This window comes from Mustela erminea, chromosome 2, assembly GCF_009829155.1.
Source record: "Mustela erminea isolate mMusErm1 chromosome 2, mMusErm1.Pri, whole genome shotgun sequence".
NCBI lineage: Eukaryota > Metazoa > Chordata > Mammalia > Carnivora > Mustelidae > Mustela > Mustela erminea.
In genome coordinates this window covers 153,664,849-153,736,937 of record NC_045615.1, presented here as the reverse complement: position 1 = coordinate 153,736,937, position 72,089 = coordinate 153,664,849, and the positions used below count along the sequence as shown (strand labels likewise).

Sequence of the window (72,089 nt, the reverse complement as noted above, 5' to 3'; positions counted from 1 at the left end):
TGGTAACTTAATTGACATTATAGGTTGGTCTACCTATCCAACTACATTATCCTTAATTTGCTTCTTTCACTCTGCAAACATATTTTTAATTTTAAATATTTCTGGCAATATTAAATAACCCCACTCAGGTGTAAGATGGGTTCCCAAAGATGGTTCAAAAAATATTACCTTCTCAAAAACCAGAGTCACTTACAAAAATAGCGAACAAAACTTTTGTTTTGTTCGCTATTTTTGTAAGTGACTCTGGTTTTTGAGAAGGTAACAAAAAAATAAAAAATAACAAAATAACAAAAAAATAAAATAAAAAATAAAAAAAAACACCAAAAACCAAAAACCAAAAAACCCAAAAAACCAAAAAAACCCCCCAAAAAACAAAAAAACAAAACAAAAACAAAAACCCAACAGTCTACATGTTCCAGGCAGGCAGAAAGCCAAGCACAATTATGAAAATGAGACAAGCAAGAAGGCCATTGCTATCTCTGGGAGAGAAAAATTCAATTAACAATGGGCTTTGAATTTGGAAAGGAAAGGTCAATTTGACATTTTTTTTTATAATCTCTACTGAGCACTACAAACAGAGATTAGGAAGAATTGATTCTAAGAGAAATAAGAGGCAGAGAAAGACAAATGCCATATGATTTTACTCACATGTGGAATTTAAGAAACAAAACAGATGAACATAGGAGAAGGGGGACAAAGAGAGGGAGGCAAACCATAAAGAACTCTTACCTGTAGAGAACAAACTGAGGGTTGATGGAGGGGAGGTAGGCAGGGGGATTGGCTAAATGGGTGATGGGTAATAAGGAGGGCACTTGTTACAATGAGCACTGGGTGTTATATATAAGTAATGAATCACTAAATTCTACTCCTCTGAAACCAATATTGTACTATATGTTAACTATTTATTTAAATAAAAACGTGAAACCAAAACCAACCAACCAACCAACCAACCAACCAAATAAATAAATAAATAATAAATTACATGGATTGCAATATTAATATTAACTTATTTTATGACATGCTGACTTTTGAGTAAGATTATTATACTACTGCCAAGTAGAAGATATTGGAATTTAGGGTATTTAATAGTATTGCATAAAAATACCATATATGTAATTCATTATGATAAATTATGCACATTTCCCCTTTGTCTTTCTTATTTTTGTATTCAATGTATTGTCATAGAAATTTGGAATCCATTTTTAATAAATTTATATGCAAATATAAAACAAAGAAAAGGAAGAACTCATTCTAGTAAGAATATTTATCTTTTGCCAAATGCAGAAGAATGAAAATGGACCATTTCCTTATACCATACATAAAAAAGAGACTCAAAATGGGTGAAAGACCTAAATGTGAGACAGGAATCCAACAAAATCCTTGAAGAGAACACAGTCAGCAACCTCTTTGACCTTGGCTGCAGCAACTTCTTGCTAGACATGTCTCCAAGGACAAGGGAAACAAAGGCAGAAATGAACATTTGGGACTTCATCAAGTTAAAAAGCTTTTGCATAGCAAAAGAAACAGTCAACAAAACCAAAAGACAACCAAGAGATATATGCAAATGTCTTATTAGATAAAGGGCTAGTATCCAGAATCTATAAAGAACTTATCGAACTCAACACCAAAAGAACAAATAAACCAGTTAAGAAATGGGCAGGAGACATGAACAGAAATTTTTCCAAAGAAGACATCCAAATGGCCAACAAACATATGAAAAAATGCTCAACATCACTTGGCATTAGGGAAATACAGATCAAAACCACAATGAGATACCACCTCATACCAATTAGAATGGTTAAAATTAACAGGTCAGGAAATGGATGTTGACAAGAATGTGGAAAAAGGAGAACCCTTTTACACTTGGTGGGAATGCAAGCTGGTGCAGTCACTCTGGAAAACAGTATGGAGATTCCTCAAAAAGTTGAAAACAGAGCTACTCCACCATCCAACAGCTGCACTACTGGGTATTTACCCTGAACCAACAAATGTCGTGTTCTGAAGAGGTACCTGCAACTCAATGTTTATAGCAGTAATGCTCACAATAGCCAAACTGTGTAAAAAGCCAAGATATCTGTTGACAGATGAATGGATAAAGAATATGTGGTATGTATATGCAATAGAATATTATTCAGCCATTACAAAGGATGAATACTTACCACTTACGTCAACATGGATGGAACTAGAGGATATTATGCTAAGCAAAATAAGTCAATCAGAGAAAGACAATTATATGGTCTTACTCCTATGTGAAATTTAAGAAACAAAACAGAGGATCATAGGGGAAGGGAGGGAAGAATAATTTCTAAGATGAAGTTAGAGAGGGAGATAAACCATAAGAGACTCTTAATCATGGGAAATAAACTGAGAATTGCTGGAAGGCCAGGGGAATGGGGAATGGGGTAACTGGGTGATGGGCATTAAGGAGGGCACATGATGTAAAGACCACTGGGTATTTTAAAAGACTGATGAATCACTGAAGTCTACCTCTGAAACTAATAATACACTATATGTTAATTAGTTCATTTTATTTAAATTTTTAAAAATGAGGGGAGTCTGGGTGGCTCAGTGGGTTAAAGCCTCTGCCTTCAGCTCAGGTCATGATCCCAGAGTCCTGGGATCTAGCCCCGCAGTAGGCTCTCTGATCAGCCAGAAGCCTGCTTCCCCTTCTCTCTGCCTGCCTCTCTGCCTGCTTGTGTCCTCTAGCCATCAAATAAATAAATAAATAAATCTTAAAAAAAAAATTTAAAAATGAGAAAATAAAAGAATTTTTACCTTTTGCTGACTTCTACTTCAACCTGTGCCCACTAATTTTTGCAGATTTTGGCCTCCAAGATTCCTTTAGCAATAGCCTTTATTTATATAAATTAAGACAAACTAACATGTGCACCTTAACACACCTGCAGTAATCAAAACCTGTCACTGTGGACTGGACAAGAGAAGTCCCTATGCAGGCCACCAGCAATTCCCAATGTGGACTAAACCAGCAGACTCCATTCAGGGAGACTTTGGACAGGAAATGGGGAAGAGATTCCAACACGGAATTGTGGACTGAAACAAGGGCTAAGGAGGTACTCCATTAGAGCTTCTTGTGAGTCTAGACTGATTCGCTAACCCGGACTGAAAAGCCAATTAGATAAGTAGCTTGAATGCAACAGAGCTGAAACCAAAGGGACTTACCAATAACCTTCCAAAAGGGTAATAAAAACAATGGACTCAAGAGGGCTTGAGAGTGCCACACCCATGTTTCTTGTTGTCCCTGAATATCATTTACTTTGGATCTCAAATCTGCTAACAAAATTCAACTGAGCAAGTCTTAAGATCTAATTTATTAAATGATTCATAATTTGGGTAGCCTCCCATCTGGCAAGTAGAGAGGAGCTCCCTTCTGTTGTTACTGGTGAGTTTCTAAAGAGATTTACAGTTAAGGTAGGGCCTAGATAACATAGTAAGAAAAACATATTTGGGAGGAAAGAAATGACCTCGGATTTAAATGTTTTAAATTTGTGGAACAGTTGCGACACTCATGGAAATGTTCAGATATGTAAGTCTTTGTCAGGCTGGTGATATATATGTGTAGATCAGCATGTGGAGTGTGTTTACAGAGTAGATGAGAAGGCTGAAGCTACATTTGAGACCTATCACATTAAAGGTGTGGACACTCACTTATCTGTCCTTTCTGTGTGTATTCTAGTTATTATTCTTCTCTTACTACTTAACTCTTCATCCTTTATCACTTCACCATGTTCTATTTTTCTTCATTGTACTTATCCCCATATATTGTCTATTCCTCATTTATCTAACTGCACATGGACTGTAAGCTCCATAAAAGTAGATATTTCATCTGTAAATTTTCCTGTAGCTTCCACAGTATGTTGGATAATACAGTATGGACTGTATACTACAGTTAAAAAAAAAAAAAAAGGGAAAACACCAAAATACCAATGGCCTAACATCATGAAGAATTTATTTTCACTGTCGCAGTCTGAAGCAGGGTAGGAAGATCACCTCAGTCTTGAGTCTGGGCATCTGAACACAGAGACTAGAAGGGCTCTGTGACCACGGAAGAGAGGTCTGGAGGTCAAGGAAAGGATTTACATCACCCACAGCTCAGGGACCAGATCTTGGTCACATGCTCCCAATCCAGCTCTAAGGGAAACTGAAAAATATACTTTCTGTACTTAGAAAAAAAAAAAAAAGGTGCTGTAAATGCATGGCATTTCCTCTACTCCAGTCCTTGCCTGCAAACAGCATTTGGTACCTAGTACTTCCCAGCAAATATTATTAAAAAAAAAAAAATCAGAATTTGTTATTTAGGAATTGAGGGGAAGAAAAGGGAGATAATATCTAACCATGAGCTTTTAAAACTTTGTTTCTTTTATTTTTTATGCTTTCTTTTCACAGACAGATATCCATGAAAATTAGCAAGTATTAATAGGAAATATGGTAGTAGCAATACCGTTAAATCTTAACCCAATGCTGCCATAAATTTACTTTAGAGGTAGAGCAAACCCAAGAAACAACTTAATATTTATTACCTATTGTATTGGAACTCTATGGCATTTATAAATCCCAAGACTTTTGGTAAAAGCAAAATAGAAATATTTAAATATATGCTGCTCCCCAGTGATGCTCATGAACATCCAGAACTACAGTGTGTCACTACTCTTTCATATCAGGACAGAACTCTTGTTGGAGCTGTGCGTCACGGTGGGTCAGTGGACTTCGTTGTTTGGGTGGAGAATGCCTGAGACCCCAATATATTTCAGACACACTTAATTACACAGAAAAAGTCCTGAAGTCTCTAGTGTCTTACCACATAACTTGGCAAAGTATTTAGAAACTCCTCATCAGCGCTCTATGCTCATATGCCTTATTTCTCTCTCCCATTTTAGGGTCTATGCACGTGCTTTTTCCTGGCTGGAAAGTTTGCCTCCTCTCCAAATTAACACTTACTTATTTCCCAGGGGAAATATTTCTAAGCAGCTTGATTCTGTCAAGTTCCCTCTATTTATGGATATATTTCTGCTTCATAGACCTTATCACCAATGAAAATTTCAGTTTATTGGTATGATTGTTTGGTTGGTATCTCTCTTTCCTCTTTACTTCTAAGCACCATGAACATAGCCACAAGTTTTTATATTCATTAGATTCCCTCGTGAAAAGAGTCTGCCAGAAATTCAATAAATATTTTTGAATTAATAAATTAATTTTGCCTTCATGACATTATCTATTATGTTAGTATGTACAAGTGTATTGAAAAACAAAATAAAACAAGTAACAAAATCAATAGCAACAACACCTTGGTCTAGAAAACAAACAGAAACCTGCTAGCTAGCCAAGCAAGGACTTGTATATTTTGTCTTTTGTTCTATGATACACTTTTTTTTTTTTAAGATTTTATTTATTTATTTGACAGAGATCACGAGTAGGCAGAGAGGCAGGCAGAGAGAGAGAGAGAGAGCAGAGCACCCTGTGGGGGCTCGATCCCAGGACCCTGAGATCATAACCTGAGCCGAAGGCAGCTGGTTAACCAACTGAGCCACCCAGGCGCCCCAGTGGTACACTATGTTACACTTTGACATAATGGAGAACATAACTGGGATTATTCTGGGTAGTATGAACAATATTAATTTTTATATAACAATATTAATTTTTAACAATATTAATTTTTATATTAATTTTTAACAATATTAATTTTTATAATCTGTGAACATGAAAGATCTTTCCATTTATTTGTGCCTTCTTCAATTTATTTCATTAATGTCTTAGAGTTTTCAGTGTACAGTTCTTTCAGCTCTTTGGTTAAATTTATTCTGAGGTATTTTATTATTTTTGATGCATATGGATTTGTAAATGGATTGTCTTCTTTATTTTTCTGATAGTTTGTTAGCATATAGAAACACAAAAGATTTAGTATATTGATTTGGTATCCTGCAACTATTTTATAACCTTTTAAAATAAAAATTATTTGCATGGGGCAGGGTAGAGGTGGAGTTGGGAGGTCATGAAAAAAAAATGGTAAGAAATTGCGTATCTGAAAATGTTCAAGAGAAGTTCAGCAAGTGACACAGGACCTCATGAAACCTTATAAACTTGAGCTTGTTAGATAATCTCTGTTTTTCTAGAACTTCAGAGAAAGAAAAATAAACACTCCAGCTCCTGCAAAATTGGGAAAACAACAACATGTTTTGAAGTAGGACTTAGGATATCTAGCTCAAGTTCTTCTACATCTTACATATGATAGCAAAAGAGACATAAAAGGACCTTTATTAGAGTCATGCTCAGAATAGAAAATGACACGTCACTAATGTTAAAAAGTTCATCAGAGCAGTCTATCTCCGATGCTACACCTACCTCCAGTTTGTTTCTTTTACCCAGCCTTTTTGGGCATTTAGTTCCTCTTTCCCACCCTCCCTCTATCCATACTCTCCTTCTTGTGGACTGTTGCATATAATTTAGATGGAATAATTGACCAGTCCCACCTAGAAATTTAAAGGAAGGAAGTACTACGTTAGGCTACTCTTCAGTTTTCAGTTAAAAAGACCCGCTGCAGTTATAAGGCTTATTTAAATTTCCCTGCAATGAATGGGCAGTTCTGTGGTTCTTATACTCCCTTTACTCCAAAATCCAATACTTTTAGTATCTATCCCAGCACTCTGTGCCCGAAGCAATGTTGTGTACAATTCAAAATACCAGTGGAAGGTGTTGATATTTAACATATTAGCAGCATATAAAAAATAAGTCCTGCAAGACCTTATTAGTTTGTGTGTTCATTCTTTTCCCACTGATTCGTAATGTACAGGAAGGTGATCTAGTGCTGTTGGATCTATAGTAATCCAATACTAATTTATTTAATAAAATATCAATTTATTTTTATTTTTTAATATTTTATTTATTTACTCGAGAGAGAGAGAGAGAGAGAGAGAGAAAGAGGAGAGAGGGAACAGGAGCAGGGGTGAGGGGCAGAGGGAGAAGAAGAAGCAGGCAGTCTGCTGAGGAGGGAGCCTGACTTGGGGCTCAATCCCAGGATGCTGGGATCATGACCTGAGCTGTAGGCAGATGCTTAACCAACTAAGCCACCCAGGAGCCCCATTATTAATACTCTTAAAACAAAGACTCCTTAACATGCTTCCCTTTGTTTGAAATCTAGTTTCTGAAAAATGGACGAGAAGCTGGATATCTACAGGAGGGAGTTAGTGGATGTTCAGGGTGTCCCACTCTTCTGGAGCATTGCTGAGGAGTGGTCCCAGGTGGAGACCTTTGAGAGTCGACCAGATGACCTTCTGATCGCCACCTACCCTAAATCTGGTAAGATCTTTTAATGTATTTGCACGCATTAATTGCTTATAGATCCATGTGTACAAGCCCACTGATCTTCTGATCATTGGTCAAGGGTACGCAGTAGCAGTTGCTGGGACAGTTTTGTCGCAAATCAGATAAACTCACTTTCTCTTCTAAAACGCCTTCATTTGAATGGGAGCTAACCTGAGGGAAAATTAATGTTGTTGTCTTATTTTCCTTTGTAAATTCAAATAAAAATTATTAAAACTGCATATCTAAAATTATTTAGATTTTTTAGGATCTTTACATATCTATATTCCTTCTATGCATTTTAATGTTTACATATTTTGTTCATTGTATTTTAAATATACTGGGTAAATATTAATATTTTATTATTTTAAAGACTTTATAAATGCATTTAGAAATATTTTGTTATACTGTTAAACAGCTACTGACTTCGGTATGTGATCTCAGAAAGGAGAATTTAAGATGCCTCAGTAAGAATCAATTTTTATTTCTCCAGATCTTTTTATGACAGAGTCTTCCATTTACTTAGTGATAGATGTACAGAGATATATCAGAGAATGGGTTTTCTCCTGCCTTTTATCCACTTAATTAACTCAAGCCTGCAGCCAATCAACTGTTCCAGTTGTTAAATTCCCTAAAGTCAACTTTCTTTTATATTTCTGCTTCATTTCTTAAAGGACTTAAGGACAAGAAGTTTTTAATAAGTACATTGACTACTAATCTTTTCATATGATAAATATTATATTAAATATTAAAATTCCTTCATAGGGATATGTAACAAAGCCTGGGAGGAAACACCTGAAATTTTGGAGATTCTAATATCAGGATAACAACACTGTTATGAAAACAAAGAGATCCTCTCAGGAAAGAAACAAATGTACAATACAGACCTTTGAAGAAATAGAAAACAAGCTCTTTTTTTTTTTTTAAGATTTTATTTATTTATTTTTTAGAGAGAGTGAGAGAGAGTGAGCACAGGCACAGGCAGGCAGAGTGGCAGCAGAGGCAGAGGGAGAAGTAGGCTCCCTGCCCAGCAAGGAGCCTGATATGGGACCTGATCCCAGGACGCCTGGATCATGACCTGAGCCGAAGGCAGAGGCTTAACCAACTGAGTCACCCAGGCATCCTGCAAGCTTGTTTGTGTAAACGCTTATTTTTTCTTTCTTTTCTTACTATACACATTGTTCTCGAAGCCATCCACCAATCCCAAATTGTTTGGAACCAAAACTGCTCTGCATCTCCTTGTTGAGATACAAATTTAGAAAAGGTTGGACAGTTACTGAAAATGTACATGCTCTTTTGTTTTCACTATTTAAAAAAACATATTCACAGGCAGAAATCCATTAAGATCATCTTTGGAAGGTATAATATAATCATACAAACAGTTTATATACGAAAGTGCTCTTTGAAGCTGGATTTCTTCTAAAAAAGCTGATGGGTAGATGGCTACACATAAAGTAATTATATACTTTTGGTCATTTTTGCCTTTGATTTTTTTCCCTTTACAAACTGTTGAGAACGTGTTTTAAAGTTATTAATATATCAGTTCCCTGTTAATTTTGTTATAAAGGACTAAAGCTAATTTACTCCATATATGAGGTAAATCACGTGTTCCCCCCCAAAATTATGGAAAATAAAGATTTCTAATTTGAAGCATAGATAAGCGGCATTTCTTTCCATCATATTTCAGTGACCATAATTTACTGACAGGAAATGAAATGTGTTCTGTTGTAGTTTGGAATTTAGGTCTTTCTCTCTCTCTCTTTTTTTAAGATTATTTATTTATTTATTTGACAGAGAGAGACAGAGGGAGAGAGAGTGAGAGAGGGAACAGCAAGCAGGGGTAGTGGAGAGGCAGAAGCAGGATTCCTGCAGAGCAGGGAGCCCGATGCAGGGCTGGATCCCAGGATCCTGGGATCATGAGCTGAGCTAAAGGCAGAGGCTTAATGACTGAGCCACCCAGGCGCCCCACTCTTCTTCTTCTTCTTCTTCTTCTTCTTCTTCTTTTTTTTTTTTTTTAAGATTTTATTTATTTATTTGACAGAGACACAGCAGGAGAGGGCACATAAGCAGGGGGAGTGGAAAGGGAGAAGCAGGCCTCCGGCAGAGCAGGGAGCCCGATGTGGGGCTGGATCCCAGGACCCTGAGATCATGACCCGAGCCAAAGGCAGATGCTTAATGACTGAGCCACCAAGGTGCCCTAGAATTTAGGTCTCTTTTTCCCAAGGCATCATTGCTTAAGACTAAGCAAGATGAGGCAACAAACTCTTGAAGGACAGTATTAACTTCACTCACCTTTTTCTTAGTAATGTAATTGTCTCTGTTAGAGGGATGAGCGAGATAGTCCCACATTCATGATTTAGGGATGCAAGGAAGGAAGAATTGTCCACAAGAAAGGACTAAAAAGGAGGCCTAAAGTACTCTGATTTGTGGAACTAATCAAAGGTACATCTTTGTGAGGTCATTGGCCAAAAATCTACGCAGTACGTAGATTAATTACCTAAGTTAATTTTGAGTTTCCACCCATGATTACTCACTTTACAGACTATCATTCCTTACATGTTTGATAAAGGGGAAGAGAATGGGAACAGTTAAGAAGATATTTTTCTCCAATCTTAAAATTGCTTTGTCAGCCTATCCTGAATAACCTGATATTGAATACTGTAGATAATTAAAGAAGCCATTTCCTTAAATACAGACTTCTGATGATGTTCCCTCCCTAGAAACTCATCATAATTTTAAAATGTATTTGATACCGAACCATCATAGATTAGCCTAGCCTACCTTAAATGTGTTCAGCACAATTATACTAGCCTGTAATTGGGCAAAACTAATGCAAAGCTTGTTTTATAATAAAGTGCTGAATAGCTCATGTAATCTATTGAATACTGTACTGTAAGTGAAAAACAGAATGGTTGTGTGGGTATAGACCGGTTATAAGTTGTTATAAGACCAGAATCAGTTGTTTATCTTGTTGACTGGGAGCTGCAGCTAGCTACCTCTGCCCAGCGTCCTGAGAGAAAGCTTCATATTGCTTATCACTAGCCCAAGAGAAGATCAAAATTTAAAATTCAAAGTTCAGTTTCTAAGTACAAACGCCTATGAGTTTCACACCACCGTAAAGTCAAAAAATCCTAAGTTGAACCTTTGTCGGTAGGTGATCAACCGTACTTTGGATCCATTTCTCAAGGTTAATGAGACACAATCTCAGAAAAACCAGAGTGACTCCATCCACTCCCCTCACTTAGGATCAATGGTCTTTTGTTTGTGAGTAGGACCTGGTCACCACAGATGCAAAGTTCTCTTTGTATCTTTCTTCACACCTCCACCGAATGTTTTTCCTCAGATACGCTTCAGCCCCCGAAGTCTGATCATATTTTTGATATTAATAAAAACTGTACAAGTTTCTAGTCAGACTACTTGAAATTGGCTGCTTCCCTCTGCATTCCACTCAGAAGGGTGTGCTACATGACTTACAGACTGTCTCTTAGACCACCCACATCTTACTTCCCTTTTAAGACTTACTTTATGATTATTTTAATCAGGCTTCCTGTCGCTCTCTCACAAATACACATGTTCAAGATAGATAAGGATCTTTCTTCAGAAAAGTGGTAAGAGAAAAGGGGGATGGAAAGGAAGAGCACCTTTTTGTTTTTGATATTGTACAACTTCTCTACCTATATTGACCTTCTTATATCCTTTTTGACGGAGAAGTTTATAGGTGTCGCATTTTTATTTTTATTTTTATTTTTTGCCCTTAGGAACAACCTGGGTGAGTGAAATATTGGATTTGATCTATAACAATGGGGATGTGGAGAAATGTAAGCGGGACGCAATATACAAACGAGTGCCGTTCATGGAATTGATTGTTCCTGGAATCGAGAATGGTATTTTCCCTGAATTTTCCTTTTTACCATAGGAATAAATCCCCCTATCATTTTGTGGTGTTTGGAGGAGTCATGATGGACTGCTATAGACAGATCTCGGACAGTTAAATCCTGAGTGTTTCTAACAGAAGTGTAAGAATTCGGTTGTACTTAGAACCATATTATACTCCTCTTGCACCCAAAGATAATATCTGCCTGAGAGGAGATTTTGACAACTGTATATGTTTTCTTAATTGCACAGACGGAGCTCCTCAACATTTAAATGTACACTCGTTATATACAGAAAATTGTCTGATCCAATATAAAATCATGTCTACTGCTTGTTAGCTGACGTTCACAGACTCAAGAAACAGAATTATGGATGATCTTGTATTATTAAAATTTTAAAAATTAATTATGAGCTTTATGGCTTAATTCAATCTTATAATTTGAATATAAGAAAGCTGGAAAGGGGTTTTGAAATCTTCTAGTTCAGCTTCCCCATATAGTAAATGAGAAAAGAAAGATTAATGAAGGAAAAATTTGGATGTCTTGACATTTTCCTATTGTTGTTTCTGCCTCGGCAAGGTATTGTACCTGAAGATTTTACGGACTGTTATTGTCTATTCTACATAGGAAATAAAATGCCATAACTAACAAGAATTTATCATTTTTGATCACATGGTAGATTTTATATGTATCTGAAGCCAAAAAGTTATTTCAAGTCATATGGTGGAGTTAATGTATACAGAGTCTTAGAGTTTATTGCAATTGACCTTTATGATTCCACATTTATAATGTAGCTTAACTTCTGTGCTTATAGGTGTGGAGGACTTGAAAAACATGAAGCCTCCTCGATTAGTGAAAACACACCTGCCTGTTCAACTTCTCCCTTCTTCATTTTGGAAAAATAACTGCAAGGTAGCAACATTTAAAGAAAAAAAAATCCTTATTTGTGTTGAAATTTCTTTTACTCATCATGCAGATATTATAGTGGGATCTTATAACCCCTGGGTAAATCATTGCAAAAATAATAGTGTGGTTATTACATCCAAGGGTTGAAATAACACCAGTGGACACAAGTGCTATAGCTATATAGATACAGACTTAGTGCCCAAACACTAAGAGTCACTCAGGTTTTCTGTTCTCTAAAATGCCTGTCTTTCTGTTTAACTCCCTTTACTCGGTATCTACTTTCAAATATTTAACATCTAAATATTTAAATAATGCTAGAACTGCTTCTTCAAGAATTCAATATAATTATAATTTACAAATATGGGTTTATAATTATACATTTTATAATTGGCTTTTGGCTTCATTTTAAAATAACCATTTATTATTCAACTATTACATCTATGGAGAAAAGTATGTAAATCTTAAGCATACAGCTTGATGAATTTTTACAAAGTGAGAATTCCCATGAAACCTGTACCCAGATCAAGAAATTGAACATTTCCAGCACCCCAAAAGCTCTGTTTCTTCACACTCTGGGCAGCAATCCCTATCTTCAAAGATAACCACTATACTGAAAGTTTTTATTATAAATTAGTTTGTCTGTAAAAGGAGAGTATATAATCTTAAATATTGAACTTATTCCATTTAACAGAATATTTATGAGATCAATTCTTATCATGCTGTCACCTTGTTTTTGTTTTGTTTTCTTTAATGTAACCTGCTGGATCACAAAATGTGGTACCCTGAGCAAAAGTAGCATTTGAGAGGAGCAAATGTGAGGCCCAATTCAGACCTATTCAATCAAAGATTATGGGGATGAGGTCCAGAAATCTGAGTTTTAGTAAAACCTCCAGATGAATTTGAATTATGCTAATGTTTGAGAACCACTGATATAAGGAATTCCATTGTCTTTGTGAATATTTCCAACCAACTTACCCACCGTACTATTAATGACAGTTGGATGGTTACTATTTGGTAATTAAAAGAGTACTTCCAACGCACATTCTATCTTTTTATTTATTTATTTATTTATTTATTTATTTATTTATTTATTTATTTGACAGACAGAGATCACAAGTAGGCAGAGAGGCAGGCAGAGAGAGAGAGAGGAGGAAGCAGACTCCCTGCTGAGCAGAGAGCCTGATGCGGGACTCGATCCCAGGACCCTGAGATCATGACCTGAGCGAAGGCAGCGGCTTAACCCACTGAGCCACCCAGGCGCCCCACACATTCTATCTTTACTGAGGCAAGTAGAAACAGCCCTCCCTAAAGAACTTAGAGGTGATGATCACAGAAGAAGACAGTTGGCTCATTAACATAGTCTCTTGGTATCAAAATAGGAAGTTACTAGAAATGTTTATCTCAAAAAATTACATCAGCAGCAGTCTCAAATCTTAGAACTCTACACTCAATCTTTCTACCCACTCCTCTTTTATCCCAGAATATGAGAACTACTGTCAGGAGTTCAGGGTTATAATTTCCCGTTTCCTTTTCCCATCAACTGAAAGAAGAAAAGAAGAAAAAAAAGAAGAAAGCTGTTTCTAATTAGATGAAAGGAGATTTGTTCCTGAATACATTTTCCCTTAAGGTTTTATTTACTGCACGGGGCCTCAGTATTGTTATTAGATGTACTTCAGGGGAGAAGTTAAGCTCAATGGATTTCAGTGGACTTGCCTGAAAACCTAATTACCACCGAGACATAACAATGTCATTTCTCTTGGAAAATAGGCTCAAAATTTCTGTTTCCAAGAAGATTTTAGGGCTCTATTCATAAATGAAATTTTAATCTCACGCCAAATCATTATAAGCAGCAATAATCATTATGTGATTGTAAACAGAATGAAGAATGTTTATTCATTATTGATTAAACATACCCAAATAATAACTTATTTTCAGTTCAAAATAGGACATTTTTTCAGCTTTAAAAATTTTACTTTACGGGTGCCTGGGTGGCTCAGTTAGGTGTCCAACTCTTGATTTCAGCTCAGGTCATGATCTCAGGACCGTGAGATGGAGTCCCCCATTGAGCTCAGCACTGAGCGTGAAGCCTGCTTTAAATTGTCTCCCTCTGTCTCTCTCAGAACTTCCCCCCAACTCAAACAAGTGTGCTCTCTCTCAAAAAAACTAATAGTAAAAAAAAATTTCTTAAAAAGAACTTTTTAACTTTTATTTTCCTTTGTGTATGTTTTAATAAGTGATACAGAAAAATATTGTAAATTTAAGAACAATATTATCTCATTTTTGTTAATATTTAGTGTTATTCCTATGATACTTGGTTTTTTGTGTTTTGGGAGAAGTTCTTTTCAAAGGCTAAAGAGGAAATAGAAAAGAGAAAGTGAGCATTCTTGCAAGATAAGCAAAAGTTTACAAACTATTAAATAATATAAATGAAATCATGTTTTCCCATATCTCCCCACAGATGGTCTATGTGGCACGAAATGCTAAGGATGTGGCTGTGTCTTACTATTATTTCTACCAGATGGCAAAATTACACCCAGAGCCTGGCACCTGGGAGGAGTTCCTGGATAAATTCATGACTGGGAAGGGTGGGTTCAACTCTTACTTTAATCAAGGAGTTCTATAGAGAAAAGTCTTTTTTCAAAGAGATAGAAAGGTCAAATATAAATCTGTGTTTATTATAAACCTAATATGTGCCCACGACTCTACTAATCTTTTAAGAAGACTATAGAGGAAGCAGAATACATAGTTGTCTCTTCCCTTTAAGAACTTCTGTGGGTGGGGGATGCCTGGGTGGCTCAGTGGGTTAAGCCTCTGCCTTCAGCTCAGATCATGATCCCAGGGTCCTGGGATCAAATCCCGCATCGGGCTCTCTGCTCAGTGGGGAACCTGCTTCCTCCTCCTCTCTCTCTGCCTGCCTCTCTGCCTACTTGTGATCTCTCTCTGTCAAATAAATAAATAAATTCTTTAAAAAACGAAAAAGAACTTCTGGGGGAATATGTAACACAGATATTTCAGTCATTTGCCTTATTGTTTCATTAGTGACCATTGTTTTCCTCTCTTGCTGTGCATCCATTGAATTGTTTTGATTTTACATATATGTCATCAACTCTCTTTTCTTTACCATTCCCTAATTTTTATTATATAAACTGAAAATTGTTGGATAAAGATTTTATCCTCAAGGATCTCTTTCTCTACCTGTGCATTCTCTCCTTCAGGGAGACATATTTATGCCAATAGTAGTAGCTCTACTTAAAGTTCTCATATAAACGTTCTTCTATCAAGGCAAGAGCAGCTCAATGATTTCTTTCAAACTTTTACTACCCCTGCTACTTGGACTATTCTCTGTCCCAGAATAACTACTCATTCTTAACATTATCAAACCCCATTTCTTCTTCTTACATCCAAATATACTCTTCTTCCTTGGCAGTCCTTTCCTAACCTCTCCATCCCTAATATTTTCTCTCCCTTTCTCCTTCTTCTATGAACTTTCCTGCCACTCTTTTCCAAGCAGATTGCAAATTCAGTGAGAACCGGGGGAATTAGCCTACCATCTCTCTTCCTTGAACTAATAAGTTTGTATTGATAATAAGGACGTGGAATAATATTTAACAATTATTTATGTAAATTTTTCTAATTTTCCAAACGTTATATCTTTCAATCTAGTGTCGTTTGGTTCTTGGTATGACCATGTGAAGGGCTGGTGGGAGAAGAGGAATGATTATCGTATCCATTACCTATTCTATGAAGACATGAAAGAGGTAAAAGGCAATTATAATTTTTATTTTTTAAGGAAACCTAAGTTTCATCTTTTTTTTTTTTATCACATTTTCCTTTCTTCTTGGTCTATAAATATTACTAATCCCCTATCCTGGTAACGCTGCCTTGAAAATTGATCTTTTACTCAATTTACTTATTTTTACCACTACTGCTTCCTGCTCTAGTTCGGGCACCTATCTTAACTTATTTGAAATACCTCATGTTGCCTCTATTGTCCACTCAGAGAAAATGATCTTGAAATCTAAATAAGAGTATGCCTGCTGCCTTCTTCAAATATGTCAATGATTTCTGTCTACCTGAACTATAAAATCATTAAGATAATTTAGAGCTCAGCATTATGTAGTCCTTATCTCTCCAAATGTTTCTGGTTTCACTTTTCCTCTTCTTACTAAGTGAGCCTGCCTGAAAAATTTTTTCTCCACTATTTTCAAATCAACATTTTCTCTTCCTTCATGTCTTAATTTATTTTTTTTTAAGATTTTATTTATTTATTTGACAGAGATCACAAGTAGTCAGAGAGGCAGACAGAGGCGGGGGGCGAAGCAGGCTCTCCATGGAGCAGAGAGCCCGATGTGGGGCTCCATCTCAGGACTCTGGAATCATGACCTGAGCCTACGGCAGAGGCGTTAAGCCACTGAGCCACCCAGGTGCCCCATGTCTTAATTTAAATGTTAACTCTCCACAGAGTTCTTTCATATCCATAGTGTCAAATAATTCACCTTCTATTATCTATTAAAATCCCTTTTCTTAATGTTCTTTTCATAACATCCACCACCACTTCTAATTATTTTACATATGTGTTTCTTACATTGTCTTGGTCTCCTTTAGTATAATGTAAGTTCCTTGAATGTAGGGATTAAAATTATCTTATTTGTGATTGTTTCCCCAAAGGGCCAGCACAGTGGAGAAAACATGTAATTTAATTTATAAAACATCTAGTTTTTATTTTTTCATCTTCTATCTGGTTATTAGCATGAAAATTAATTTGCTCTTCATTTTGATCAAACACTTATTCTGATCTGGTTATTTAAATAGTCCATTTAAGAAGTGTTCCATATCTCCTAGATTGAATGTGTTTCGGGAAGCTTGTCCACACCTAAATTCCTTTAGATAACTATGACTACCCTTCATCTCTTATTTGAGAAATCTGTTCTATAGCCTCTAGGGAAACCACCTTACTCAGCTAAGGTGACCCCCTCTGGGAGATTCATTAGTTAAATCCCCAGCTTCTTCTACATCCTGTTTAAAGCATTTTTTTTTCCTGTTACTCTAGATTAAGGGGTGACATGTTACCCTAATTATGTGTCTAGAAACAACAAGTAGGTGTTGTTGGGGATCTTGAAGAGGATAGGTGTTATCTGGAAAGAAAACTTCCCACATTAAGTATAAGAAGGTCTTTAAGCAAAAGAAGTTTAGTCTCCTCAAATATGGGAGGAGAATCTACATCTGCTGGTGGAAAAGGCTCAAAATTACTGAAGGGTTCCAGAGTGGCAGTGCCATCAAATCCACCCCAAATATTCCCATTCCAAGCTTGAGCAGTGACCCTTTTTCCCATCGCTCTTCCATTTAACTTTCACAGGATAGACCTGATACAACTGGGACTTCTCTGTGGTTCTTCCCCTTGAATAATTAAGATGTGTGTCTGATTTCCACCAAGTTCATTTCTGTTTCTACAAGAAATAGATTATTTTAGAGCCACTATAGAAACTCTGGTTCTATTTCCATGAATTGAGATGGGCACCTCAATAAAGCTAAATGGATTGCCTTTCTGCCTGACTGCACCAGATCACTAAGATTATGGCTCCTAGTCTCACCTTTGTTTGACCACCAAGAAGATCACCTCTCCAGTGGGTAACAAGGCCCATACTATTTGGCCTGAGTGCTACTCTTAACCCTGCTCTTACATGCTATCCTTGAGTCTGAAGCATTGAGGAGGGAAATCATAAGAAATACATCAAATATATCTCACTTCTTCATCATTGCCTCTTTCTCTTCTCCACCACTCTTTGGCTGGAAATGGATAGGATTTTATCTACTTTCCTCCTCTTATATTCATACTATCAAAAAATCTATAGAGGAGTGAGGTAGAAAGAGTATCTTCTTTTCCACTATAACTTTTGAGAATAGGTGATTTTTTTTTCTTCTCTTGTGACATAATTAATATGTAACGTAATGTTATCAATGTAATGATTCAATATATGTATATGTTATGAAAGGATCACAGTAAGTCTAGCTGACATAGTTATTTTTTTCTTGTGATGAGAAGAAGAGATTTTCTTGTTATGAGAAGATCTACTCTTTAGCAACTTTCAAATATACAATGCAGTATTGTTAACTATAGTTATTGCTGACTACAGTTCCTGATCTTAGAGGAAAAGCTTCCAGCTTTTCATCATCAAATTCATCATTGAGTATATTAGTGGTGGCCTTGTCATATATGGCCTTTACTGTTTTACTTTTGTCAAATGCTTTTTCTGCACGTTTTGAAATACTCATATGATTTTCATCCTTCATTTTGTTAATGTGGTATATTATATTGGTTTGCTGATATTGAACCCCTTTTGTATCACCAAAATTAATCCCATTTGATCAAGGCATGCAAACCTTTTACTGTGCTGTTAAATTTTGTTTGCTAGTATTTTGTTGAGGACTTTTACATTGATGTTCATCAGACATGATAGCCTTTAATTTTCTTGTATTGTTCTTATCTGGTTTTTGGTAATGCTGGTCTTGTAAATGTTTTTGGAATTGTTACTCCCTCTTCTACTCTTTAAAAGAGTTTGAGAAGAAAAGGAATGAGTATTAGTTCTTCTTTCAATGTTTGGTAGGTGGGGATTCCCTGGGTGGCCCAGTCAATTAAGCATCTGACTTCCACTCAGGTCATGATCCCAGGGTCCTGGGATTGAGGCCTGCATCTGACTCCCTGCTCAGTGTGGAGCCTGCTTCTCCTGTTCCCTTTGTACCTCTCCCTGCCCCAGCCCATTCATGATCTTTCTCTCTCTATCTCTCTCTCTCAAATAAAGAAATAAAATCGTTAAACAATAATTGGTAAATAACCTGTTCTTTATATTAGATATGATTTTAAAGAGGAAATCAAGGATTTTAAAAATTATACCTTATGATAATATTAGCTTGCACTATTACCATTTGTTATTCTGAAGGTTAAGTCTTTTTTGAGTGTGAAAGATTGAATATTAATCTGGTTTTTCTTTTTTGTACTTTTTGAAACAAAATTATGGGTATTAAAGAAGATACTTGCTATGATGAGCACTGGGTATATATATATAAGAGATGCATGGCTAAATTCTACTGAAACCAATATTACATTATATGTTAACTAACTAGAATTTAAATAAAAATTTGAAAAACAGACAAACAATCAAAATATACTCTTCCTTTTAGCGGATGGTGGCCTGGCCAAGAATAGGACATGTACTTTGGAAATCAAAATGAAAAGGGCACAAGAAATATAAAATAATTTCACCACATTGACATATATAGAACCATATTAAATGCAGTGTCTATTTTATGACTAAATCTACCTGAAATAATTCTTTTTCTTTGTAATTTTTTTAGGATCCAAAGCATGAAATTCAGAAGTTGTTAAAGTTTCTAGACAAAGAACTCTCAGAAGAAACTGTGGATAAAATCATCTATCATAGCTCTTTTGATGTGATGAAGCAGAATCCAAGTACAAATTATACCACTGTACCAGATTTTGATATGGATCATTCTGTATCTCCCTTCATGAGAAAGGGTGAGAAATCGTATACCAGTTTCTATACTGCTTGCTAATTACAGTCATGGAGGGTGTAGGTAGGAAACAAAGAATAATATTATAGGAAATGGAAAAAGATTGAGTATGCTGGCAAGAAAAAAAATAGGAACAAAAAAAATCTTAGGTGAAATAATTTGTGGCAAATAAACTACAATTTCTGTAAGCGCAACATGTATGACAAATCTTCTGATGAGAAATGTTTAGTCAAGAGCCTATGCACTGATAAGCATGAGTCTTGGCATTCTTGGCAAAGAGTTCATTTTTCTGAACTCTCTAGATATTCTTCATATTCCTTAAAATTTTTACTGTGATGGGTAGCCAGATTAAATGATGTTAAGCATATCAAATGAATAATGAAAAGTGGCAATTCCTAGAGGTTCTTGTTATGATAAATCATATGGTAAATCATTGTATCTCAGTGTATAGTTAGGATCTTGAAAAAAATAGTTCCTTAATAAAGATGTGTTGAATTGAATTGTGTGTGTGTGTAAGAGAGAGAGAAAAAGAGAGAGAAAGAAAGGAGAGATTCTGTTAGTTGTTTGTGTAACAACTCCAAGGAGCACCTGGGTGGCTCAGTCAGTTTAGAGACTGCCTTCAACTCAGGTCCTGATCCCAGGAGTTGTGGGCTTTTTGCATGGTGGGGAGCTTGCTTCTCCCTCTCCCTGTAACCCTCTTCCTACTTATGCTCTCTCATTCTCTCTCTCACTCAAATAAATAAATGAAATATTTGAAAAACAAAAACAAAAACACAGTAACTCCAAGAATCTCAGTGGCTTAAAACCACAAGTTTTATTTTTTGATTAATGTTGTTGAATTCTGGCCACCAGCAGCTGCTGCAGTTTTGCTAATTCTTTCTGATTCTGATCAGTTTTACTTGACTTTCATGGTCTCAGCCTCTTATGTCTTCTCTTTCTGAAACATAGGCTAAAAAAGCTACCCATTTGTGGGACATGCCCAAGATCATAGTAGACAAGAAGAGCAGGAGAGATGTTGGAAACTTGCAATGTCTTTAGAGTTTCTGTTTAGATGTGGTGTATATTGCACATATTCAAATTCCATTAGCCAAACATATTCAAAATCCAAGCCAAAGTTAATGAGGGGAAGAGGAATCACACAACACATGTCAGTGGGCAGAGGTATAAAATCTTATGGTACAGAGTGAATAATTATTAATATAATCTAAGACAGCTTTGGAGAAACGAGTATTTTGGTGACAGCTTATATAGGGACTACTAAGGGTAATTTCACAAATTATGATGTGTCTTTGTGCATCCCAGAGATTTTTTTTTTTTTTAAGAAAGTTAGAAAGTAGGCCATGGGTAAGTCTTTCTAGGAATATCTGGATCTCAGATAGTTATGATTTTGCTTTCCAGGGAATGTCTGGCAACATCCAAAGACAGTTTTGAGAGTCATGACTGAGGCTGTGCTATAAGCAGCTTATGTGACTAGGCCTAAGATGCTACTAAACACACTATAATGCACAGGGCAATCTCACATCTGCCCAGCCAGTGGTCTAGCTTCGAATGTCAACAGTGGAAATATAAAAATAAATAAATAAATAAATAAATAAATAAATAAATAAAATGCCAAAGTTGAGAAATCCTGGGGTGGATTAATAAAGCTGTTTTGGCACGTGTTCTTCCCTGCCCTTTTTTCCCCCTCCTAAAACTTGGCTTGCAAATGACTTCTGGATTACCTGTGAGAAAAGGCATTGTTTTTTGTTTGTTTGTTTATTTGTTTAAATTATTTTTGTTAACATATAATGTATTATTTGCCCCAGAGATACAGGTGTGTGAATTATCAGATATTCTTTGCAAATGTTATGCTCTCTGTCTTTCCTTCAAGATTTTAAGATACAGTTAGTCTTTTGAAAATTGAGCAATCCTGAGTGGCTCAGGTGTTAAGCGTCTGCCTTTGGTTCAGGTCATGATCCCAGGGTCCTGGGATCAAGTCCCACGTAAGGTTCCCTCCTCTTCTGGAAGCATGGAAGCCTCCTTCTCCCTCTCCCACTGCCCTTGCTTGTGTTCCCTCTCTTGCTATGTATCCCTCTGTCAAATAAATTTAAAAAATCCTTAAGAAAATTAAACAATCCTGTAATAATACATATGTTTAATTACATTTAACGCAGTCATTTTTAAATCTTACTTGATCATAGAAATTTTTTTCATAAATTACCACTTGATATTGGAAAAATACAGTCTTAAAAGGACTGAAAAATTCTCTATTTTTTGTTAACAATGCTATTAAGGACAAAGAATAAAGATTTTGGAACACTGGATTTTCTCCCAGTGATGTTTCTTAAAATATGGAAAGGATTACTTATTTAAATAAGATACTGGACAAATCCTTGTTTGTTTGTACTTTGATTTTTTTGTTGTTGTTTTGTTTTGTTTTGTTTTAAAAAACTAAGAAGGCCCAGGAGTTTGGGAGTGAGGAATGGAGTTATTGAGCAGAAACAAAAAAGTTAAAGGATTAAAAATACATGTGTGGCAATTCAAATGAAAACTGATCTAAGAAGGAAATTTTATAGTAGTCTCAAATGTACCATTTTATCTTTTTTTTCAGGCATTTCAGGTGATTGGAAAAATCAGTTCACTGTAGCCCAATATGAAAGATTTGAAGACGATTATGAAAAGAAAATGAAAAGGTCTACACTACGGTTTCGTTCGGAGATTTAAGAAATCCTGTTCTTCCTCCGACTCCTTTAGCAGGCACTTAAATTACAAAAAAAAAAATTTTTTTTGAACATTTAATGACAAAAATTCTGTATGTTAATATTTCTGTATTTACTAATATTCGTGCTTTGTAATAGAATATTCAAAGAATTTCAAAGGCTGCATATGAAAAACCAACACTGTCTGTACAATTTTAATCACCTTCCACAATGTTCTTACTATTCTGAAAGACAAAATAATAAACTGAAGTTTAAAATCGATATATGTATATCTGCTTTATTTTTTAAATTCAAGTTCTGGGTCATTGGACTTGCAAAGAAGATATTTAGGTGCTTCTTCAAGATGGGTGGATTAGAACCAAAGTATTCTCTTAAATAGTCTTTACTTTCTCTTTGTTATATGTTTAGAATGATACCAGTGTAATATAAGGTTGATGATATCTTTGTGCCAGGATTTCACTAAAAAGTATTGCCCTAGAATGTTTTACTATAGATTACATTTTGGATAGTTTATCAATCAATCTTTGTCTCCTGTATTGTTTATATGTTAATGGTCTTAAACAAGAAAATAATCAACAAACATGTTACCAAATATTGCTTGTATAATAATGCAGTAGTTACTGTCAGAGGAAAAAAAAAATCATTAGTTACCATAATATCAAACTAATAAATTGTGGGGTGCCTGGGTGGCTCAGTGGGTTAAGCCTCTGCCTTCGGCTCAGGTCACGGTCTCAGGGTCCTGAGATCGAGCCCCGGATCAGGCTCTCTGCTCGGCAGGGAGCCCGCTTCCCCCCCGTTTCTCTCTCTGCCTGCCTCTCTGCCTACTTGTGATCTCTGTCTGTCAAATAAATAAAATCTTAAAAAAAAACAAAACTAATAAATTATGTATGAATCATGTGCCTTGGAGATAACAAAGTACAAAACATGGATCCTGAATTCAAAGAACTTTAAACCAGGTTAGTAATAAAAAGAATATACAGAGAAATAATTGTAAGAAGAACTGAAAAATTAGCCACAAAACCAAGAGCTGACATTTATGGAGAGGTTACTATGGACCGAACGCTGTGCTATACTAGACACATGGCTTTACTTCAAGTGATCTTCATTCAATTCTTCAAGGGTATTCTAATTTTTCCCAGTTTTAGTGCACCTAACCACACATGTCAAATATTGAGTAAAAGCATAAAGAAAGGACACTTTGCTTTCAGATTGCTTTTTAACATTCACTCTTCTCTCCACTTTCCTCACTAACTTATCCTCTGGGCTCCCTCTTTCATGTTCTCAAATCCTTGCCATGGCATGTTAATCACACCTCATGACTTCCAGCTAATCCAGATGTGGTTAAATTTATAACAATCACTGAAAATCTTCTCTGGTGGAGAAAATAACAGATGCTCTCAAGTTTCATGAATTTTGAGACAATAAGAGAAACTATTTTGTTTCAAAAACCTTTAAGTTAGAATAAATATTCTTGGATTTTTTTTCTTGACTATGATATATACACACAGTAGAGATTTAATAATAAAAGAATCTGTATTAAATGCTACAAACCGAGTTTTCAAACTTCTTTTTATCCATATTTATTTCGTATTTTGACTTGCCTTAGATCTTGAAGTGTCTTCACTTTTCTTTACCTTATAGATACTCTTAATAATTATGACTGGGACACCTTTTTATTCATAACTATTATAATCTCTTATGATTTTATCAACCAGGTCTTTTACAACCTTCAACTATTCTAGTTTTATAATAACCATCAATACCTCTAATTTGAAGAGAGGAGATCTCAATTTACTGAGATTAGTAGTTGAATGATTGAACTTGGAATATTCATAAGCTCTATCAGGAAATATGATACTTACACCTTGAGAACCTTATATTCACCTAAAACAATTAAGACAGTTGCTGTGATACCACTCTAGACAGAGCTATGTGACAACTTTTCAAAATAAAATTAAAAAGAGCAGATATTTAAGATTAAAATTGTAGGTTGTTGCTTTTATGTTGCAGTGAATGATGTGTAATCACTTTTCTTATGATATTAATTTAGCAAACTAATAACCTACTGACACATAATTGTAAATAGACCTATACTGGCTGATTACGTAATTTTAAAAAGTGTGAAAAGTATTTCATAAATTCACTATATTATAATAAACTATATAATATTACAAGATTATGCTATAATATAATGCTAATTATATTGATTATAACATTATGATACCATATTATCATTTTATATAATGTTAGAATAATGTGTGTGTGTGTGTGTGTGTGTGTGTGTGTGTGTGTACCAACCTAGGTAATATCTTAGAAGCTTTATTGCTTATAGAAAGCCTGAAGAAAGAACGGAAGAAATTGGAGTTCTCCTAGGGAAGAAGAATATGAATAAAAATACGTATGATTCGAATTCATGCATATTCTATTCAGGACATCAACATTTAGGGGCACCTACGTGGCTCAGAGGGTTAAGCCTCTGCCTTCAGCTCAGGTCATGGTCTCCGGGTCCTGTGATCCATCCCCGCATTGGGTTCTCTTTTCAGCGGGGACCCTGCTTCCCTGTCTTTCTGCCTGCCTCTCTGCCTACTTGTGATCTGTCAAATAAATAAATAAAATATTTTTTAAAAATCTTAAAAAAAAAAAGAACATCAACATTTAGAAAAATTAAAACTATAAAAATAAAGAGAATTCCTGAGGTGCCTGGGTGGCTTAGTGGGTTAAAGTCTCTGCCTTCGGCTTGGGTCATGATCCTGGAGTCCTGGGATCAAGCCCCTCATGGGGCTCTCTGCTCAGCAGGGAACCTGCTTCCCTTCCTCTCTCTCTGCCTGATTCTCTGCCTACTTGTGATCTCTGTCTGTCAAATAAATAAACTCTTCAAAAAAAATAAAGAGAATTCTTAAGGGATCATTAAAAGGGACTGTTTCTCTAATCCACACTTTCTTATACTTCGTTTTCACTGGTTTCCATCAACCAAGTAATGAACATATGTATCTATGTTTCTATCACTACACTAATCAATGTTAGAAACAAACAAACAAAAAAACAAATGCAGAGCACATGGCTTCTTTCTTTGTGGAGCTTACAAATGAATAGGTCAAAGAGAGATATGAGACTACATATTAAGTGTTTAATTATCTTGTTCAGACATGAAATATCTCAGAAATTCTGGTATGATATTTCTTTCAGCTGTGAGAGACAGAGTATACATTGCCTGCCAACATTGTTTTTGTCTCTAGGGAGAAAAGGGGGGCATTTTTCTTTAGAATTTTATAAATTAGAACTTTCTAAACAATTAACTATCACTGGTCTATATGCCAAAAGATAGGGACCAGGAAGATGTGGAGAGAATTATTAGAATCAAAACAATAATATATATGGACCAGAACTTTCATATTAAATGTTAAAGAAAACAAAGGAAGAAGTCATTAAAATAGTTTTAAAGATTAGTAAGACAGGGAGAGAAGGAGGAGGAAAAGAGGAATGAGAGAGAGAGAGAATGAGAGAGAGAATTCTATTTTATACATGTGGTCTCTCTACTGCAAGTCTACCGCGTCCAAAGAGGGAAAGAAACTTAACCTTCCGTTGCTTCCAATTCTTTAGGGAGATAAACATTTTTAATATGAAAAACAGTATTTCTCTCTAAATCTTTTTAGCAAGAAAATTACATATGATTCCTTAAACATTTTAAACCCAAATCAACTAGACTAATGAATCCTGTCCATTAGTATTTTTATTTTTCAAAGTGGGAAAAGAAACATAAATACTATGCCAAAGAGAGTGGAAAAACATTAAATTTTTTTTTAAGATTTCATTTATTTATTTGACAGAGATCACAAGTAGGCAGAGAGGCAGGCAGAGAGAGAGAGGAGGAAGCAGGCTCCCTGCTGAGCAGAGAGCCCGATGCGGGGCTCGATCCCAGGACCCTGAGATCATGACCTGAGCCGAAGGCAGAGGCTTAACCCACTGAGCCACCCAGGTGCCCTAAACATTAATTATTTTTTTTAATCTCAAGCAACGACTTTAAGAATGTCCTTGTGAAAATATAAGAGTTTATAACTTTAACCAAAATGTATGGGGGAATCCCTGAAAAATTTTAACCAATATTGTCACAGCCAGATTTATTTTTTAACTTAAAAAAATGGATATTTTATATATAATCTTGGTATAATATTTACATCTAAAATATATGAAACATGTATATAATATGTGTCTATAATTATACATCAACACAGGTTAATTCTCTACCATTCTCACACAGAATAGTTGTCCTGTCCTAAAAATCCCATTTTACCTATTCATCCCGTCTTCCCTACTAACCTCTGCCAAAAACCAATCTTTTTACAGTCTCAATAATTTTGCCATCTTCAGAATGGCATAAAATCAGAATCATAGAATAGATAGCCTTTTCCCATTACCTTCCTTCACTTAGCAGTAAGCAATTAGTTTTCCTCCATGTCTTGTTACGGCTTGCTAGTGCATTTCTTTTGAGTGCTGAATAATACCTCATTGTCTGGAGTTTAATTATCCATTCACCTACCATAAGATATTTTAGCTGTTTCCAACTTTTGGTCATTATGAATAAAGGTGCGATAAACATCCTTGCACACGTTTTCATATGGATATAAATATTCAGCTCTTTTTTGGAAAATGCCACAGAGTGTGATTGTTGGATCAGATGATAAGAGTGTGTTTAGTTTTAGAAGTAACTGCCAACGGGGCACCTGGGTGGCTCAGTGGGTTAAAGCCTCTGTCTTCAGCTCAGGACCTCAGTTGTCCTGGGATGGAGCCCCACATCGGGTTCTCTGCTCAGTGGGGAGTCTGCTTCCTCTTCTCTCTCTCTGCCTGCCTCTTTGCTTACTTGTGATCTCACTCTGTCAAATAAATTAATAAAATCTTTAAAAAAAAAAAAAGTAACTGCCCAATTGTCTTCTGCAGATCACGTGCCATTTTGCATTCTCATCGGCAATGACTGAGAGTTCCTTTCGCCAGGGTTTGATGTTGTCAGGATTCCAGATTTTGGTCATTCTGCTAGGTTTTTTTAGTGGTATCTCACTGATATTTTAATTTACGTTTCCCTGATGACACATGATGTGGAGAATCTTTTCATATACTTATTTGCCGTCTGTGTAATTTCTTTGCTGACGTGCATGCTAAGGTCTTTGCACCCTTTTAATTGGGTTGTTTGTGTACTTATTTTTAAGAGTTTTTTTGGTTCATTTTGGAAATTAGTCCTTAATCAGATATGTCTTTTGCAAATACCTTCTTCCACTTTGTGGCTTCTCTCTTCATTCTTTTGACAGTGTGTTTCAAAGACCAAAAAATCTTTTAGTTCTAATGAATTCCAGTTTATCAATTCTTTCTTGTGTGGACTGTCACTTTGGTGTCATACCTAAATAATTGTCACCATACCTAAGGTCATTTAGATTTTCTTCCTATGTTAGGTTCTAGGAAGTTATAGCTTTTCATTTTACATTTTAGTCCGTGATCCATTTTGAGTTAATTTTTGTAAAAGGTATAAGGTCTGTGTCCAGTAGCTTGCAGTTTTAGAACAAAATTTATATCACTTTTCAATGACTTGCTTTTCTTAAGAATTGGTTTGTGGCTTGTCTGTTGTAATTGATCTTAATGTGCCTAATAATTTTTTTTTTCTGATTAGTATTTTGCAGGTATATCATTAATATCCTTTTATTTTTAGTCTTACTCTTCTTTATGCTTTATATATTTTCTTGTAAAAAAAAACTTTTGCTGCAATTTTTTTCCTGATCTAGTCATCTGTATCTTGGTAAATTTAACCCCTTGTTTATTACAATTGCAGATACATTTGGATTTATTTCTGCCATTTTATTTTATACCTAAATTTATTCTCTTTCTCATTTTCCTTCTGTCTACTTTCACCTTTTTTCTTACTTCTTGTTTCTTTTGGATTGATTTTTACCTGTTCATGCTTCCACTTCTACTTTTTGGAAGTTATATGCTTTATTATCATTATTATTAGTTTAGTAACTCCTCTCAAAATTTTTCATGGGTAATTAACAAGATTTAAAAATAATCAAAATCTTGAAATTTCCCTTCTAATTAATAAAAGGAACTTAGAATCCTATGTAACAATCCATGCATCTCTTCAACTAATATGCTGATTTTGTCATATATTTAATTTTTTTTTTTTAAGATTTTGTATATTTATTTGACAGATAGAGATCACAAGTTGGCAGAGAGGCAGGCGGGGGAGGTGGTGGAAAGCAGGTACCTCGATGAGCAGAGAACCCGTTGTGGGGCTTTATCCCAGGACCCTGGGATCAGGACCTGAGCTGAAGGCAGAGGCTTTAACCCACTGAGCCACCCAGGCACCCCTCTTATATGTATGTAAGTTTTGCCATATATTATTAACCCTATAATTCCCAGGTTGTTTTAGTTTTATACAATTATAATTTGTTCATAATTACCATCATGCTTCCTCAGCATTCTTTTTTTTTTTTTAAGATTTTTATTTATTTATTTGTCAGAGAGAGAGAGAGCACAAGCAGGGGGATCAGCAGGCAGAGGGGAAAGCACGCTCTCTGCTGACCAGTGAGCCCCACCGGGAGCTCGATCCAAGAAACCTGGGATCATGACCAAGCAGAAGCCAGACACTTAACTAACCGCCCAGGCATCTCTCACCATTCCATCTTGATCCTCAGAACTTCCTACCAGGATTGCTTGCTTTCTTCTTGAATTTTATTCTTTAACTTTTCTTGTAGTGAAGTTCCACTGGTGGTGAACTCTTAGCCTTTCCTTAAAGGCATAAAATGTCTTTAAACTAGCCTTGCTGTTAAAAAAATTTATATATTTTGCTACACACAACTCAAATTGCACAGATATTTTTTCACAACATGTCAGTATGTTATTTTATTGACCCTGGATCATTGCTTGTGAATTTGATCGGCAGCCCAATTGTTATTCCTTTATGGTTCATGTTTTTCTTGTTTTTAAGATAGTTCTTTCATTTTGATTTTGCAGCTTCATAACTGGATTTTTTAAAAAATATGTATCGTGTTTGCAACATGTTGTCTATCTTGAGCCCAGGATGCCACATATTTCATACATTCTGGAAATTCTCATCCATCATTTTTTTTTTAAGATTTTATTTTTTATTTATTTGACAGACAGAGATCACAAGTAGTCAGAGAGGCAGACAGAGAGAGAGGAAGGGAAGCAGACTCCCTGCTGAGCAGAAAGCCTGATGCAGGGCTTGATCCCAGGAATCTGGGATCATAACCTGAGCCGAAGGCAGCCGGTTAACCAACTGAGCCACCCAGATGCCCCTCATCCATCATTTCTTTAAATAACTTATCTTCCCTATTCTTTCTGTTCTCTCCTGCTGGAACTTTAATTACACATATGTTAGAATTTCCTATCTTATCTTATTTTCTACATCTCTTTCCTTTAACTCTTTTCATATTCTCTCTTGCTGTCTTTCTTTTTAAGGACTATTCAGTTTTTTAGTGTTGTTCAGTTGTACTGTTTTGTTGTATGACCATCTACTGAATTTTTTATTTCTATGATTTTAATTTTTAAAATTGTCTTTCAGTGTGTTCTTGCAGCTGTATAGTCATTTTAATCGTTTAATTTTTATTGATGTCTTATTTCTTAAAATATTTTATCATAACTAACTTATTTATTTATTTATTTATTTATTTTTTATTTATTATAAACATATATTTTTATCCCCAGGGGTACAGGTCTGTGAATCACCAGGTTTACACACTTCACAGCACTCACCAAAGCACATACCCTCCCCAATGTCCATAATCCCACCCCCTTCTCCCAAACCCCCTCCCCCCAGCAACCCTCAGTTTGTTTTGTGAGATTAAGAGTCACTTATGGTTTGTCTTATCATAACTAATTTAAACTGATAAAACCAATACTTCACATGTTAAAAAACTTAAATCCATCATCTTTGTTTCTACAATCTCTTTTTTGTAGTGGATTATTTTCTCCTATACTATGCAGTTTTATTGTGAGGTAATAATTGGGTGAGCTTTACATATTAGACTCCTGTCCAATAGGAGAGACCCATATTTAAGACAGTATTCTTTAGAGAATATTTGTATTTGCATTAATATTTGAATTAGGCATGAGTGGCTACTACTAACCTGGAATCATTTTACTGCAGCTTTAATAGCCAGGCTTTAACTTGCAGGTCTATGGACATAATGCACATTTGATCACAGACTCACACGAAGGCAGGCTTATGGTAACAAATTCCAATGCAGTATTATAATATTATCAATTCACAGTCTTACCAGAAAGAGGCATCTTTCACTGTGGGGTTGCCCTGATTTCATTAGTTCTGCAATATTTGTTGTGATAAATTCTATTTTATCCTGGAGAGATATTTTTTTGAATATTTGTTTGCTACTGCTAAAAATTCTGTTTTGTGTTTTCATTCTTTCCTTCTGATTTCTAACAGCTCCTGGTGACCAGAGCTTAGATGACTACATAATGTTACAAAATAAAAGATTTTATGAATTCTTTGCAAAAAAAACCTTTTTTTTTTTTTTAAAGGACCACATAAAATTAAAAAATGCAATTTGAAGAAACATTGGCTTTGGCACTGTGGGGTTTAGTGATAGAGTGTGGCAGTTTTTATTGCAAGTAGCACTCCCAAAAATGTGCCCATGAGGGGCATCTGGATGGCTCAGTTGGTTAAACATGTACCTTTGGCTCAGGTCATGAGCCCTGAGGCCCTGGGATTGGATCCAGCCCCAAGTGGGGCGCCCTGCCCAGTAGGAAGTCTCCTTCTCCCCCTCTTTCTGCCCCTCCCCTCCATTCCTGTGCTCGCTTGCCCTCAAATAAATAAATAAATAAATAAATAAATATATTTTAAATGTGTCCATGAAACCAGACACCATTAGTATTTAGCTGGAGCGAAATTGGGAAAACAAAAGAAACTGTTTTGTATTAAGCAAACTTTATTATGAATTCTTGCTGAAAAATATGAAGCCATATGTTCTGTTTCACTCTCAGACTGTAAACACTCTGGCAACGTCAAAAAAGAGTAACATCTGTGCCAATATGGTTCTGACAGTCAAATAATGTGCACGAATATGCATGCTCCACTTACAGTAACTTCGTAGAAATCTGCAAAAGATTTGAATATGAGACCTGAGAAATCAAAACCTTATTTTAACTGAGCAATCCATGGTGTGCTTTGCTTTGGAAAGCAAGTTCTGAATGAAACAGAAGTTACAATTCTTGTCCCTGAGTCTGTAGTACGAGTTTCTATGTCCAAAGCACTATGTGGGGGGCGCCTGGGTGACTCAGTGGGTTAAAGCCTCTGCCTTCAGCTCGGGTCGTAGTCCCGGGGGTTCTGGGATCAGGCCCGCCTCGGGTTCTCTGCTCAGCGGGGGGCCTGTTTCCTTCTCTCTCTCTGCCCGCTTCTCTGCTAACTTGTGATCTCTGTCTGTCAAATAAATAAATAAAATCTTTAAAAAAAAAAAAAAGCAATATGTGGGCTTTGAAATTCCTGAGAGCAAATGTGAACAGTGTAGAGAGGAGTGGATGCATAAAGGGTCTGAGTTTTGGGGGGCGGAGCTATTCAAAGAAGCCCGGCTAGAGAGGGGAAAGAATGCAGACACGCACGGACACTGTAATGGCACATATCGGTTCATAGTAGCAATGCTGAGTATCCCGACGGAGCCTCCTGAAACAATGAAGTGGAAAACCCCAAACATAATTTCTAGGGGCTGCCCTCTAAAGCCAAGTAGATCTAGCAGAGTTGAGAGGGAAGCCGACTGTGGGTGGCAATTCCATGGGACTGAAATTATTCCCGCGGTGGATAAAACTCTGAGCAGAACTGCCTCTGGCTTATTAAAAATCCAGTGAAATTGCTCATTTCGCTCTAGTCGCTGCTCGCAAGTCATAGCCATTGCTACGGCCCATCCTGCTGTTGAATTAAAAAGTGAATGCAGGAAGAATGATGATACAAGTTCATACCCGCTTAGTGGCGCCTACCATCGGAGCACGGTGTGAAGCACTTTACAAACACTTTTTGAAATTTGCACGTTGTCTTTATGAATTTAGTACAGTATTGTCCCCTTTTTATAGAAGACAGAACTGAAATATAGCAATGGTATGTAGCTTCCCTAATGCCCAATAGCAGAAATGGTATTTGAAACTAGGCAATTCTGTTTTGCTACACAATCCTACGTCATTCTGACCAAAGTTAGTGCTTTATAACTTAAAAAATTGGCACTAGACAAATTAAGGAATATTTCTCAGGCCATCCTGATAACAAAGTGACAGAGACCAGGTTAAACCTTTAGTTCTGACCTTCAGCTCTGAATATCTATCTTAACTGGCTGAAAATGGTGCAGACCAGATAGTGAATGGAATTTGTTTTTAATTTTTTTAAGATTTATTTTATTTATTTGTGACAGCAGGGGAAGAGGCAGAGGGGGAGAAATCTCCAGCAGACTCCCCACTGAGCATGGAGCCTGACATGGGGCCCAAGCCCACAACCTGAGATCATGACCTGACCTGAAATCAAGAGTCCAAAGCTTAACCAACTGTGCCACCCAGGTGCAGTGGTGAAGTGGATTTAAAAATGCAGGCAGGGGCACTTGGGGTGGTTCAGTGGGTTAAAGCCCCTGCCTTCGGCTCAGGTCATGATCCCAGGGTCCTGGGAAGGAGCCGCACATTGGGCTCTCTGCTCAGCAGGGAGCCTGCCTCCTCCTCTCTCTCTGCCTGCTTGTGATCTCTGTCTGTCACATAAATAAATAAAATCTTTAAAAAAAAATGCAGTCATGACACAACAAAACAGATTATATCCTAGACAAAAGACACACAATGTGAATGAGGTGAGGGTGTGAGTTATAATACACATTCTATACTTTCTTCACCTTAGTCATGACACAACAAAACAGATTATATCCTAGACAAAAGACACACAATGTGAATGAGGTGAGGGTGTGAGTTATAATACACATTCTATACTTTCTTCACCTTTACCCCTTACAGATTTTCAGTATTGTCAGGCTGTCTCAGAGAGTTACAGTTCTTTAGGAAAAGTTAAAAAATAATACCAGGAATAGCCAATACATGAGTCATATATATTTACAGAAGTTTGAATCACTATTTTGTTTACTTCCTGGTTAAATTTCTTTATTATTTTCTAACAGTGAGATATTTATAGGGTGTATATTCAAATTGCTACATCAATTAATATACTATAGTCAAGTGACATGACATTAAGTCCTTTATTTATTTAGAAATATACAAAACCATAAAAGTCCTCACAGTTAACAAATGAATCTGAACTTTGGAAAGACCAATAACTATAAGATACAGTAACACCTTGAGTTTACCAAAAGCAAAATGAAAATTTTATTATTACACTTTTTTAAAGAAAAAACACATTTTATTTCATGAAGGTAAAACTAAAACAACCATTTGTTTTATATTTCAAATAGTCATAAAGAAAACATCTTAGACTAGTTACTCTTTGATATGTTTACCTCATTGAGTTATAAGAGTTAAAATTCCTAAAAGCATTAAGAAAACAACTTTTTCTAAAGCAGTAAATGATGGCAATTGTTTGCAAAAGCAATTTGAGTAAAAAATCTAGAATGTAGGTGATTAAGAGACAGCAGAAAACTATTCTAAGAACTTGTTCAGCTATGAGATTATAATTTCTGAAAATATCTTTAAAAATTGGTTTTATGGTATTTTTGACTCGGTTGTTGATGTATGTCCAAAAAACTACTTGATCAGATACACAAGTTATTAAGTATCCATTTTTTAAAGAACTTATACCAAGCAACGTCTTCAGTAGGAAATCTTGCCCAACTACAGATTTTCTAAGGCCTTGGGTAGACAGAATTGTGATATGGGGCAGGTGTCTACAAAGTTTTAGAGATCAGAGAGGGAGAAGTCATGGGGCAAAGTTTGAGATATTAAAGTGCAAGTTCCATGTTAACAGGACATATCATTTCCATGTTTTGCTGAGATAGCTGTGAGGGAGGTCTCAGGCCAAAAACTCACTTCCTTCAGGGAGCTTTTGTTGTTTCTTTTCCAGGAAATGGAAACCACAGGCAGAAGTATGGACAGTGGAAGCAGCTGCTCACCTTTCTGCTAAAGGAAAGACAGAGTCGACCTGTGTTTTTACTTGCTTCTTCATTTATTTGGGATAAGAGGAGGGAAGGTCTTTGAATCAAGCCCTTTAACATTATGATGAACAAGAGCAGGATTACGCTCCTTGCGTGTTTGTGAGTCAGACTGTGTGTGTGTTGGCCTCGTTCCTAGGAAAGCATCTGTTTTATCCTCCCTTTCTGCCCAGAAAGGGAGTGTGTGTGTTGGGATGGGGGAGGAGTGTGGGGCTTGTGGTTAAATGGGAAGAAGACCAGACATCACTTAGGAAGTTTTCTTATTTCCTTCTCTGGGGGCAAGAGAAGGCCAGAGTGAAAAACAAAACCACAGCTGTCAAACTGGGATTTTCTCTTTGGCACCTAAAAAAGTCAACACTGCTCTAACACCCAAGATTGCAACTTTTGGTGCTGAGACATTCACACTCTATTGTTCTGTAAAATCACTTTTACTAACAATGAGAAAGAAAATAGAAAGGATACATACCCACACACACACACAGCCCCAAGAACCTTGTCTTGCCTAACCAGAAAACATCCCTTCTTGAGGAAGAATATAATATATATTTGATTGGTAGCAGTTATATATGAGAATTTACTTCTGTGCTCATTTTGGTTTCAGTAGAGTTTAGCCAATAAGTGACAAGTAAGTAGAAGAATTTGAACTTGTTTACCTTTCAGATACAGAAGTTCATGATCTCATCACTGTACTATGTTCTCATTTAAGGCTGATTACTTGGACTTTGGGCCAAATTAGCAATTAGAGATAAAAATAATTATGAGATTAATTACACGCTAGTATTTATTAAACACAATTGTCTAAGTAAAATTAATCTACTTCCTGTATTTAGGACAAAAAATTTCTATTAATATATCATCTAACTATGGTTATTAACATAAATCTAAAAGCCTTTCATTCATCAAGACATTTAACAAGTCCATTCTAAAGGTCGGGATTAGTGCTAGTGTATAGCACCAGCAAGTACAGTTGTGTATGTTGTGCACTCTACAATTCCAGGTCATTCATATTGCATTTCTCAACCTGGTGTCCCTAAGTACAACCTTGAAAGACAATTAGTTTATGAAGAGGAATAATTCCAGGTTTTGCTATCATCAAAGAACTTTGAACGGTATTAGACAAGTGGATGCCCTTGCTTTTGAAGACATCTAAAGAAAGAAGATTCAGATTCTGTCAACATACTTTTGGATATTTCCACTTAGTTCGCAATGTCAATAATTTTTATTTCTTGTAGATATTTCTTATCCAATAATGACCGTTCACTGCTATCATTCTTCTTGCCCATTAAAGATGACTAAGGTATACAGGGATGTCAATATTCAGATGAGGGACTTCTCCAGTTCTGAAGAGGGAAGTGAGGAGAAAGCATTTTGGTGACACATGTCAGTGTAACCTGCCTTCAGAGAGGGAAGTAGATTCACCTCCATCCTAATACCTGCCTTCTCAGGTGGATGACTATGATGACACAAGGAATTTCAAGGAAGTGACTCTTATAATTATTTCTATCATGGAAGGAAAACAATGGCTCTATGCCCAAGAATTTACAGGGAAGCAAAAATTGTCCAAAAGATTGGCTTCTCCTTTTGATTCACGCATTTGTCAGAGGGGTAATTGAGAAAAATATATATGTAGAAACCACTGGTATAAAAACAAGGAAATTGAAGAACACAGATAGATATTAGAATATTAAACTGGTACTCATATCAGGAAAATAAAAACAAAAGTGGTCAAAATTTAAAAAGAAACTAGGAAAAACAACATAATCTGAGCTAAGGATCACAAAAATAGCATTTCTAGTTTTTTTTTTTTTTAAGATTTTATTTATTTCACAGAGAGAGAGAGAGAGAGATCACAAGTAGGCAGGCAGAGAGAGAGGGGGAAGCAGGCTCCGCGCTGAGCAGAGAGCCCGATGCGGGGCTTGATTCCAGGACTCCGAGATCATGACCTGAGCTGAAGGCAGAGACTTAACCCACTGAGCCACCCAGGCACCCCAGCATTTCCAGTTCTAACATTGCCTCTCACTTCCCATTTTTGAGGTTGCTCCTTCAAAAATTTAGGACACCTAGGTGGCTCAGTCAGTTTAGCATCTGCTTTGGGCCCAAGTTATGACCTCAGGGTCCTGGATCTAAACCTGTGACACCTGGGGGTCTTCCTGCTCAGCAGGGATAATAAAATCTTCAAAAAAATTTAAAAATTAAAAATTTATGACATTTATTCAGTATTACTAGGTTCACAACTTGAGAATATTATTTTTTAAAATAGGCAGTAAAGAACACCATCCACTGCAGTCATTATAAGGATGTGTGGCTACGACTTAGAGAGTCTTTTCCATAAACAAACAAACAAATAAATAATTTTTTGAAAAAGGTTTTTTCCTTACCAATGGTGATATAAAAAGCAAGCATGAATTCAACATTTCTTTGTAATCGCTTTGCATATGCAATTTTTAAAAGCATGACGTATTCTTTGTCTTCAAGGAACTTACATTCTTATAATATATGTCATTAAAACTGCAATATATTAATAAACACTAAGGTATTATGCAAAGGTAAATTGCATGCCACAATTCCTGTCAAGAAAGGAAATAGAATTAAAATGACAAGTTTGGGAAATATTTGTTCTATTTATGGAAGAAAAATGATTACTGTCCTTAAAATGTAAAGAGATCTTAAAATGATTAGAACATATATATTTTAGTAGAAAAATAGGAAAAAATTAATACGCTTGCCTACCTCCTTAAAAACAACATTAAATCAGGATAGCCTAAAAAAAAGTCAACTCTGATATAAGTAACGAAATGCCAACTAAAACAATGAGATGACTGATGATTTTTGCCTAAAAGATTATATAATCCTATAAAGTTTTGCCACTTTAAATGTTGGTCACTAAGATGGATAAAAGGTGCATTGGTATTCCGCCAATGAGTATTTAAATTAGTATGAAATTTACAAAGTACATACCTTTGATTAACAATTCTGCCTCTAGGGATGCCTGGGTGGCTCAGTGGGTACCTTTTGCCTTCTTCTGAAGCCTCTGAAGCTTCTTCCAGAAGCCTCTGCCTTCAGGTCATGATCTCAGGGTACTGGGATCCCACAGGGGGATCTCAGGGTACTGGGAATCTCTGCTCAGCAGGGAGCCTGCTTCCCCCTCCATCCTCTGCCTGCCTCTCTGCCTACTTGTGATCTTTCTCTCTCTCTCTGCCAAATAAATAAATAAAATCCTAAGAATAAAACAAAAACCAGAACAAACAAACAAAAAAATTCTGTTTCCAAAAATGTTTCTGAGGAAATAATTTTTCTTAATAGTAAAACTCGGGGTGCCTAGATGGCTCAGTCAGTTAAGAAACTCACTCTTGATTTCAGCTCAGGTCATGATCTCAGGGTCCTGAGATGGAGACCTGTGTCTCTCAAAAAAAAAAAGAAAAAAAAATTAAATTCAGCTTAACCTGTTATGTATAAAATAATTTCATTTCTGGGGGGCAATTTAAAGACTATTCTAAAATCCTTAGGTTTTTAGAATTGTCTTTAAATACCCCAGTATTAATAGTGATTGTTTCTGTAGGTGGAATTTAGAACAAAGTTAAGACCATATTTTCTGTATCTTCTAGAATTCTTTTGAAATATGCAAGTATTATTTTCATTAATAGAAAAAAGCAAATATTATACAATGTTAAGTGCCTCTCAAATTTTTTTCTTTCCACCTGCCTTAAACGAATTTCCTAATATTTATAACACCTCATAGAATTTACTTATTTACTTATTTTATTGGGCAGTGGCACTGAAAGAATCTAAACTCAAACACTTCTGTTTAGAATGGTTGATGTGCACACAGGACCAATTTCAAGGAAAAAGGAATACATTCATTGTGAATCTTTTCACAAACCTTTCTTAATCTCTCTACCATCTCTAATACCTAAGCCCACATGACTTGGATGTCATTAAGTTGTTTTCTGAAGTCGATTTGTTACCCAGTATTTGTAGCACCCTAGGCAAATGATTTATTTTATTCTATATTTAATCTGAAACTTCTCCTAGCTTCCACAGTTTTCTTCCAAATGAGTAATTTGATTTGTTTTGCGGTACTTTTTCCCATACAAAATAACCAAACAAAAAAATTTAGATTTGCATTGTAGCAGGTGATTGAGATTTTATTCTTTAAAAAATAAATAATAAATAAAAGTTCAATAAACACGCTTTGTAAAGACAAATTAATGTACTGTTCTTTGTTGGAACATTATTTTTGTGTGTAGAAACAAAACCAAACGACTGAGAATTCAGCCCAAATACAGAAACCTTACCAGATGAATGTTACAGTAACCATACAGTGCCATACAGTGTCGATGGTTTTGTCATTATAGAGCAACCATGAGAAGTAGGGCATGCAGTGGATATTGTTGCCGTGTACATGTGTTTTTTTTTTTTTTAAGATTTATTTATTTATCTTGTTTGACAGAGAGAGATCACAAGTAGGCAGAGAGGCAGGCAAAGAGAGAGGGGGAAGCAGGCTCCCTGCTGAGCAGACAGCCCGACGCGGGGCTCGATACCAGGACCCTGAGATCAAGACCTGAGCCAAAGGCAGAGACTCAACCCACTGAGCCACCCAAGCACCCTGTGCATGTGGTTTTGATGAAAGCTCCCACTCAGAGTCTGGTTTCTCTACAAAACCTCATTACATCAGGGTGAATGTACACACGCTTATTAGTTTGTACACTTTTAATGAAAACAAACATACAAACAAGAATAACAAAAACCTAATTATTATATGGAAGTTTCTTTACCAGTACTCTTTTCTTCTCATGTATTTGACACAACAGACTAAGGTAATTGACACACCTTTCTCTTTGCTGTGCCGACAGCATGGCCCATGTCTACAGCACATAACGTCGCCATTCCCTTATAAACCTAGGATGTGTAAACTCACAAGATAATTCTAATGTGGACTTCAAGTAATACTTAAGCAACTTCTAATTTTTTCTTTTAGAATTTGTTTTTTCTTGTATTGATGCTAAGCCTGAATTATCTTAAAATTACAAAAATTCAGGTGATTTTTTTCCCTTTAAGCTTCATATGATTGGATTTTATATGCTGCCGGTAGTATGATTATATTAGGTATTATTTAGAAACTTCTGACAGGACAGATGCCAAGGTTATAACTCATTTGTATCTCTGTAATAATAAATGCTGAATTTTTAACAAGCATGTTAATAATAATGAAGTTTTTTGGAAAGATGCCATTGCCAGGATTGATTCTAAGCATGTTGCTTATACTAACTCATTTAATAATCAGAAGAACTACATGGAGAAATTAGAACTCTTGTGCATTGCTAGTGGAAATGTAAAATGGTGCAGATATTACTGCAAATAGTCTGGTGGCTCCTCAAAAACTTTTAAATATTTATCACCATATGATCCAGCAATTCTATATATATCTGAAAGAATTGAAGGTCTGAAGTATATATCTGAAAGAATTGAAAACAGAATTTCAAAGAAAAATTTGCACCCCATATTTATTGTAACATTATTCATAACAAGCAAAAGACAAAAGCAGACCAAGTGTTTGTCGATGGATAACTCAATAAACAAAGTAGGATTTGTACATATAATGGAATATTATTCAGCTTTAATAAGGAAGAGAATTCTGACACATGATACAACATAAATGAACTTTGAGCACACTGTACAAAGTAAATTAAGTCAATCACAAGAAAACAAGTATTGTTTGATTCCACTCACATGAAATACCTAGAGTAGTCAAATTCATAGAAACAGAATGAAGAGTCGTCCAGAGGTTTGGGGAAGGGGAACTGGAGAACTATATTTTTATGGGTATAGTTTCAGTATTGTAAGATAAAAAAAGTTCTAGACATTGGCTACATTGGAATGTGAATATACTTAGTACTACTGATCTGCACCTTTAAAAATGGTTAAGGGGCGTCTCAGTGGCTCAGTCGGTTCGGTGTCAGAATCTTGGATTTGGCTCAGATCATGATTGCAGGGTCATGAGATCAAGCCCCGGCCATGAATCCTGCTTGAGACTCTCTCTTGTTCTCCCTCTGCCCCTCCTCTCTTTCTCATTCTCTCTCTCAGAAATAATAAATAAATAAATACAGTTAAGAGAGTAAACTTTATGTGATATGTATTTTTCCATAATTAAAGCTAAATAAGATGGCATTCTCCATCCCAATGGAACAATGGAAACACAGAGAGTGGTTGAAAATTGTGGCCTTATTCATAAAGCTGTGGATTACCGAGCTGGAGATTTAAAGCTCAGGGAGTCTGGTTCTGTAGACCACCCTCTCGGTGGTCCCACTGCTTTCAATGTACCTGATGTTGTTTTCCATAGCTTCACTAATAGCAGCGGGAATACCGTAATCATCTCTTTCACTGAGAAGTTTATTTAAGAAATGAAGGTATAATTCCTATAATTCCTGAGGTATGATTCCACAGTTCTCTAAATTTTGCCTGATTCCAGGCAGTCTTGATGTCCATTATTATCTTGCCTATGTCATTGTTTTTTAACAGCAATAATTCATTTTCAATCATGGATCTATATACCTAATTGAAAATACAATAACATGAGATTTGGTTTTGGTGGCCCACTGCTGCAAATGGAAAGAACTGTGTTGATCCTGTGTTTTTGGAAAGTGTCATTTGATTACATGAAGCCTGGCAGGAAGGGCAGGTGATCTGAGGGAGTCATTGGATTTATGGGCTTTATGTGTCATCAAAAGGAAAAAAAAAAAAAATCCAACCTTAGTTTGCAGAGTCATAAAATCATACAAAAAATGGAGGAACTAGCTCAGAGAATATCTCGGGAAAATGAGCAATTCTGAATCCCCAAAGAGAGCCAGCCTAGCATTACTATGCTCAATCTTGATGTTGTCCAGATTTGTGTACCGACACCCCACGCACATAAACGTCTTTCTCCCTGCTCTCTCACAGACTCCGACCCTCCACACAAACCAAAAATGAAACAACACCAGCTCTCAAAGAAAACTGGGAATCTGCTGGCAACATATTTTAAAGACATAAACCCATTTTTTAAATCTCCTTAAACATCTGTAAGTAAAATGGAGGGTCTTAAAAGACGTGCTAGTTTCCTTCTGGGCTTTTTTGTATTTCCCAGCTCTGCATAGGTATAATCTCCATAGCAAGGCCTTGGTGGTTTTAGCTATATCTGTCTTGTTAAGGGCCCTTACCTAAAGGGTTGATTACAGCAACTAGACCATGAGAGAATCTCACAGGGGGGCTCAGATAACAGGGGTTAGAGAACAGGAGCATATTTCTGGGGCAAAGTTTCTTCCCCTCCATACACAAGCTTCTTGTTTAATCCTTCTTTGTGTACATGTGACTCAGCATACAAAAAAAAAAAAAAAAAAATTACTGAGAGGTTGTAGAAATGATTAAAGTGTCAGAAACCATCAGTTCTACCCTGTTTCTGCTTGCTGAAATTGTTTAGTATTATCTTTAGTAAATGTTTATATATATTTCCCCTTTCCAGGACATTGGAAACTCAGGTTTCTTCCACGTGAACACACACAAACACGCTCACACACCCAGTGACTTTTCATCACAGTCAAAATTGTTAGAAGACATCCTTATAAACTGCAGGGAAGCAGCCGGCTTCCATACACGGATGCTTCAGATACTTCCCCTGTGCATTTCTCTCAGACTCTCTGCAACCCTGAGGAAACCGTCAAATCCAGGCGCTCTGAGTGTGCTTACTTCGGGCCACCACCCTGATCCATTTCCTTCTCAGGGCTTCCTGGCTCCGCCAGCTGTTGAAATAGCACTACGTGCCTCTATGCGTGTGCATGTGTGTATAGCTCAACCTTTTTATATCTTAACTGTGTGTAAAGTCGCTGATTACTACTCTCAGATCAAATCCTGGACTTACTTTTCTCCTGGTGACAGAAGTGAGCCTCCCCAGTCTCCCCTGGCCCTGCTTTCTAGGGACTCCGACCAGCTCCCAGGGTTCTTGCCAGCACCAGCACCAGCACCACTGGCTGAAAACGAAAACTGAAAAAGGAGACTGGAGTGTGAGGTAGATTTTGCTTTTTAAAATCTCTTTTATTGAAGTTTTTGTCTGGCATCTGCAGAACATTTGGGCTTCTCGAGTGATTTCAGTTTTGAACACAAGCTTACGATTTAAATGCTTTTGCCTAATTCCAATTTTCCCACAGGAAACTCAGTATTGTTTATGCCGTGCACAATCTATCAGGCTTTCCGTGATCACTTTCATTTTCCTAGGTTCAGCTGGACTTTTCTGAAGCATGTCAGGACTGGGGGTCTGGACTTCATTAGAGTGAAGAAAAATGGAAGAAAAATTCTTTTCTAGGGGTGCCTGGGTGGCTCAGTCATTAAGGGTCTGCCTTCGGCTCAGGTCAAGATCCCAGAGTCCTGGGATAGAGCCTCACATCATGGGGCTCCATGCTCTGGGGGGAGCCTGCTTCTCCCTCTCCTGCTTGTGTTCCCTCTTTTGATTGTCTCTCTCGGTCAAATAAACAAATAAAATCTTTTTTTTTTTTATTTTATTTTTTTATTTTTTTTTTTTATTTCCAGCATAACAGTATTCATTATTTTTGCACCACACCCTATGCTCCATGCAATCCGTGCCCTCTATAATACCCACCACCTGGTACCCCAACCTCCCACCCCCCGAAGATGTGGTATATATACACAATGGAATACTATGCAGCCATCAAAAGAAATGAAATCTTGCCATTTGCGACAACAAATAAAATCTTTTAAAAGATATTCTTTTCTCATTAAAAGTACCATTCAGTTTTATTTTTTTACTTATTTTTATTTTTAAAAATTTTTAAAGATTTTGTTTCTTTATTTGAGAGACAGGGAGAGAAAGGGAAAGACAGAGATAGAAGGCGTGCATAAACAGGGCTGGGGCAGAGGGAGAGACAGACTCCCCACTGAGCAGGGAGCTAGACAGGGGCCTAGATCCCAGGACTCTGGGTTCATGACCTGAGCCGAAGGCAGACACTTAACTGCCTGAGCCACCCAGGTATCCCAACCATTTGGTTTTAATGCCAGGTATCTCCTTTAGTTTTTCCTAAGAAGGGTGTTTTCATTTCTCTCTCTCTCTCTTTCTTTCTTTCTTCTTCTTCTTCTTTTTTTTTTTAACCATTGATCTTTTTAGAAGCCAATTCTAGGACATTATAATTTTCAGATTATCACTCAACTAGGAAGACCTGTGGTGTCATGTAGCCTATCACATATAACCACATAAAACTGTCAGTTTGGGGTAGGATTCAAAAGATATATATAAACTAATATTTATAATTTTAAATGTCCCTCATAAACCATCTTGCAAGGTTTCTGGCTCAGTGACATTAGTTATGTTATGTTTTCCAGGCTTACCCATCTGCATCTGTCTCCCCATGTAATTCTGAACTCCTCATCCATGGGTCAGGACAAGTGCACATCAGGACTACTGCTCCTAGATTCCTGAATCGGTTACACCCACTTCCTAGATGTGACTAGGATGTATTCAGAATCAGCTGCCTTATTTTCATCTTGTTACTCATATCCATGCTTCTCTGACAACATTTTTGCAGCATGAAAAGCTTGAGGTTTTTGTTCAAGGAAGTTTGCTTTGTCAAAGTAAAATTTCCTTACAAACTGTGAACACCCTAATTTGTTAAGAGAAAATCACAGACACTTTGACTCTGGCGCAATCCCACCCATGGTAGATTTGCCCTATGACCAAGTGGCTCAGAGCTGGGAAACTCGTCTATTTCTTGTTGCCACACACTTGTGTGCCTTTGAGCAGACTCTGAACTTGTTCTTTAATCTTATCCACAAGATGAAAGTAAGACTTATCATCAGAGTGGGTAGCCCAGTCAATACAATTTATTTTCTAGAAGACATTAATTCATTTTGATAAATCATTTGTATATACCCTACATTGTTAAAGAGTAGATGTGAGCATTGCCATGCTCACTTTTCTTGAGCATGGCAATTACTTGGGGACTTTGTTAAAATGTAAATCCTGATTCTATATTGGGGCCTGAGATGTTGCCTTTCTAACAAGCTTTCAAGTAATTCCAATAGCACATGGTGCTTGTACATGAACTGTATTTGAATAGCAATTGTGAACTGATTATATAAATATAAAGCAATAGTATAAATAAATCAAAATTAATAAAGAAATGAAAAAGGATGAGTGAAGACACGAATGGACCCAGGAATGATATTATAAATGTATAAAATAACATTAACCGGGACGCCTGGGTGGCTCAGTTGGTTGGACGACTGCCTTCGGCTCAGGTCATGATCCCGAAGTCCCGGGATCGAGTCCCACATCAGGCTCCCAGCTCCATGGGGAGTCTGCTTCTCCCTCTGACCTTCTCCTCGCTCATGCTTTCTCTCACTGTCTCTCTCTCAAATAAATAAATAAAATCTTTAAAAAAAATTAACATTAACCACTCACTAAGAGGGGAACAAATCTGTTCACATGATTTGTAGCCGACAGTATAAAAATGGGAACTGTGTGCTCTGTATTTATTTGCTTTCCCCTAATAATCTGTATGTAGAGTAAGAGCTGTTTAGTGCAATTATATCACTACTGAATTTTCTATTTTGGAGCCAAAGAAGAGCAAGAGAGCCTCGTTCATTTTCCTCAATTAATTCAGAATATAAAAGCATTCAAATGATATTTGGGATCAATATTTATGTTTATATAATCTGTGAAGAAACAGTTAAAAAATTAGTAGAACAAAATGTTTCAAGGAAAACTGTTTCACTTATTGTATGTAACTCAATCTAATATCCAAATATACTATGCTGACTTCTGCTGTCCCTCATCCATCCTTCTATCTATCTATCATCTATCTATCTATCTATCTATCTATCTATCTATCTATCTATCTATCTATCATCTCTCCAAGCTGGGAGGTAACACTGTCCCCAAGATCAGTGGGATATGCAGGTTCAGTCGTTCACTCGTTCAGTTCATTCAACATCTATTTTATTTGAAGTACAGAGCTTACAGACTCAGTTTCACTTCTTTCCACCTCCTGCTTCTGCTGGGTTCCTGACCAACCACATTATTTGTTTCCTTCCTGAGGCTGCTGAAATATTCCATAGTAACTCATGCTGGAGAATTTCTTTTACTAGACTCTGTCCTTGTGCTAGCAAGGGACTGCTAAGGCAACGAGACGTTCACGCAGAACAGAAGATAATTAAGAAGCATACAGAAGGCAAACACTTAATATGGAATATTTAATATAATTTTCCTAAAATGCCCTGGCCACTCCGCTTTCATCAGCATCTCACTTCAGAAACTTGCCTGCTCTAAATTTATGTGTATCTTCCTGCGCAGAGCCTCTGTTATTCCATCAATGGGTTCTTCTTCAAGCCTCTGAAGGACCCAGCTCCTTTACTTTATGAGGAGTAAAAAGGATGCAAAATTTGAACTATTTTTCCTGTTTTTCTAGCATGAGGTGCATTATTTTTAAGGAAACCCATGGTTTGGGGCATCTGGGTGGCTCAGTGGGTTAAGCCTCAGCCTTCGGCCCAGGTCATGATCTCCAGGTCCTGGGTTGGAGCCCTCTCTGCTTGGCGGGGAGCCTGCCTCCCCCTCTACCTCTGTCTGCTGCTCTACTTACTTGTGATCTCTCTCTCTGTGTCAAGTAAATACATAAAATATTAAAAAAAAAAAAAAAAGAAACCCATGGTTTAATAACAACTTTTACTGGGGAAACAAAAAGACACACATTTTTGTGTGCATTCATATTACTTATAAGACATAAAATTATGATATACAATGCATATCTTACAATGTAAAATGAAGAAATCTTTGTCCAAATTTCTCTCTTCTAAAATGTTTTTTAGAGAATGTGTAGAAGACATAAAACACCAGGCTGTTGTATCAACAAGATTTTCCTAATCAAAAACGTTCCTCTTTCTATACAAACCAATTTTAGGTATAACAGTTTAAGCAGCAACTAGCTTTTAAATTAGTGATTTTGTTTGTAGCTTCCATTATACAAGTAAATATTGAAAGCTTAATAAGTACAATCACTGTTTAAAATACCTTCAAGGAATTTTGAAATCACCAAAATACTTAGAAAATATTTATGTGATAAAACTTCTGGGTGGCAATCTTTGAAGTCCAGTTATACTTGTTTTACTAGCAGTAATAAGAGTTCATCTAAGATATTATATAATTCAAATTGTTACTAACTCAAACTCTATTCATATGTAGTATATATTATGTATTATTTTTTACTGACAGATTCTCAGAAATAAATGGAACAGTAGATTATGAAGAATGCTTTAATTTCTACATTTTACATTTCTTCTGTTTCTAGGATGTTCACAATCTATGTGTGTTGAGAGGAGGGTTGTAAAATGAGAAATAATAGTAAAAGCAAAGTTTCAATTACAAAGTTCAGTAGAGATGAAGTGGAAAAAATAAACAATGAGTCATTCTCCCTGATGGTCAATTTTATGTGTTAACTTTATTGGACCACAGGGAGCCCAGGTATTTGGCCAAACATTATTCTAGGTCTGTGAGGGTATTTCTGGAAGAGAGTAACATTTAAATTGGCAGACTGAATAAAGCAAATTGCCCTTTCTAATGTGAATGGACTTTATCCAATCAGTTGAAAGCCTGAATAGAATAAAAAGGCTGACCTTCCTGGGAATGGGGGAGAATTCATCTTGTCTGACTTTGAGCTGAGACATCAGCTTTTTTCTGCTTTCACACTCAAACTGAAGGATTGGTTGTTCTTGGGTCTTAAACTTGCTGGCTTTCAGATTAGAACTAAACCATTGGCAATCCTGGGTTTCCAGTTTGCCATCTACACATCTGGGGAATTTTCAGCCTTCATAATTACATGAGCCAATTCTTTATAATAAATTTTTTCTCTTTCTCTCTCTCTCCATATACATACATATGTATACAGATATGCATGTATATACATAATATGTAATATTATTTCTGTTTCTCTAGAGAATAGAGAATAATAATATAGCTTCCTCCCATGACTCAAAAATTTTGGAAGGCTTAGCAATGAGATTCTAATTCAGAGTCAGTATTATTAGTATGATTATGATTAGAATAATTGTTAAAGAGTTTGCAAAGCAATTTTTGTTATATATACATGTGTACATTATATAATATATAATTGTATATATGTATGTACATTATATGTGTATATGTGTGTGTGTGTATAAAGGAATTTATTATACCTTTATTATACCTGGTTTATGTGGTTAAGATCCAACAGGATAGATTAGCAAGTTGGGGATCCTGCATGGCTGATGATTTAGTTCCAGTCTGAGACTGAAGGCCTAAGAACCAAGAGATTTGATGTTTTAGTTTGAAAGCTGTCAGGTACAAGACTTAGGAAAAGTCAGTGCTTTAGTTCCATTGTGAAGACAGGAAATAGGCTGATGTCACAATTCAAAGGTCATCAGGAAAGAAGCATTCTCTTTTATTTGGGGGAGAGTCAGCTTTTTCTATTCAGGCCTTCAACTTTAAGGAGGGCAATCTGATTTACTCAATATACCAATTTGAATATTAATGTCTTCCAAAAACACCCTCACAGAAATACTCAGGATAATACCTAAGCAAATGTATCTGGGCATCTCATGGTGCAGTGAAATTGATCCATAAAATTAACCATCATAGTTTCTAAGCAAGATCGAATAACAGGAACTAGGTTGCATGAAGCAACCAAATGAAAGATAGTGGATAGGAAACAAACAAACAAACAAAAATTGAGCCATATGATTTCCCCAGATTACTGCCTTGAAGGAATTCCCAGGCCACACTTCAAGGAGACAAGACAAGACATCCAATAAAAAATAATCAGGCATGCAAAGAGCAGAAAAAAATATATATTCAATTGAGAAAGTAACCTAGAACTAACACCATGGTGGAATTAGCAAATAAAGGCCTTAAGACAGGAATTGTAACTGTATTCAATATGCATGAAAAGTTGAGAACAAAAATATAATCATTTCCAAAATGATAATCCTGAGGGGGAAACTAGGTCTAAGGTAAACACGCAGTAGGTGGGGTTAACATCACATTACACATTGCAGAAGAATAGGTTAGTAGTGAACATGAAGACACAATGATAGATGTTATTCAAAATGAAACACAAAGAGAGAAAAGGATTTTTAAAAAGGACTAGAGCATCAGTGAGCTATGAATAACTATATGTGGCCTGGGGTCCAGAAGGAAAGAGAGACAGAAACATTTTTTGAAGACATGACTTTAAAGCCACAATTCCAAGAAGCTCAGTAAATCTGAAACATGCACACACACACACACACACACACACACACACCCCTTGTGAAAATGACCACACTAATGCAGATGATAATTCTATTGGCAAAACCAGTGATCTTAGTCATGGGAATATAAGGCCCAGCATAGGGAATGTAGTCAGTGGTATTATAATAATGTAATAATGTACAACATATTATAAATGTTGTACACTAACAGATAGCAGCACCTGTGGGGAGCAGAGCTAAGTGTAGAGAAGTTGAATCACTATGTTGTACACCTATGTTGAAATAATGTAACATTGTGTGTCAACTACACTCAAATAAAAAAAAGAAAAAGAAAAAGAAAATCTTAGAAGCAGGGAAAACAAATGTGTTATATGATGAAGTTCTAGAATATAGGTGAGGTTCGGTGGGCTGAGGTCCGGAGCCGATGACCAAGAAAGAATTCTTGAGACATCTTTGGTGCAAAATGGTGGTTTATTAAAGCACGGGGACAGGACCTATGGTTAGGAAGAGCTGCTGCCCTGGGGTTCTGAGGGGTGGTTGGTTATATACCCTGGGGGAAGTAAGGAAAACGGAGGTTTCAGTAGAACTTCCACAGGCTAAGGAGGAGCTACAGATACTGCATACCAGAGGCCTTGACAATAGGAAGGTCATTTTGCCCTCTAGCAAGGTATTAACATTACGATGGGAGGGAGATTCCTAAAGAATGTCACATATATCCCACCCAGGAGTGGTGGTGAAGGGAGGTTGCAAGTGTCAGCCTTTTGCTTTGTCCTCAGCGAGCCTTCTGGTCCCTCATCATTCTGTACAGAAGAACAAAAAAGACAGTGGATTTCCAAAAAGGAAAAATGACGTACAATGGAAGTGGAATGATGAATGGTAGTTTATTTTGCCTTGACTCCAGATAATTCTTAGCATATTTCTGTAAAATCTGATTTTCAATTCTAAGATGTGCAGTTTCATTTCTGTAAAAAAACTTCCAGTAAAGACCTTTGTGCTCCTTGTCACTGAGCCAGTTGCTGCTCTTGTAATCTACAACTTTATACCCACAAAAATGCCCTTTGTATTTAGATCTCCCCATGCTGAGTGTTAAAGGCCAATTTCACTCGCATTGAGTAACAGTGTCTTAAGAACAGCCGTAGTTATTCCGTTTCTGATTTTGATCTTCTTTATTTTCCCATGATTGGACTGTCAGAAAATATTCTATTAAGTATTTGTACAACCTGGTACCAAAATGATTTCCCCAAAAGATGTCCTCAGAAAAAATCTGAAGGTGATTCATGGCTATCCCATGACCTATGCTTTTGCAAACAACTGGGAAAGGATTGAGCAGTTCCAGAGCAGGCCAGAAGACATCGTGATAGCCACTTACCCCAAATCAGGTGAGTTTTGTGGACTGACAGAGGCATATCTGGCTTCAGTCTTTGTTTCCTTTCTACAAAATCATCTTCATCCTAAATAAAATTAATATTCCTATCAGCCAGTCTAGTCATATGCTTTTTGAGTATATTTAAAATGAGCATTTGGGACACAGAAAGGGAAATTGCAGAATTAAGTTTCTAATAGAATGTATTAAGATGGCAGACTACCTGTAGGGACTCCCCTCTCCCCCCTCATTCAAGTGATGCTTTCTAAAAATTGTTGCCTTTCACCGCAGGTACTACTTGGGCTAGTGAAATTGTGGACATGGTTCTAAATAATGGAGATGTTGAAAAATGTAAGAGGGATTTTATAACAGTTAAAGTGCCAATGTTGGAAATGGCCGTTCCTGGACTAAGAACTTCAGGTAATTTTAAACTACTAGGGAATTATAATTTTATAATATTATTATTTTTAAATTTTTTATTATTTTTTTTAAAATTCAAAACCAAATTTTCTTTTTAATTTAAATTTAGTTAGCCAACATATACTACATCATTATTTCTCGTTTTAGTGTTCAATGTTTCATTAGTTGCTTATAACACCCAGTGCTCATCATATCAGGTGTCCTCCTTAATGCCCATCATCCAATTACCCCATCCCCCCACATACCCCACCTCTAGAAAGCTGTTTGTTTCTCTGAGTCAAGAGCCTCTCATGGTTTGTCTCCCTCTCTGATTTCTTCCCATTCAGTTTTCTCTGCCTTCCCCTATCATCCTCTGTGCTGTATCTTATATTCTACATATGAATGAAACCATAGGATAATTGTCTTTCTCTGATTGACTTATTTTGTATAAGTGATAAAATTCTAGAACACAGGTGAGGTTCAGTGGGGTGAGGTCTGGAACCGATGACCAAGAAAGAATTCTTGGGACATCTTTGGTGCAGAATTCTCGAGACATCTTTGGTGCAAAATGGTGGTTTATTAAAGCACAGGGACAGGACCCGTGGGCAGGAAGAGCTGCAGCTGCCCCAGGTTGTGAGGGATGGCAAGCTATGTCCCCTGCGATTGGGGGAAGGTGAGGGAAAGGGAGGTTTCCATGGAGCTTTCATATGCTAAAGAGGGCCTACAGGGTGCCAGATACGGAGGTCTCTAGGCTTGATCAATGTTGTCTTTTGGCAAGCCATTAACATCAAGATAGTTGGGAGATTCCTGTCTTGCAAGATTGTGATCTCTCCAAGTTAACTGTTTGTTTCTCATTTATGGTGGTCAGGGGTGCCTGAGGAATGTTACACATATTACCGAGGGGAGCGGGTGGAGAGGGGGTGCAAGGTGCCAGCTTTTGCTTTGTCCTCAGCCAGCCTCCTACTCCCTCATCATAAGTACCAAGTGTTAACTGATTGCACCCCTGGAGCTCCTGACTGACTTATTTCACTTAGCATAATAGCATAATACCCTCCAGTTCTGTCCATGTCAATGTGAGTGGTAAGTATTCATCTTCTCAATGACTGAGTAATATTCCTTTGTATATATTAACTACATCTTTATCCATTCATCTGTTCAAAGACATCTCAGCTCCTTCCACAGTTTGGCTATTGTGGACATTGCTGCTATGAACATAAGGGTGCCCTTTTTTCACTACATCTGTATCTTTGGGGTAAATACCCAGTAGTGTAATTGCTGGGTGGTAGAGTAGTTCTATTTTTAACTTCTTGAGGAACCTCCAGAGTGGCTCTTCCAGCTTGAATTCCCACCAACAGCATAAGAGGTTTCCCCTTTCTCCACATCCTCTCCAACATTTGTTTTCCATGTCTTGGAATTCTCACTGGTGTAAAGTGGTATCACAATGTGGCTTTGATTTGTATTTCCCTGATGACAAGTGATGAGGAGCATTTTTTCAAGTGTCTATTGGCCACTTAGATGTCTTCTTTGGAGAAGTATCTGTTCATGTCTTCTGCCTGTTTCTTGACTGGATTATTTGTTTTTCAGGTGTTGAGTTTAAGAAGTTCTTTATAGATCTTGGATTCCATACCTTTGTCTGTGGTATCATTTGCAAATATCTTCTCCCATTCCATAGGTTGCCTTTTAGTTTTGTTGTCTATTTCTTTTGTCATTCAGAAGTGTTTTATTTTGATGGAGTCCCAATAGTTCATTTTTGCTTTTGTTTCCCTTGCCTTTAGACACATGTCTAGTAAAAAGTTGCTTGGCTGAGGCCACAGAGGTTACTGCCTATGTTCTCCTCTAGGATTTTTATGGATTCCTGTCTCATATTTAGGTCTTTCATCTATTTTGAGTTTATCTTTGTGTATGGTGTAAGAGAATGGTCCAGTTTTATTCTGCATGTCACTGTCCAATTTTCACAGCACCGTTATTGAAAAGACTGTCTTTTTTCCATTGGATATTCTTTCCTATTCTGTCGAAGATTAGTTGAATATAGAGTTGAGGGACCATTTCTGGGTTCCTTGTTCTGTTCCTTTGAACAATGTGTCTGTTTTTGTGCCAATACAAAGCTGTCTTAATGATCACAGCTTTGTAAGTTAGCTTGAAGTCAGGCATTGTGATGCCACCAGCTTTGGTTTTCTTTTTCAACATTCCTTTGGCTATTTTTATTCCTATGATCTTTTCTGGTTCTATATAAATTTTAGGTTTGTTTTAGCTCTGTGAAAAATGTCAATGGTATTTTGATAATGATTGCATTGAATATTGTTCTGGGCAGTATAAATATTTTCACAATATTTATTCTTCCAATCCACAAGCGTGGAATGTTTTTCCATTTCTTTTGTCTTCCTCAACTTCTTTCATAAGTGTTCTCTAGTTTCTAGAGTACAGATCCTTTACCTCTTTAGTTAGTTTTATTCCTAGGTATCTTATGATTTTTGGTGCAATTATAAATGGGATTGATTCCTTAATTTTTCTTTCTTCAGTCACATTGTTAGTGTATAGAAATGGAACTGATTTCTGTGCATTGATTTTGTACCCTGCCATGTTGCTGAATTCCATATGGGTTCTAGAAATTTGGGGCTGGAGTCTTTTGGGTTTTCCATATAGAGTATTATGAAATCTATGAAGAGTGATGTTTGACTTCTTTGCAAATTTGAATGTCTTTTATTTCTTTTTATTGTCTGATCGCTGAGGCTAGCTCTTCTAGTACTATGTTGAACAAAAGTGATGAGAGTGGGCATCCCTGTCATGTTCCTGACCTTAAGGGAAAAACTCTCAGTTTTCCCTCATTGAGAATCCTATTCATTGTGGGCTTTTCACAGATGGCTATTATGACACTGAGATATATTCCCTTTATTCCTATATTCTGAAGAGTTTTAATCAAAAAAGGATGCCTTTTCTGCATTATTTGAAAGGATCATATGGTTCTTAACTTTTCTTTTATTAACAATTAATGTGATCTAGCATGTTAACTGATTTGTCAATGTTGAACCACCCTTGAAATCCAGTAATAAATCCCACTGGTTATGATGAATATTCTTTTTAATGTACTGTTGGATCCTACTGGCTAGTATCTTGGTGAGAATTTTGGCATCCATGTTCATCAGAGGTATTGTTCTATAATTCTCTTTTTTGATGGGCTCTTTGCCTGGTTTGGAAATCAAGGCAATACTAGCCTCATAAAACAAGTTTGGAACTTTTCCTTCCATTTCTATTTTTGAGATATCCTCAGGAGAAGTAGGTATTATTTCTACTTTAGATGTTTGGTATAATTCCCCCAAGAAGCCATCTGGCTCTGGACTCTAGTTTTTTTGGAAGTTTTTGATTATTGCTCTAATTTCCTTGCTGTTTATTGCTCTGTTTTACTCATAATATGCTCTTAAAATTGTCTGTATTTTCTTGGTGTTAGTCTTGATCTCTCCCCTTTCATTCATGATTTTATTAATTTGCGTCATTTCTCTTTTCTTTTGGGTAAGTCTGGCCAGAGGTTTATTGATCTTATTAATTCTTTCAAAAAAACCACCTTCTAATTTCTTTGATCTGTTCTAGTATTCTTCTGGTTTCTATTTTGTTGGATTTCTGCTCTAATATTTATTATTTCTCTTCTGCTGAGTTTAGGTTTTATTTGCTGCTCTTTCTCCAGGTCCTTTAGGTGTAAGGTTAGCTTGTGTATTTGGGGTTTTTCTAAATTTTTGAGAGAGACTTGTATTGCCATTTACTTTCCTCTTAGGATTGCCTTTGCTGTATCCCAGAGGTTTTGAACTGATGTATTTTCATTCCTATTAGTTTCCATGAATTTTTTAACTTCTCATTTAATTTTCTGGGTGACCCATTCATTCTTTAGCAGGATTCTCTTTAAGCTTCAAGAGGAAATTCCAAATTTCCTCTTGTGATTGAGTTCAAATTTCAAAGCATCATGTTCTGAAAATATGCAGGGAATAATTTCAGTCTTTTGGTATCAGTTAGGACCTGATTTGTGACCCATTGTGTGATCTATTCTTGAGAAAGTTCCATGTGCACTGGAGAAGAATGAGTATTCTGTTGTTTTAGGATGGAATGTTCTATATATCTCTGTGAAGTCCGTCTGGTCCAGTGTTTAATTCAAAGACCTTGTTTCTTTATTGATCTTCTGTTTAGATGATCTATCTATTGCTGTGAGTGGGGTGTTGAAGTCCCTTACTATTAATGTATTATTATCAACGTGTATCTTTACTTTGGTTATTAATTGGCTTATATAATCGGTTCCTCCCATGTAAGGGACATAAATATTTACAATTGTTAGTTTTAGATCTTTGTGTTGGACAGACCCTTTAAATGTGATATAGTGTCCCTCTACCTCTCTTACTACAGTCTTTGGTTTAAAATCTAATTTGTCTGATATGAGGATTGCTACCCCAACTTTCTTTTAAGATCCATGAGTGTGGTAAATTGTTCTCCATCCCCTCACTTTCAGTCTGGAAGTGTATTTAGGTCTAAAATGAGTCTCTTGTACACAGTGTATGGATGGATTTTTTTTTTTAATCCAACCTGATACCCTGTCTTTTGATCAGAACATACATCCTAGACAAATCTGAAATGGTTGGAAAGCACAACAGAAAACCAAATAAAACCAAAACCAAAACAAACAAACAAAAAGAACATGGGGAGAGAGACTATAATCTCATAGGGTGGGCAAAGCCAAGTGATCTACATTTTCCTGATTGAATTTTGTTTGGTGTGTTAGAAGGCACTACATCTTAAAGTTAAAAAGACAGCAGAACTTGTGTGTGTGTGTGTGTGTAAAATTGAATAGAGTGAAACAAGACTAAAATGAAGCATATATCTATAAAATGTAGGTGTGAAAAATAAAAGTCAAAAAGTGACTTAGAAACATAAGTTGGTAAAATAAGAATCCAGTTAAATGGGAAAATGATTAAAAAAAAAAAAGAAATGGAAAAATTTAGACTGAAAGATAAACAAATAGTGAGAAAACACCAAGAGCTTAATATACTATTTTCCCCTGGCACTGGAATTTTACAGTCTTGTGGGATCCACAAACTTGTCCACCTATTCTTCCAGTTTGTCTTCTGGGGGAGGCCCTGCTATGATGTTTTTCAGGTGTCAGGTTGCCCAGGCAGAGTTGCCCCACCCCTTGTCAGGGGTCTGGGCTCAGTGTAAGCTGGTCCTTTGTGTCACTTTTGTTCCCCTGGAGGCTCTCTGCACCTCTATGGAAGATCAGAGTAAAAATGGCCATACCCAGATCTCTGACTCAGAGCTGAAAGATCGCATTCCCACTTCTTCAATAAACCCTCTGGGATAAATAGTTTTCACTTTTGCTTGTGCCAAACTCCACAGACCCTTGTGGTAGGATCCTACTGTAATTGTCCCTGGGGGAGTCCCAGGGACTCCTTTTGGAGCTACTGTCCTTTGGAACTGTCAGCTGTTGTGGGATCATGCATGTACCCTGCTCTGCTGCTTCCAGAACATGGCAGGGTGTCACCCTACTGTCCTTTCTGGGGCCTCCACAGCCCTGAGAGCTGTTGCCCAGTAGTGGGCACAGCCATTTCACCCCTCCCAGGGAATGGTAAATGGCTTATGGGTTCCAATCCTTTTCAGGGTGCTCAGGCAGAAAGTGGTCACCTGATTGTCCCCCATGGGGCTGAAAATCCCTTCTTGGGCTTGCTGACTGTAACCAGTTTCCCCTCCAATGCTTGGGTACCTGCTGGTTCAGGCACCCCTGTTTGTTCTGTCTCCTGGAATCCTGAGACCACAGTGACCTACCTAGAATTCTGCCCTTCTCATCCCCTGAGCCCCTTTCAGAAAGGATGTCTCACTGGAGTAGATTTGTAGGAGTTCTGATTTTGCCCTCCAGTGTTATCATCACTTTCCTATGGCCAACTTATAGAGACTCCTCCTCCCCTCCATTTATCTTCCAATATCTCCCCACAGATTTCATCACTCCACACCTCGCACCATGCAAAAAGCAGTTGCTTTTCTGCTTATAGAGTTTGAGATATATTTTCTTACATGTCAGGCTGAATTCATGGGTGTTCAGAAAGATTTGACAGGTATCCAACTAAATTCAAGGGACCAGATGGAACAAGGTCTCCTACTCTTCTGCTATCTTGTCTCTTCCCTATAATATTATTTATATAGCGTATTAATTATTGTATTTATTATTTACATTCAAAGATAATAGAGTCAATTTGGTAATATAAAGTGGAAGTTTGTAAGCAGTACAATCACCGAGATGTATAGAGAAACTGTAGTTTAATTCATTGTATATCCAGGTATGATGACCTAAGATGAAAGAGTTTTGTTGTAGAAAATAACTAAAAATTTGGTTAATAACTTAAGAAAAGTTCCTATCTTTTACTGACTTTTGTTGTATAGAATTTGGTAGATTAGATTAATAAATTTCTAATTTGGAACATCGCTGTAGTTAAATAAGTAAGGAAGTACCAACAACTCTCAAACATAAATTTATTATTAATACAATTTATATTTCATTCCACAAATATTTATTGAGTGCTTCCAAATTTTGCACTGTGGTATAGGTTAGATATAAAATGATTAGTAAATTCAACGCCTTACCCCCAAGGAGTTTATAGTAATATTGTGCCACTAAATAAGTAAATAAACCAATAATATGTGATTATTGGGCTCATGTATCCAAAGAATAGGGAGCAACAAATTGTTTACTTTAGATTGGATGTGTAGGGATATCTACTCGGAATTGAGATGTAGATTCATGCACATAGTTGGAGAAAACATATTTCATAAAGGTGAGCATTAGGTATATAGGCCTAGAAGCAGAAAAGACCTTGGTGTAGTCTAGGAACCAAACAACAACGAAAGGGGAAAAGTGAGATTTAAAAACAAACAAACAAAAAAACAACAGCAACAACAAATACCAAACAAACTGGAGACTAGACAGGGACAGATCATGTAGGGCTTATAGTTTTTAAGAACTACTCAGTGATCTAAGAGAAAATTAAGTGTATGGTGTCCTGTAGGCAAGGGAGAAGAATTCAAGAAGTGAATCCTTGCCTTCAAATCCTGCTGGAAACTGGGGTAGGGAGATGGAAGTATGGTGATGAATGTTTTTATCAGTTTAAGGAGCAGAATCCAAATTCCCTACCCTACCAGAGCTCGTTACTTCCATAGGCAGAGAAGAACCAACTGAGAGGGTATCATTCTTTCTATGTAGTTGCCTGAAGTCAGTGCAAATGATGAATCTTGGAGCTAAAATAATTATTCTGGGACAAGCAAACAAAGTGAGTGCAAGAATAAGACTCCAGAGTCATAAAAAAGTAAGGAAATGAAAATTTGATAGAATCAAAGTAGCATCACCAGAGAGTAAATGAGTTTCAGCAGGTAAAAGAGGGTAAATTGTCACTCAGATTCACTCTGGAAATTAAATATGAATGTGTATTATATCATTTCATATCCCTAACATTCATATTTGTGCAGTAAAGTGTTCATTAAAGACCTTACATAGCAAAACAATTACAACCTAGAGTCTGAGGAAGCTTTCAATGAAGTTGAGGGAGTGAAGGGGAACAAAAGATAAGGGGAAAAATTCATTTAAAAAAATGTAAAATTTCATGTCATGGGCATTGAGGAATATTGAGTTGTGGAAGACGATGATTGCTCATTTCTATATGCTAGATGAAGTGGCTCTAGTTGCCAGATTAGTAGTTGCATAGTAAAATATTTGGTGGAATTTTATAGGTATGTAATTAATGTTTCCAGATAGAACCCAAGATACTCAATTAAATTTGAATTTCAGATAAATAACTATTTTATTTAACCCAAGTACATCCCAAATATTGCATGGAAGATATTCACACTAAAAGGTATCTGTTACCCGAAATTCAAATTTAACTAGCATCCTTGACCTTTATTTCCTAAATTAGTCAGCTCTATCCACATTAAAATTAAGAGATTCTTTCTAATACAACTGCATGCTAATACAACTATGTGCTGTGCATTGTTCTCTACAGAACATCCAAAATGAGCTACATCCTGGCTCTTGTGGAATCTCCATTCTAAGTGCTGGCAGTGAGGTGGGGAAGAAGCATGGGAACTGACAACAAATAAATAAACAAGTAAATAGACTGTAACAGAAGTAAACATTATATAGAACATTTTATTTTATTTATTTATTTTAAAAAGATTTATTTTAAAAAGATTTTATTTATTTAGAGAGAAACACAGCGAGAGGGAACACATCAGGGGTAGTGGGAGAGAGAGAAGCAGGCCTCCCACTGAGCAGGGAGCCCGAAGCGGGGCTCTATCCCAGGACATTAGGATCATGACCTGAGCTGAAGGCAGACTCAACAACTGAGCCACCTAGAGGCCCCTAGAACATTTTGAAAGGGTATTTTAATAGAGATTGAGTGGCTTTTTAGCATATGTAATAACTGTCTGTAAACAAATGGAGCATAAGATTATTTCGAATGAGTGAGTCAGATGCAATTTTGAGCAGGTGTGCCTTTGTATGCAAAAGGTGGGAAGATATGTAAGGTTAACAGGTAATCTAGAGCTGAGACTGGATATAAGTCATATTGAGGAGATAATGCATAGGATTCCAAGATTTATTGGATACGAAATCTGAAAGAGATATTAAGTGATGATGTATGTCAACACTTAATGTGTTGTGATGTATGATGTCATATAGAATATGACATCATTAAAAGATATATTTGGGATGTAATAAAGGCCACTGAGTACCTTAAAAGAATAGTTAAATTAAAAGGGTTTGCTCCATTTACAACAATGTGGTTGGAACTAGAGGGTATTATGCTGAGCAAAATAAGTCAATCAGAGAAAGACAATTATCATATGATCTCTCTGGTATGAGGAAGTTGAGAAGGAGAGTGGAGGGATTGGGGGGTAGGGAAGGAAAAAAGAAACAGATGGGATCTGGAGGAAGACTCTTAATCTTACAAAACAAACTGAAGGTTGCTGGGGGAAAGGGGAGTATGGAGAGGGTGGTTGGGTTATGACAGTTGGGGATGGTACGTGATATGGTGAGTGCTGTGGAGTGTGTAAGTCTGATGATTTGCAGACCTATACCCCTGGGGCAAATAAGATACTATATGTTAATAAAAGTAATTTAAAAAAAAATAAAGGTTGGCTCCACTATTCCTAGTCTATGTCAGGAATTCTGAATGTACCTCCATCCCAAAAGTGCCTCCAGACTGACCAAGTTACTTATTTCTGAGATCCAGGCCCCTGGGAACATCCTGCGTCTGACTAGACAAAATAAGTGGATATTTTCCGTCTCAGGGAAGTTGACATACCCCTTATCCAATGACTTGATTTGAAACCAAATTCTGCCACATATTAGTTGTTTGCCTTTGGTGAGTTCAGCTAACACCTAAATGATACAGAATATTTTCATTTTGCACGTATGTACATATGACTCATAGAGGAAATAATGAAAAAAGGCAGGTGTAACAGCAATGCTCTACAGACATGACACCGTCTCTACCGTAAGAGCAAGTGCAAAACAATAGCTGATATGAGAATTGGTAGCTATCCATATCTCTTTGAGAAACAGAAACTATTTTCATAATTATTTATAATAATGCAAGCAATGATAAAACTCCAAATTGCTAACACTGATATTATTACTTCTCATTTTGGAGATGGAAAAAGTGAAACACAGAGACTAGCATACTTTCCAATGTCACAATGAGTAAGCAACAGACTTAGGATTTGAACCCAAGGAGGCTAACCTCACCACTATGCTCTTAACCATTATGCAATTTTGCCTGATAATACCTGTGATTGATTTAAAATTTAGCTGCATTGTATACTTCTCAAAAATATTTTAAAATGTCAGAGAAAATCAGGAAATGCTGGCTCCTTGAAGACTCTAATGTATCTATATATTAAACTAAAATTTTCCCAGGAGTAGAACAATTAGGAAAGACTCCATCACCGCGGCTTGTGAAGACGCATCTACCGATTGATCTCCTTCCTAAGTCTTTCTGGGGGAACAACTGCAAGGTACATTCCACACTGCAAGTCATTTCTTTAATGTGACCCTATCCCTTTAGTCCTGCACATAATAAGCAATTGCTCAAATATTTTGTTTGATACCATGAGAACTGAATTACATGAGAAAGTATTTCCATTAAAAATGGATGTATTTCAGTCTAAATCTTCATAATCAAGTTTGTCAAAGGTATGTGGCAACAGGATCCCCATCTCAGCACAGCATTGCTGCTACCATGCCCCAGCTTCCCCAGATACGCTGGCCGCCTCTGAAAACTCAACCTAAGAATGTCAGTTCATGTCCCGTTATTTGACAAAACTCTCCAGTGAAACCTTTGTGTCTGGATATTTGCTTCTAGGAACTTCTGAATTTGAAATTCAAGTTCTTCAGTATTTTGTGGGGCTAGTCTAATTTTCTATTTCAACTTAACTGAATTTTGCTAGTTTGTGATGGGTGAGGAATTCTAAGGTGTGGAATTTTGCAATGAAAAGTGTTTCATAATTCTCTTCCTTTTAAAAAAGATTTTATTTATTTATTTGAGTGAGAGGCACCAAAGTGAGAGGAAGAAGCAAAATCCCTGCTGAACAGGGGATCTGATACAGGGCTCTATCCCAGGACCCTGGGATCATGACCTGAGATGAAGGCAGATGCTTAACTGACTGAGCCTTCCAGGCACCCCCATACTTCTCTTCTTATTCTTTCTTTGAACAGACTGTATTTTTTATAGCAATTTTATTTTTAGAGCAATTTTAGGTTCACAGCAAAATTGAGTGGAAGACAAAGAGATTTCCCAAATGTCCCCTGCCCCTACACATGCATACCTATTATCACTATGCCCCACCAGAGTGGTACATTGTTACAACCGATCAACCCGCATTGACACATCATAATCACCTAAAATTTATAGCTTACATTAGGGTTCCCTCTTGGTGTTGTACATTCAACGGATTTGGACAAATGTATAATGACATATATATATCATTACAGTTTCCTACAGCATACTTCTGCTGCCCTAAAAATCTTCTGTTCTCCACCTATTCAACCTCCTCTCCTCCCAGCTTGGCAACCACTGATCTCTTTTATTGACTCCATAGTTTTCATGGAGGCAACGAAAATACATACACCTTCTTATGAATAGAAATCTAACTGTATGACCTTTTCCAAAAGGCAGAAGGCATAATCTTATGGTATGTAAGTTTTTCAAATTGCATTCCTTCACATAGTAGTATGCATTTGAGGTTCTTCTATGTCTTTTCATGGCTTGATAGCTCATTTCATTTTATATTCCATTGTCTGGATGTATCCCAGTTTATTCATTCACCTACTGAAGCACATCTTGTTTCCTTCCACATTTTGGAAATTATGAATAAAGCTGCTCTATATATCCACTAGCAGTTTTTTGTGTGGACCTTATTTTTTAACTTTGGATAAACACCAAGCAGTGTGATTGCTGGATTGTAGGTAGAACGATCTATAGTGGTGTAAGAATTGCCAAAGAGTCTTCCAAAATATCAGTACCATTTTTGCAATCCCATCAGCAATGAATGAGAGCTCCTGCTGCTCAACACCTCACCAGGATTTGGCGTCAGTTTTCTGGATATTGGTCATTCTGATAAGTACAGAGTGGTGTCTCATTGTTGCTTTAATTTTCACTTCCCTGATGACATGTGATATCGAGCATCTTTTCATACTCATTATAATTTTTTTTGAAGATTTTATTTATTTATTTGATAGACAGAGATCACAAGTAGGCAGAGAGGCAGGCGGAGAGAGAGGAGGAAGCAGGGTCCCTGCTGAGCAGAGAGCCCGATGTGGGGCTCAATCCCAGGACCCTGGGATCATGACCTGAGGCGAAGGTAGAGGTTTTAATCCACTGAGCCACCCAGGTGCCCCCATACTCATTATAATTTTAACGGCTATAAGATTTGTTGTGAAACCTCCTGTTTTTTGTTTGTTTGTTTTTTTATATTGGTTATGTGTCTTCTTTTTTTTAGTTTCTCTAGATGTTTATGGAGTATGTTCATTTTTTAAGAAAGAAACAGCTTGTTGTTTTGTTATTTTTCTCTGATTTTTCCTGTTTTTAAGTTCATGGATTTCAAATCCATGTGATTTTCTTCTTTTTTCCCTGCAGATGATTTATCTGGCTCGAAATGCCAAGGATGTTGCAGTCTCATATTACCATTTCGACTTAATGAATAATTTGGAACCTGTCCCTGGTCCCTGGGAAGAGTATCTAGAGAGATTCATGACTGGAAATGGTGGGTAGGCCTGGGCTTGAAAGTAATAAGCACTTTTCCTTTTTAATACCACTAATAACTATTTCTGGTATGACTTTTCCTATCAAAACATTTGCTCTTTGAGGCCAGTAAAAAGTACATTTAAATAGCATTAAAAAATTAGATCAACTGTATTTAATATTTTACTATGACATCAATATATAAATTCGGTATTTAACATTGGCTTGATGAAAATATTCTTAAATGTTTTTTCAGTTGCTAGAAATCCATTCTCAGTTCCAGTTACAATGGAAATCCTTTAATTTACCCAAATCTTTAGTTAGATCTTTTATATACCTGTTTATAGTATTTAGATAGTTAATATGAGTATTTAGTAGAATGGTTTCCTACTATGTGAGGCTAAGTAAAACCCATATGGAGGCCAAAGTATTTTCAGTTCAAATGCTTCCTTTTTACTTTATGTTTTTTAATCTGACTGTATAGCCATAAATGGCTAATTATATATTTTTATTTGGCCTTATATATTCTGTTCCCTTGATTACAATTCCACAAAATGTTTGTATAATTGACTTATTGTTTAGAAACAAAACTTCAATTTGATGAATGCTTAATAGTAATAGACTTTCTCTGGTTTTAGTGGCTTATGGTTCCTGGTTTAATCATGTTAAGAGCTGGTGGAAGAAAAAGGAAGAACACCCAATACTTTTCTTGTACTATGAAGATATGAAAGAGGTAAAATGGTAGAAATTCATTCTGGATAATTTCCCCCATTACATTCTAGGTTAAAGGGTTAATATATATTTTCAGCTTAATCTATGGAATAAAGAAAAAAAAATGATGTGATTATTGTCCTCTTCTCCATGCCTGCTTACCCAAATCTTGCTAAGATTATGAGTTACTTCTTTTTTTTTAATCTTTATTTTTTAATTTTTTATTTTTTTATAAACATATAATGTATTTTTATCCTCAGGAGTACAGGTCTGTGAATCGCCAGGTTTATACACTTCACAGCACTCACCATAACACATACCCTCCCCAGGGTCCATAACCCCAGCCCCCTCTCCCAATCCCCCTCCCCCCAGCAACTCTCAGTTTGTTTTGTGAAATTAAGAGTCACTTATGGTTTGTCTCCCTCACGATCCCATCTTGTTTCATTGATTCTTCTCCTACCCACTTAAGCCCCCATGTTGCATCTCCACTTCCTCATATCAGGGAGATCATATGATATTTGTCTTTCTCCAATTGACTTATTTCACTAAGCATGGTACCCTCTAGTTCCATCCACATCGTCGCAAATGGCAAGATTTCATTTCTTTTGATGGCTGCATAGTATTCCATTCTGTGTGTGTGTGTGTGTGTGTATGTATGTATATACATATGTACATATATACATGTATATATACCACATCTTCTTTATCCATTCATCTGTTGATAGACATCTAGGTTCTTTCCATAGTTGGGCTATTGTAGACATTGCTGCTATAAACATTCGGGTGCGCGTGCCCCTTCGGATCACTACGTTTGTATCTTTAGGGTAAATACCCAGTAGTGTAATTACTGGGTCATAGGGTAGTCCTATTTTCATCTTTTTGAGGAACCTCCATGCTGTTTTCCAGAGTGGTTAGTGACTTCTAATGGTGAAATCCATGACATTTTTACCTTCTTATACTTTTTAACCATTGTGTTTATTGTGAGCACCTTCTCTTGCTGAAACTCTTTCCTACATTTATTTGGTAGGTTATCACATTCTCCTGGCTTTCCTGTAGATCTCCATCTGTCATTTAGTCAGCTTTCTTTGTAAGCTGTTTGCTATATTTTGTGATGTTAGCCATGCCTACTATTGCCAAAACTCTTCATGTGCTAATGACTCCCCTAAACTCCATTTTAACTTCTACCCTAATTCAGACCCATGCTTTTATTAAAATGACTCTTAAATTGAACACATTCAAAACTAAACTCATCTTGTCTCTATCTTTCCAACATTTAATCCTTTTCTTTTTTTATTCTCTCTTTGGTTAATGATGTCATTTGCCTATTAATTTTCTTTTTTTTCTGTAAATTTTTATTTAAATTCCAGTTAGTTGGCATGCAGTGTTATACTGGTTTCAGGTGTAGAATTTAGTGACTCATCACTTACATGCATGTCTATTAATTTTCAAAGTTTGAAAATACATTGTTCTCATTGACTTCCATATAGTGTATATGGTTTCACCGTATTGTGCACATCCCATTGTTTCACATGCCCTACCTATTATAACTCAAATCCCTCTCCTTTACCCTTTACTATCTCCCTTATAGTCTGGGAACTCATAAGAATTCATTTAGTCTACTGTGTGAGCTACAATCAGTTCAAATACTGCTGCAAGGCTCCAGGTCTAGTCTGAGGCCATTTTACCCAAATTAGGCAAACACACACACACACACACATTATATGTGGAAACCAAGTTCCTCTATTTTAAAAAGCTTGGAGTTACAAATGAGGATACATTTTAAACTTTTAGATTCATGATGAAAGGTACAATATGTATCATTCTTGTAACTATATTCACAGCACAGAATATAACACCTTACACACACATAGGGGCTCTTAGAATCACTTGTATGAATAATTGATTGTTTCAATGAATAGATAAATGAATAAGCAATAATAACATCTTAGAGACATCAGTCTTCCTTCGCATATCAAAAACCACACCCCATGTAAAATTTCCTTTGATCCAAGTATCTCTAAGAAAACCCCAGGGTATTCTCACATCTTAACAAAAAGAGTCCTCTGAATTTTTCTGCTCTGCCTAGGCTCCCACCTTCCATCACACTTGTTTGCAACCCATAAAGAATCTATCCTCAAAACTTTACTATTGCCCATTTATACTGGGCTTGAGGCAGTTAATTTCCAATTTTCAGGCAATATGCAGCTGTGAAACTGAGGTGGTTTTATGAAAAACACCTAAAAAGTGGGAATATCCCTTGAGTATTTACCACAGTATTGCCAGAATTTCCCTTGTAAGGAACTCCCTGCCAAAACATACACATGTGTATACGTGAGCACACATCTGCAAGTTAGTGACATATCACTAAATGTTGTGGCTTCCTTGTATAAGATATAAAGTCCAAGTCCTTAAGTGGGACATACAAGGATTCTCTCATTTTTACCTCAATTTATCTTTCCAACTTTATAGTCTCTCTTATTCCTATGAATAACTCAAACCTAACTTCAACCACTTTGCTTTTTATTCCCTCCCTTCAAAATACTATGAGACCCTATACTGCCAAGCATTTTGACTATTTTTCCTACTGGAAATTCACTCTCCAATATCTCAGCAGACTACACATCATGGTAAATTCTGACTCATGTTTTTCAACTTAGTGTAGATTTCACCTTCTCAAAATATTTCTATATTTTCCATATAAAATTTAGTTTAGCTTCCTAAAAGTTGCAAATATTAAGTTTATATCATTAGAATCTGGAAAATGATTGATTCTTGGAATTTGCTCTTTCTATCCCCAATAATTAATGAATAACTTAATGTATCTTCATTGGAGTTTTGTTTTGTTTTAAGATCTTATTTATTTATTTATTTATTTGGGAGAGAGAGAGAATGAGTATGGTCAGGGGACAGGGAGAGAGAGAGGGAGAGAGCCTGAAGCAGACTCCTCACTGAGTGTGGAGCCTGACTTGGAGCTCAATCTCATGATCCTGAGGTCATGACTGAGTTGAAACCAAGAGTTGGATGTTCAAGTGACTGCATGGCCCAGGTGCTCCTGGAGCTTATTTTTAATAATTTATGTTCTGGCAAGGTCTAAGATAAGTAATCTATGGCAAACATACTTGAAGTTGTTCAGAAATTTATTATTTTTGTTTTGAAATGTTATTAAAAACAAGAAAAGAATTTTGATTAGAAAAAAATTAATAAAGGCAGGATGAATAAAGACATACTTGGTCCCTAAATATTTACTGTTCAAATCTGATTACAACCTGAGCTTAAAATAGGTGTTATTTTTTCCTCCAAATATTAATATTTAGTCCAAGCTTTATTTGTATTGTACTTTTAATATAAGTTAAAAATATGAAATTTAGGAGAAATAAAATATTTCATCTCTTTTTGCCAAAGATAAATTATTGATTTTTTCATTTTTATGATTAATTAAAATAAATAACCCAACAAAATACAGATTGACTATTCAGTACCAACATTTAAGAAAACGGATTATAAATATTATAGTTTTCACATTATGTTAATGATGTTTTTGCTTGCCATTATCTTGGGTATGTCTCTTTAACCACTAATAGAATCCGAAGCGGGAAGTTAAGAAGATTGCTAGATTTCTGGAGAAGAATTTGAATGATGAGATCTTAGATAAGATCGTCCATCATACCTCATTTGAAATGATGAAGGATAACCCGCTGGTGAATTATACACATCTACCAAGTACAGTGATGGATCATAGCAAGTCCTCTTTTATGCGTAAAGGTAAATATTTTGCTGAGTTTAATTACCCTTTTCACTTTCTTGTGAATTACTCTAAAAGGAGGTGTAATGATCTCGAACAAGTTACTTAGCCAGTTTTGTCACCAATTTCTTCATCTGTAATGTAAGGACACTAAAAGACCTACCATAAATGTTACTGAACTAGATTAGAAATTACTAAAGGAAATAATAAACTCTAAACCCATGTTTATACCACTATAAACCTGGTATCTATAAATACCAGAATACCTTGGGTATTTGATGTATATTTCTTCTGCTATTTACTGTGCTACTAAATGGGAGTAGTTTTGTCAATTCTGATGAGTCATTCCAAAATTGTTATTTCTGTATCTTAAATCTTTGCCTAAATAGGCATAGGCCTCCCTCTTCTTAGTAATAAATTAATGTCACTTAATACAGGTCCATCTACTTTAAAATCTCCATATGACTTAGAAAACGTGGTCATGGGCACCTGGGTGGCTCAGTGGGTTAAGCCTCTGTCTTCAGCTCAGGTCATGATCTCAGGGTCCTGGGATTGAAGCCCGAATCAGGCTCTCTGCTCAGCAGGGAGCCTGCTTCCCCTGTCTGTCTCTGCCTGCCTCTCTGCCTACTTGTGGCCTCTCTTTCTGTCAAATAAATAAATAAAATCTTAAAAAAAAAAAAAAAGAAAAGAAAACAGTGGACACTTTGTTAAGGATTCACAAGGAGAAAGGACTTTTCTTTACCCTCTCGGAAGATTTTGCTCCCTAAAATTACTGTCTGAATTATAAGAAACATGGAATCCAAATTAAACATAAAAAGACTACAGTAGAGGAATATGGCATTTGCTATTGATTCCACTGAAGCAAATCCTGCGTATTATGGCTAATTGTATATTATTTGTGTCAAAAATATTTTATTAATGATAGAAATAATACATTTAGCAAATTATTAACTTAAATTTGAGACGCTATCCACCTAATAATGTCATCTTCTGTTGTCAAAATTCTTTACTGAAGTAGAAATGAATGGGTAGAATTTCAACTGGCATGCTAGGAAATAAACATAACTCTAGAAATGTACTGTTCATATGAATATATGGCTGAAAACCCTTGATTTTCAAAGAGTTATATGGTTAAATTTTTTCTAAAACATTTTTCTGAATTACTTATCAAAATAGCAAATAGTCCTGGTGTTTTCAAATTTTTTTTTTTTTCAAAAACATTACATTTAACTTTTCAAAACTAACCTCTGGTATAAGAAGGCAAAGTAAATTTTTCATTGTAAATGGTGTCTAAACAAAGTCTGATGCTCACATAAACACACTTTGTTGATGGAGAAAAATCAGGGAAAAAACCCAAACCTCATAACTATACAAGGCAAATTTCTCACTTTGTCAGATTATCTGAACGTAACTTCCAGGAGGGTTTTATTTCCAGTCACATAAAAACTGATACCACCCCATGATACCTTATTAGGGTTAAAGGTAATTAAGTAAGTTTAGTATCTCAAGTCTGTAGTTTCTCTAACTTCAAGTAGAAAAGACTGCATGCTAGTCTCATAATGGAGATGGTCTTTACATCCCCTCTGGAAGTGATTAAAAAAAAAAAAAAGACAAAAAAACCCCTTTGTGGTCAGATTGATCTGGGGTTTAAGCAGGCTTTGCCATTCCCTGAATCTATGACTTTGAATACATTTAATCAATCTGCCAAAGGTCTAGTTACATCATGGAAAATATGGAGAAAGTAATAAGATCTGTGACATAGGTTTTAGGGGAGGATTATGGTAAATGATGTATAAGCATTCGAAATATTTTTTTTTCTGACTGTAAATTACACATTAAAAAGTACCACATCTGGGGTGCCTGGGTGGCTCAGTGGGTTAAAGCCTCTGCCTTCAGCTCAGGTCAAGATCCCAGGGTCCTGGGATTGAGCCCCACGTCGGGCCCTCTGCTCAGCAGGGAGCCTGTTTCCCTTCTTCTCTCTCTGCCTGCCTCTCTGCCTACTTGTGATCTGTCTGCCAAATAAATAAATAAATAATCTAAAAAAAAAGAAGAAAAAAGTACCACATCTTTTTAGTCTAAATAGTTCAAGATATGTTTACTCATTTATTCATTCATGCCCTCAACAAACATTTAAAAAATACCCATTTATTCATTCATTCATGTTTAGGAAACACTCTTCATGAACACCTGTATGTAGCACATATTCTCTAGAACATGCAAAGATGAATGACACATGCATTTGCTTTAAGAAGCTCATAATGTAATGCAAGAGGCATGCATGTGAATGGATTCTAAACAGGGTCCAGGGTGACTATGAACAAAGTACTGGGTATACTCAGTCTTGGGGGATGCCATGTTGGTTAAATCAATGTCACAATTTAATCACACAATAGTAAAAGTAGGGAGAGATCAGATGATGTCCAGTGGTTATACTTATGTCCCAAATTGCAACAAAACATAAAAATCTTGACTTTTGCCAGCATTTACTTCATCAAAATTTTTTTATACTTCTCTCTTAGTGAAGCAAATGTGTTTGTGTTTATTACATAATTAATACTCAAAATAGAAAATAATTAGAATACTTGATATATGACTCCTTATTTTTTATTTTTTGCTTTTTGTTTTTAATGACATTTTTACAGATGGGCTATTCCAAATATACACTACTTTCACATTTCATAGAGCTCTTACCATCCAGTGAACAGAGAACAAAGTATAGTAACCATAACAAACATTGTTTATAGGAATGTTTTTCATTGAAAATTTTGAAATCTTCACCCAGCCGCCATGGGTTAATGTAGCTTTAATTTAACAGGATATATTTAATATTTCATAAAATAACAAAGCCAATGTTTATCTCCAAGCACATTTATGGTATAAGAATTTATTTTTCAGATAAATATTTGTAACCATCCAAGGATAAGAAACTAAATGCAAATTTGTTCCCCAAACTTTTGCTGTTGTAAAGATGGCTCAGAAAGGTCAAACGTTTAACTTTAAATGCTATTCTTCTCATCCAAAATGCTAATACAGTATAAGACTAGTGAACTCAGGGAAAATGGTATCCTTTAAGTGTCATACCATCTTTGTTAATAAATTCATAGGAAATGGTACTTATCAACTTTCTAGTTCATGGATTGTTTGTGTTGATGACCAGTTCTTTATATAGTTTCCCAAACTAATTCATGAAATGAAATCTGCCCCGACCTTTGATTGAATGTTCAGTAGTAACCCTATGACCCATGACAAGCAGAAACACTAAAACAACCTATTTCAGGAAACTATTGTATGGTCCATAAATTTAGACAGGAAAATTAACCCTTTTCAGAATGTATCTTTAAGTCTGTCAAAATCATAATGATACATAATGAGACATTTCACAGCTGTCAGAATGGCTAGTATCAAAAGGATAGGAAATAACAAATGTTGGCAAGGATGCGGAGAAAAGGAAACAGTTGTGTTCTGCTGGTGGGGTGTAAATTGGTACAGTCACTGTGGAAAACATGGAAGTTCCCCAGAAAATTAAAAATGAAGTAGTGTATAATCCAGCAATCCACTACTAGGTAACGAAGTGAAAACACTAATTCAAAAAGATATATGCCCCGCTGTGTTCACTATAACATTATTTACAATGGGCACAATACGGAAGCAACCCAAATGACCATCAATAGATAAATGTGGTATATTCATACAAGGGCATACTACTTGCCATAAAAAATATATAAGTAAAACAAAATCTTGCCATTTGCAGCAATATGGATGGACTTGGAGGTTATTGTGCTAAGTGAAAGAAGTCAGACAGAGAAAGACAAATATCATACAATTTCGCTTATATGTGGAATCTAAAAAAAATAAAACGAAACAGAAACAGACTCTTAAATACAAAGAACAAACTGATGATTGCCAGAGGGGAGAGGGATGGAGGAATAGGTGAAATAAGTGAAGGGGATTAAGAGGAGCAAACTTCTAGTTATAAAATAGATGAGTCATGAGGGTATAGAGCACAACATAAGGAATATAGTCAATAATATTATAATAACAGATGACATCTCCACTTATGGTGATCATTTCTTAATGGATATAAGTGTCAACCTTCTATGCTGTATCATGGAAGCAAATATAATACTGTATGTCAATTACATTTCTAAAAAAAAGTCAGATTCTATTTAGCTCTAAATCACATTTCTAGATGGCAGGAATGACCAGTGAAGGAGAAATGGCATTTTAAATTATTCAAATACAGGGAAAGTCTTTCTTTAACTCTTTGCACCCTTTCTTTTGGTATGCATGCTATTTTTTTCATAATGGAAATACATTATTCCTTCACATGTTTTCTTTTTTATTTTTAGGGACTACAGGTGACTGGAAAAATTACTTCACAGTGGCCCAAAATGAGAAATTTGATATCATTTACAAGAAGGAAATGTCTGGAACTGAGCTTCAGTTCCGCACAGAGATTTAAAGAGCCTACGTGACCAATCTGGATAAGAATGGAGCTGTAATTTGTTTAAAGGGGGGCAGTTATGACCTGACTTGGGCAATCGAATCAATTTATAAAGGAGAAAATGTGCTTTTAAAACAGATTTGTGTGTGTGTGTGTCATCAATCAGGGCTCAGTTTTGCTCCTGACTCTGAGTTTCCAAAGTCCCGAAATTTAGGGCCAGTTGTTATGTTTTTGTAGGATATTCCTGCCTTTTCCTAGACTAGCATGGACAACAGTGAGGGTACTTATCCTACTCAGCCTTTGTGAGTTATGGCTTAGAATGAAGTTCCCCTCCCTATTAACATGGTCCAAGAAATGTTATTTGCACACTGACACTACATTGTCTAGCTCTGCCCCAATTCCCTTTGGTGAAAACTTGACCCAGGACTCTCTGTTCCACTGTTG

At 36.3% G+C, this 72,089-nt stretch overlaps 2 protein-coding genes across 4 annotated transcripts in view; both read left to right on the top strand.

Annotated features, from left to right (window-relative positions):
- Positions 1–22,582, top strand: part of LOC116585153 (sulfotransferase 1 family member D1) — a 35,554-nt gene extending 12,972 nt beyond the window's left edge. Inside the window, exons 2-9 of one of the 2 annotated variants that reach the window (XM_032334485.1) lie at positions 4,896–5,068; positions 7,154–7,311; positions 11,073–11,198; positions 12,001–12,098; positions 14,551–14,677; positions 15,756–15,850; positions 19,446–19,626; positions 22,213–22,582. In XM_032334485.1, coding sequence (XP_032190376.1) covers positions 7,164–7,311; positions 11,073–11,198; positions 12,001–12,098; positions 14,551–14,677; positions 15,756–15,850; positions 19,446–19,626; positions 22,213–22,325 — 888 coding nt within the window. In that variant the 5' untranslated portion in view covers positions 4,896–5,068; positions 7,154–7,163 and the 3' untranslated portion in view covers positions 22,326–22,582. The remainder of the gene's footprint in view (positions 1–4,895; positions 5,069–7,153; positions 7,312–11,072; positions 11,199–12,000; positions 12,099–14,550; positions 14,678–15,755; positions 15,851–19,445; positions 19,627–22,212) is intronic. The other variant, XM_032334484.1, reaches the window with a different exon arrangement.
- Positions 22,583–42,205: 19,623 nt separating this feature from the next.
- On the top strand, positions 42,206–71,780 carry SULT1B1 (sulfotransferase family 1B member 1). 2 transcript variants are annotated; one of them, XM_032334482.1, is made up of 8 exons: positions 42,206–42,505; positions 49,919–50,105; positions 50,381–50,509; positions 60,426–60,523; positions 62,644–62,770; positions 63,387–63,481; positions 67,041–67,221; positions 71,551–71,780. In XM_032334482.1, the coding sequence occupies exons 2-8, from the start codon at positions 49,958–49,960 to the stop codon at positions 71,661–71,663; spliced, it is 891 nt and encodes a 296-aa protein (XP_032190373.1). In that variant the 5' UTR covers positions 42,206–42,505; positions 49,919–49,957; the 3' UTR covers positions 71,664–71,780. The 2 variants fall into 2 exon arrangements, with proteins under 2 accessions (XP_032190373.1, XP_032190374.1); XM_032334483.1 differs by lacking the exon at positions 49,919–50,105 and having other exon boundaries at positions 42,207–42,505.
- Positions 71,781–72,089: the final 309 nt, after the last annotated feature.

Bases quoted from the DNA above. Each gene is read 5' to 3' on its own strand.
- SULT1B1 (XM_032334482.1), top strand. From the start codon at position 49,958: ATGATTTCCCCAAAAGATGTCCTCAGAAAAAATCTGAAGGTGATTCAT. The intron at 50,106-50,380 runs GTGAGTTTTGTG...CTTTCACCGCAG, and splicing joins AGCCACTTACCCCAAATCAG to GTACTACTTGGGCTAGTGAA. The intron at 50,510-60,425 runs GTAATTTTAAAC...AAATTTTCCCAG, and splicing joins TCCTGGACTAAGAACTTCAG to GAGTAGAACAATTAGGAAAG.